Raw genomic sequence first — 68618 nt, forward strand, 5'->3', positions numbered from 1 at the left:
ATCCACTCTATAACCGCCTGCCCTCCTCCCGAAGTTCCATATCCTCCTCACCCAGACGCCCAAGAACGCTGCGGGGGGAGAGGGAAGCTCCAGGCACCCAGCCACTCCACTCCAGAGGATGGCCCAAGCAACAGAAGGCTGTCATTCAAACAGTTTTGATTTGTAGTTTGGCTACAATAAGCAATGTGGCCTTGTCCTTTCCTCCTCCCACACCCTACCCCACCCCACCCGGGCTTCCTCGTCAGTTATCTTACTTTTTTTTAATTAATAAAGAAAGAATGCATGGTTTCAAAACAATAGTTACTTTATTTCCTTTGCCAGCTGTGATCGAAGGGGGAGGGTGGCTGGCTTCCAGGGAATTAAAATCAACAAAGGGGGCAGGTTTGCAGCAAGGAGAAACACACACAACTGTCACACCGTAGCCTGGCCAGTCATGAAACTGGTTTTCAAAGCTCTCTGATGTGCAGCGTGCCTAGCTGTGCTCTTCTAATCGCCTTGGTATCTGGCTGCTCCAAATCGGCCGCCAGGCAATTTGCCTCAACCTCCCACCACACCATAAACGTCCACCCCTTACTCTCACAGATATTATGGAGCACACAGCAAGTAGCAATAACAATGGGAATGTTGGTTGTGCTGAGGTCTAACCTAGTCAGCAAACACCACCAGTGAGCTTTTAAACGTCCAAAGGCACATTCTACCACCATTCTGCACTTGTTCAGCCTATAGTTGAACTGCTCCTTACTTCTGTCCAGGCTGCCTGTGTATGGCTTCATGCACCATAGGAGCAAGGGGTAGGCTGGGTCCCCAAGGGTAACTATTGGAATTTCAACATCCCCAACAGTAATTTTCTGGTCTGGGAAATAAGTCCCTTCTTGCAACTGCTCGAACAGGCCGGAGTTCCTAAAGATGCAAGCGTCATGCACCTTTCCCGGCCATCCCACGTTGGTGTCGGTGAAACATCCCTTGTGATCCACCAGTGCTTGCAGCACTATTGAGAAGTACCCCTTGCAGTTTATGTATTGGTTGGCAAGATAGTCCGGTGCCAAGATAAGGATAGTGTTCTATCTATTGCACCACCACAGTTAGGGAACCCCATTGCAGCAAAGCCATCCAGTATGACCTGCACATTTCCCAGAGTCACTACCCTTGATAGCAGAATGTCAGTGATTGCATTGGCTACTTGGATCACAGCAGTCCCCACAGTAGACTTGCCCACTCCAAATTGATTCCCGACTGACTGGTAGCAGTCAAGCATTGCAAGCTTCCCCTTGCAGGGTTATCACCACTCACTTCTTAACTGTCAGGGCAGCTCTCTTCTTGGTATTCCTGCGCTTCAGGGTGGGGGAAAGCAACTCATAAAGTTCAACGAAAATGGCCTTACGCATGCGAAAGTTTCGCAGCCACTGTGAATCATCCCATACCTGCAACACTATGCAGTCCCACCAGTCTGTGCTTGTTTGCCGGGCCCAGAATCGGCGTTCCACTGTATCAATCAGCCCCACTGCCGCCATGATGTCCCAATTGCCACAGCCCATGCTTTCAGGAACGTCTGTGTCCATGTCCTCATCACAATCGTCCTCGTGCTGGCGTCTCTTAGCCCGGTTCTGCACATACTCCAGGATAATGTGCGAGGTGTTTACAATGCTCACAACAGCAGCGGTGAGCCGAGCGGGCTCCATGCTTGCCATGGTATGGCGTCTGCATGGGTAACCCAGGAAAAAAGGTGCGAAATGATTGTCTGCCGTTGCTTTCACGGAGGGACGGGCGACTGACGACATGTACCCAAAACCACCCGCAACAATGTTTTTGCCCCATCAGGCATTGGGAGCTTAATCCAGAATTCCAATGGACAGCGGAGACTGCGGGAACTGTGGGATAGCTACCCACAGTGCACTGCTCTGTAAGTCGACGCAGCCAGGGTATTGAGGACACACTCTGCCGACTTAATTTGCTTAGTGGGGACATACACAATCGACTGTATAAAATCAATTTCTAAAAATTGACTTAAAGAAAATCAACCTAATTTAGTAGAGTAGACATACCCATACAATAAGAATTACAAAATTTCATCCCCCCCCATCCCCACCCCCCGCACTGAAGTGATTTGTAACCCAACCCCAGCCAAAATCTATCACTTGGGCAACACAGCTCTGTTTGCTGGACACCTAGGTAGATTAGGTGTGAATGTAAATACAGTCTGGTTCTGAAGCCTTTCCCCCCAGCCGCCAGCTCATCACTACAGCTGTCAGGGAGAGCTCATTTAGACTTTGCTTACAAATCATAATTTGAAATTATTAGGTTGGTCAACATCACCGAAATGAATGCACTGACATTGTCATAAAAACAAAAGCTAAATAAGGAATGTAGTCTATGTTCATACTTTTCAAATCTATTATACTTTTCCAGATAAACGTATTTTATCATATATTTTATATGCTTTTAACGTGTGTATTAATGTTTCAATTTAGATGTCCAAACAATCACTAAATTGGCAACATTGCATGTAACTAGTTCACAAAACTGGGGGGGTGGGATGAGGGGGTGTTGGGGAAATTCAGAGGGATATCCCTGCAGTGTTCTTTCTAGGAAAGGCAGCTCTGCGGTTTCATTCCTAGCTGGGAAATCCCAGCAGCGAGTGGCTCTGTGCAGTGATAAATAGCTCAACCGTTTACTCAGAAACAGCTCCACAGAGAGTTCCAGAGGCCAGCAACTCCCAGGGGGAGGGCAGGGTTACATTTCAAACAGTGGTGCTGGAACACATTTACTAATGGGGGTGCTGAAAGCCAGCCTTCTTACCTCTGTCCGCTCTCCCTACCCCCCACCCCCTGGAGCAGGGCCGTGTCTACGGGAGGGCGGGTCCTGGACAGGGGTAAGGGGGCCAAGGCTGGGGGTGGAGGCAGGGCCAGCAGCCGGGATCCTGGGGGCGTGGGGCCAGGAGTACATGTGCGGTACTCCTGTGTGTGTGTGTGTGTCTGTGCGCACGCATGTGTGGTACTGCTCTGTGTGTGTGTGTGTGTGTGTGTGTTTGTGTGGTACTCTGTGGGAGGGCGTGTGCATGGGGGGTATTCTTCTGTGTGTGCGTGCACACAGTACTCCTCTGCGTGTGTGTGTATATGTCTACTCCCTGTGTCTGTCTGTATGCATGTGTACTCCCTCTGTGTGTGGGTGGGTGCGCGCACACGTGTGTGTGGTACTTCTCTGTGTATGTGTGTGTGTGCACACGCACACATGCGGTATTCGTGTGTGTGCACATGCGTGTGGTACTGTGTGTGTGTGCATGAGTGTGCGTGCGGTGCTCCTGTGTGTGTGTGTACACACAAGGGTACTCCCTCTGTGTGTGTATATGCATGTGTACTCTGTGTGTGTGCATGTGTGTATATGCATGTACTCTCTGTGTACGTGTGCGTGTGTGCTCCCTCGGTGTGGTTTGCACACTTATCCCTTGCCGTGTATGTGCGTATGTCTATCTGGATCAGCATGCGTGCGTGTTCCCCACGTGTGTGACTGAGCTGGCACTTGTGTCCCTGGGCAGCACAGGCAGACCTGTTAGTGCGTTTAAACAGAGCTCAGCTTTTCTGTGTAACTAAAGGGGACAGGCTGCAGCTTTCTTGTCAGGGGACCTGTCCTCCCTTGGCTGTTGGATCCTGCCTGCGGCTCTGCCTGGCGGCTCTGCCTGTTCATGACACAATGGAACAATCATGACTTCTGCATTTGTTCCCTCCAGAGCAAAGATCTCTCCCATGAAGCCACTAAACCCCTCCTGGGACTTGGCGGCAGGTGAAGACGTCATGTGTGTTAGGGGGCTTATTCCTTCACCCACTTACTTCCCTGGTCCTTCTCGCATGAACAGAGAGCAACAATACCCGAAGTCCAAAGGTGCAAACAATTTGATGTTTATTGGGGTGAACTTCCAGCAAGCATGATTCCAGTTTCCTTCCTTAGTATCCTCCTTCCCAGCTCTGACACCACAGAGCCTTACACCTGTGTCCCTGTTCCCATTCCTGCCCTTAGCAAAACATTATTCCAATTTCCTTACCCCCATTCCCTGTTCCCATTTCCCCCTTTAGCAAAACATGATTCCAATTTTCTTATCCCCATTCCCTGTTCCCATCTCCCCCACACACCCACCCACTTCCTCATTGACAACAGATTATATAGTAAAACTTGAGTTCTGCTTAGCTATACCTTAACCAATCATTTTCCTGAAATTTAACTAACCAATCCTAACATATTGTAACATGATTATGTAACCAATTATATCCCACCACCTTAATTAGTTTACACCCAGCAAAATTAATTATACAGCAGACAGGAACAATCACAGAACCAGACAGAGATTATACAGACAAACACTAGCAAAGTGGGAACTATAATGACAAAACAATACAGAAGTGAGGATTTCACATCCCAGCTATCGATAAGTGAGTTCTTGCCAGACAGGATGCTATCAAACTAAGTTTCCTTTTACATTTTCTAGGCACTTCCCTTTCTCTGGAGGTGACAGGAATACAGTCCTGTCCTGATAGTGCCTGACAGCCCAATAGCACCTTATTTCAATGTGACTAGTTTGGAATGTGAGGATGTGACCGGTCGCTTCCCAGCTTATGGCTGCCTCTGCTGCTTAGCCAAAGGCCTGAGCCTAAGAACAGGGTCTCAGACTGTCACAGTAAGAGAAGGCCCTTACACCAGCAGACAGTGATTTTGATTCTTCTTTTATACCTCTAGAACTAGCCAAGTGATAAGAATACACCTAAATTCTTAAAGTACAGGCCTTTGCAGACAGGCCTGAATATCTTTATCCTAACACTCCACCCCTTTTTTTTCTTTTGGGATCCTCCTGCCCAGGTATCCCTGGAAAAGCATAGGACATATGACGACACATTTCCTGATAGGGCCAGGCATCAAGGTGGAAGGTGTCGATATTCCATTTGTCCCACTGCCCCTTGTGTAGTATAGTGCCCTGCACCTTCTCTCATACGGGCATACCACATCTATTCCAATTAGTGTTCCAGACTTCCCATTATAGTGGGCCCGAGAAGGTTGGGTCCGGGTTGTCTAGTACACTGCAGGGTTTGGAGGGATTATTACATTCCTTATAGGTTATCTCCCTATGCAACGTAACACAAGTACAGTTAACAATTCAAAATCCACAGCAACACTGAGTCCTGACCAACATCTGAGACACCCCCAAAACACTGCCTCTCCTCCTTCGATGGGGTCACGATCTTGTGTCCAGTTGCTGGCAGTTGCAACAAGCTGCCCCTGGAGGTTTTGCTTGCTTTTGTCCATATCATAAGTCCATTGAATGTTCACAGAGAAATGGGTTATTGTCCAAACCAGGTTGACCACTTGGTATGGAATCAGGCAGTAAGCCCTGGTTTGATTATTCACAGCAATAAGATTCACAGATCCATTTGTGCACCAAAGTCCATATAGCAGCATGTAGATGGGTGTAGTTTGGTATGGGCTGGTGTAATTGTGCCCCCAGTAATATGTACATTCCCAGCAAAACACCTTATACACAGTACACCCAATTGTCCACCCCTTGCATAGGCCATTGATCGGGCTCCTCTATAGTCATAGGAGAGGGGCACATCCAAACATCTTCTGTTGATTTACACTATTTTACACACCCCTCCATTGATTCCCAGTGAGCTCCTCCCCTTCTCATTATTCCCATAGGGCTTGTGGGGGCCACCTTAGTTGCAGTTCCATTTCCAGGTACCATGGTAGCTATTACACAGGTGCTGGCCTCCTAGTTGAGCATTTTGTATTCCCATACACATCTCCCCGCAAAGGTCAGCCTTTTGAAGCCATCCCCCACCCACATCATGAGATTTTTCTGTTCATTAAAACACAACAATGCTAGCAACAAGACAAACACCACAGACAAACACAAAACACAGATCCATGGTATTGTGGGTTATTCTTCCGCTGGCGCCAGCTTGCTTGTGGAGTGTCTGAAAAACAAAAGAAACAATTTCCACCCCCCTGGTGGGGACAGATTATTGCTTAATAATAATACCACTTTCTTTTACAAATGTCCTTTCTAATTGCAGGAAAAACAGAAGAATTACCTCCAGGCTGTCCTTATTTTGTTCTATAGTCAGGCTAGTGAATTACCTCACTCACTGGTCATTTATGAAATTCATGAGATAGTGTACCTCAGTTTCCCCTCTTGTACAACAGACCAAGTTTGCAATAGTTTCTCTGCTGTACCAAGCTTTAAGTTTATTCTCAGGTAATAGCTGAGACACAGCTTCAGATTTTAGCACTGTACACACACACACACACCCCTTAAGGTTAACCTGTCCCCCTTTCCTGGAAGGCCATAATCTGAGTCTTCTAGTAGCTTGTTTGCTGACTGGATGTATTCATTATTTGCAGCTCCTTTGTGCCCATCAGCTAGGTAATTTGCATTTACACAGAGGCTTACTAGCTTGCTTCTGGATCCAAAGCTGTTAGCAGCTCAGACACCGTCTTAAAAGGGAAACATTTTACTTCCACCAGAGTTCTGATTACTTTCCACTTTCATCTCCTGCTCCAAAACACACACAGATCTGAAAAAGAAAGCACAACCTATTGTGGCTCCTTTTGGAGCCCTATTAGGATTTTAATTAAGTACTATGTTTTATTTGCATTTCTTTTACCCCTTCTCCAATATACACCGCACACGTCCTGGGAAAATGCACATTCCTTCCGTATAGTTTAACCTCCATACATTATATTAGCCATATTAATTTTACACAAGGTGTAACTGCCTCCCCCTTGCCTACAGAGTTTTCATGCACACCCACCAAAGTAACAATCTAATCCCCGAGAGCCATCCCAAGGCTCAGTGTTCCCATCATTCCTCCCCTTTTCCTTTTCTTTTACCTGTGCACACACACACAAAATTCTGTTTTGCCTAACATCCCTTGCACTGTAATTACTCTTTTTACACAACTGTACCCCGATTACACTTCCATCTTGTACAACTAGACACAACCAGGGGCAGCCAAGTTAAGTTCCAAAAGAAACCCCTTCCATCCTTTAGTGATTTTGATTACATTACCCAAAAGTCAAATAATTTTGATCAGATTCTCTCTGCCTGCTGCCTGCAGCAGTCCCCTATAGACCATTTCTGTGGGAAAAGGGCCCATTTTCCCTCAGAATAGCTGTAAAGGCTTCTGGGGACAGAAGCGTAGTGGTGGTAGTAGCCACTCTACCTGACCCCCTTGGAAAATTTAATTACCAAGCTTCCATCCAATGTGACTGCACAGAGTTGCACATACAGTTACATTTATATAACTGGGTTTTATCATTAAACAAAAACTTCTTTCTTGACATCTCACATAAGTATCCAAAGTACCCTCCATTAAAACTTCAGAAAAACAAAAGAGTGTGGAAAGGCAGGTTGCACTTTGAAACTTTTTTTTTTTTCTCCACTCCCCCAGGACCAAGTCTCAGATCCAGTCTCTAAAGGTAGTCTGTTAACTCTGCTTTTGACTTTAAACCCTTTTGTGCCAAATCATCTTTAACTACCCCTAACTAATTTACAACCCTTCAGCAGCCCTTGCTGAAGCAGCACCAAACTTGAAAGATTACTGGCAGCTTCCCATAATGCTGCCCTTACTTCAAACCTCTCACAAGCAGACTGAAGTGCCTCCTTTCCCTGGAAGGCATGCAGTCCCCATGGGCAGGGACCTTCTTCCACTGCCCATATATCAAGGAGGGTGGGCTCCTCAGCCACCACCCATCCCTCTGGGTCCCCTAATACTTCCTCCATTTCCTTTTTAATCTCATCCCAGGTTGACCCCTGTACCTGGTATGGGCCCAGGTTCTCCCTTATCCATTTATCCAAAAAATCCTTTACCCTGGCTTGCCAGAACCCACAACTACCATCACGAGAGTTCGCGATACCCCCTCCAAGCAGCTGCGCGGACTGTTGGGGAGGGGGACTTACAGGCTGCCACTCACCTATCCAATGCGATGCATCCGAGTCACCGGCACCAAGATGTTAGGGGGCTTATTCCTTCACCCACTTACTTCCCTGGTCCTTCTCGCATGAACAGAGAGCAACAATACCCGAAGTCCAAAGGTGCAAACAATTTGATGTTTATTGGGATGAACTTCCAGCAAGCATGATTCCAGTTTCCTTCCTTAGTATCCTCCTTCCCAGCTCTGACACCACAGAGCCTTACACCTGTGTCCCTGTTCCCATTCCTGCCCTTAGCAAAACATTATTCCAATTTCCTTACCCCCATTCCCTGTTCCCATTTCCCCCTTTAGCAAAACATGATTCCAATTTTCTTATCCCCATTCCCTGTTCCCATCTCCCCCACACACCCACCCACTTCCTCATTGACAACAGATTATATAGTAAAACTTGAGTTCTGCTTAGCTATACCTTAACCAATCATTTTCCTGAAATTTAACTAACCAATCCTAACATATTGTAACATGATTATGTAACCAATTATATCCCACCACCTTAATTAGTTTACACCCAGCAAAATTAATTATACAGCAGACAGGAACAATCACAGAACCAGACAGAGATTATACAGACAAACACTAGCAAAGTGGGAACTATAATGACAAAACAATACAGAAGTGAGGATTTCACATCCCAGCTATCGATAAGTGAGTTCTTGCCAGACAGGATGCTATCAAACTAAGTTTCCTTTTACATTTTCTAGGCACTTCCCTTTCTCTGGAGGTGACAGGAATACAGTCCTGTCCTGATAGTGCCTGACAGCCCAATAGCACCTTATTTCAATGTGACTAGTTTGGAATGTGAGGATGTGACCGGTCGCTTCCCAGCTTATGGCTGCCTCTGCTGCTTAGCCAAAGGCCTGAGCCTAAGAACAGGGTCTCAGACTGTCACAGTAAGAGAAGGCCCTTACACCAGCAGACAGTGATTTTGATTCTTCTTTTATACCTCTAGAACTAGCCAAGTGATAAGAATACACCTAAATTCTTAAAGTACAGGCCTTTGCAGACAGGCCTGAATATCTTTATCCTAACAATGTGTAATCCGTCTGCCTAGCTCAGCTCCTCGTGGGAACCTAGCGGTGATGGGCAAGGCCTGTTTCTGTGCGGGGAGTGGTCCAGCGGCCTGGACCCTCCACTGGCTGCAGCAGGAGTACGGCGGGGGAGAGCCATGGCCTGGTGCCCAGCGCGTCTGACTGCACCTGGCCAGCGCTGCTGCTGTCCCTGGGGATTGCTTGCCTGTGCAGCTGTGGCCTCCGCCTGAGGCACAGCCCTGTGGGGGATAGCAGGAATGGGGGGCAGCCAAGGCCCCCCTAGGTTGGACCCTTGCACGTCTCCAGCCAGCATGTGCTCCCTGCACCAGCAGCCTCATCTGGTGGGCAAGGCCCGGGGGGAGCCCAACTGTCAGCACAGGGGCCATGCATGTCTGAGGGGAGCCAGCCTCCTCCACCTGCATGACACCAGCCCCTTCTCTTAGACTCTCGGGATCACTCTACAGCGGACTCCGTGCCTCCCTTCTGCTCCCTGATCCTGGGCCCGCTGCAAGGCGAAACTAGCCCAGCATAACTGAGAGCAGCCTCACCCTCAAGGCTGCTCTCAGTTATGCCGTTCTGTGACCTTGTCCTGCCCTGCCACCTGCTGCCCCACCCATCACAGGCCCCCTTGCTGAGCCCTGTGCTCCCTGGCACCCCTGTGACAGGGCAGTCCAGAGCTGCCTTGTCAGGGCAGCCCAGCAGCGCAAAGCAGCCAGGGCCCAGGACTGAGCTGCTCTTCCACTAAGGGCCCATCCTTCAGAGGGAGAGGGCAAGTGTCTGTTCTTCCCAAAGGGCCTGGCATTGCTAGGGTGGTCCACCCAGACCCCTGCCCGGGAGCATGCAGACCCTCCCCTTCCAACCCCATCACCCGCCCCAGGAACCAGCCCGACACGCTGTCACCCAGAGCACAGCTCTCCAGCCTGGCCCGGTGCCCTGCCTCCCTCGTGTCACTGGAGCAGCCAGCGTCTCCGTGCAAACAAGAGCTAATAATTATGCCATGAGTAGAGACTTGCCGTCTGCCAGCAATGGGGCCTCCCCAGGGACAGGGAAAGCATGGATGTGTCTGAGGCCAGCATCGGCTGGTTAGTGGGCTCCTGTATTGGCAAAAAGGATAAAATTCCTGAACCCCAACTCCCTGCAGCTGCTCAGGGGAGTCCCCCTCCCCCCCCCCACAGGCACCCAATCACATCGGTGCACACATGCAGGCATACCTGTACATGCACCCATGCACCCATACCTAGACCCATGCCCCCGTTGCCCGCACCCCCACCACTGTCACTGCACGTGTTCCTAGGGCCTCCCTCAGGTCCAGGAATCTCCCTCACCTCCCCTGTGGTGGGTGCTGTGCGGGGAGCTGCCATCACTTTTGCACCTTGTCCCCTGCTGCTGCATCTCACTGTAGCCTCACTGGGTGTGGGGGATGGGGTTGCCCCTTGCCCAGCATGGGGCAAGAGTGGTGACTGCGGGCAGCGGGGGCGGCTGTACTGGTGGAAGGTCCCGCCGGAAAATGAAAGGGTCTGAGCGGGAAGGGCAGCCTGCCCTGGCAGTTATAGTGTGGGGCACTAGGACCCTGAGGCAGCAGTTGATGCAGGGAGGCAGCATGCAGCTGCAGGGGAGAGACAGGGACACTCTGCTCTGGAACCCAGGGAGGTGCAGGGGGAGCAGCAGGTGGGACCAGGGGAGAGACCCAGCCCCGAACATTGGTGGAGCCGGGCCCCTGGCCCTCAATATTACTGGAGCCACGAGCCCATATAACTTACCTCTGCTGCTTGCCAGTATGCCGTACCAGGGCTTACCAGCTTACTTTCACCTCTGGGCTAAGGGGACATATGACTGAGGGCTATAAAATCATGACTGGTGTAGAGAAAGTAAATAAGGAAGTGTTGTTTACTACTTCTCATAACACAAGAACTAGGGGTCACCAAATGAAATTAATAGGCAGCAGGTTTAAATCAAATAAAAGGAAGTATTTCTTCACACAACGCACAGTCAGCCTGTGGAACTCCTTGCCAGAGGATGTTGTGAAGGCCAAGACCATAACAGAGTTCAAAAAAGAACTAGATAAACTCTTGAAGGATAGGTCAATCAATGGCTATGAGCCAGGATGGGCAGGAATGGCGTCCCTAGCCTCTGTTTGCCGGAAGCTGCGAATGAGTGACAGGGGGTGGATCACTTGATGATTACCTGTTCTGTTCATTCCCTCTGGGGCACCTGGCACTGGCCACTGTCAGAAGACAGGATATTGGGCTAGATGGACCTTTGGTCTGACCCAGTAGGGCCGTTCTTATGTTCTTAACAACAAAGACACAACAGCCAGGTGGCTAGATACACCCTTACCTCACCGGTCACACAACCCCATACGTCAGCAGGAACAGCTCCTCCCACAGACAATCTCACCCCTAAAGAACAAGAGTGAATTGTCCTCCCGGCTGGCACAGACTAGTTGCCAGCATGCAGCCGTCCCACCCATCGGGGTTTAGACAGGCTGAGTGTAAGGCACAAACACACCCAGATGGCACACAGCCAGTGATTCTGTGGTCCCACACATTTTCAGTGCACTTGCCTTTCCTAGGCAGCTCCCGCCTGCCCAGCAATGACAGTTGGCTGTAGTCTGGAGCGCCCCACAAGGTCTGCTTACAGCCTGTGCCTCCTCTTGGCCTGTCCTCAATGGGATGACCGACTGCCCCCCTCCCCGAGAACAGCAAGGCTGCAAACGAAGAAGGCAGGAAGCAATCCTGAAAGGCTGGGCTGGGACAGCTGCCTGCCGCAGTGGGGCAACAACCTGGCCCACGGACACCTCTCACCTGCTGATGCTCTGCCCCCATGGCTTGTCTTTTGTAAGCTGTAGTTGGCAGGGAGATGCCCCCAACCCTCCTCTCCTCATTCATGCCCCTCTCCTGTTCTCCACCAGCACGTTCCTTCAGGCCAAGGCCTGAGGGAGCCCAGGTAATCCCCAGCCACCCAGGCTGAAGTGCCACAGCCGCATGGAGACTACTGCCAGCTGGCCACCAATCAGCGGTTCGGCAGGGAGCAGAGATCCCAACCCCACCCTGTTGAGCGGCTGATTGGAGAGCTCCGAGCAGCAGCATGCAGACCGCCAGACAGACCCCCCGCCAACAGCCAGCGTGCTAAGTGCTAGGGCGGAGGGTCCCGGCTAGGCCCTATCAGACTAGGCTTGGCCAAGGGCTCAAGCCACAGTGGGTTTTGCACAGGCAATGCTGTGTGGGAGCTCGCCAGGGCAGCTGTTCCAGATTCCTCTGCTCAGGGGCAGCATCCTCAGCTTCGGACCAGCAACAGGCTTTAACGGTTGCTCTAGGTGTTGGGATACAGGGCAGCCGAGCCACCATTCACCACCAGGGGGCGCCACAAACAGGGACTCGAGAGGCCAGGGATTGAAAAGTGGGTTGGTGGAGAACAATGTGGAAAATGTTGGGTTTTGTTGGGGTTTTTTTCCTGGAAATTTGGATGAAATGAACCAAGGCCCAAATCGTCAATCCTTTGCCAGGTTTTGAGTCATTCTTCTCGTCCCCCACTGCAAAAAAAGAGGGGAAAAGACCCCAAGAACCTGAAAAGCCAAACGTGCATTTTCTGTTCGAGTCCAAAATGCTCATTGCAATTGTTGAAAAATAATAACATTTTGAAGGAAACTCCCCCGTCCTCTGAAAATCTTTTGTTTCTTTGCAAACAGGTGCAGGAACTACGGGTGCGGGGGGTGCTGCAGTACCCGTAGGTTTTACTCGGGGTTCTGCTCCTGGTGCCAGCCCCACACCTGGGGCTCTGCTTCTGGCCCCCAGCGCGGAGTCCCAGGTGCTGGCCCAAGCCCAGGGCTCTGCTCCCAGCCCCGTATGCGGGGTCCTGGCTGCCGCCCCATACCCAGGGCTGCACTCCCGGCCCCGTGCCTGGGATCCCGGCTGCTGCCCCTGCACCCGCCCTCATCCTCGGCCCCCTTACCCTTGTCCAGGTTGCCCCCTCCCGTAGACACGGCCCTGCTCCGAGGGGGGGGGCAGAGACAGACAGGGGGAAAAGAGTTGGGTTTCAGCACTCCCATTAGCAACAGTGTGCCAGCACCGCTGTTTGAAATGTAACCGTGCCCTCCCCCTGGCAGTTCCTGGCCTCTGGGACCCTCTGGCCAGGGGCCCCTGAGGGGGCAATGGGGCAAGACGCCTGGATGGAATCCCGTGGCCCGCATCACGCTCAGGCCGAGGCAGGGCTCTGAGCTGAACGCAGCGTGAACCCTGAATGCAGAAAAAACCCTCCAGTCTGAGACGGGGTCAGGCCTGGACAGGAAGCAGGATCCTGGCACAACCTGTACTCTGCCTCCCTCAGTCTAACCCCAGCTCAAGAGCTGGTGGGCTTTGCAGGCCCAGTGATAAAACTCCTGGTTTAACGGTGAATCCTCTCCTCTATGTTGGATCAGCTCCAACCAGCCAATAACTACATTGCAAACCCAGCATTTCCTGCTGGCTGGGCTGAGAACTGAAACTAAACTTGCTCTCCTGTGGAGCGGTTTCTCAGGAAACGGCTGAGCTATTTATCACCTCACAGAGCCACTCCCTGCCAGGATTTCCCAGATAGGAATGAAACCCCAGAGCTGCCTTACCCAGAAAGAGCACTGCACACTCAGATGGACTGGGTCAGCAAGATGGAGTGCATGACCGCTAGCCGTGGGTGGGCATGCATGTGTGAGTGTGCAGGTATGAGTATGCACATATGAGTGTGTGCATGTAGGTGTGAGTGGGTGTGCGTGGGTATGAATGTGTGCACGCGGGGGTGTGCGCATGCAGGTGGGAGTGTGTGTGTGTGCGGATGTGAGTGTGCACGTGTGTCTAGGTATGGGTGCAGGTACAGGTATGCCTGCATGTGTGCACCGATGTGATTGGGTGCCTGTGGGGGGGGGAGGGGGACTCCCCTGAGCAGCTGCAGGGAGTTGGGGTTCAGGAATTTTACCCTCATTGCCAAGACAGGAGCCCACTAACCAGCCGATGCTGGTGTCAGACGCATCCATGCTTCCCCTGTCCCTGGGGAGGCCCCACTTGCTGGCAGACGGCAAGTCTCTACTCATGGCATAATTATTAGCTCTTGTTTGCACAGAGCCCGGAGACGCTGGCTGCTCCAGTGACACGAGGGAGGCAGGGCACCGGGCCAGGCTGGAGAGCTGTGCTCTGGGTGACAGCGTGTCGGGCTGGTTCCTGGGGCGGGTGATGGGGTTGGAAGGGGAGGGTCTGCATGCTCCCGGGCAGGGGTCTGGGTGGACCACCCTAGCAATGCCAGGCCCTTTGGGAAGAACAGACACTTGCCCTCTCCCTCTGAAGGATGGGCCCTTAGTGGAAGAGCAGCTCAGTCCTGGGCCCTGGCTGCTTTGCGCTGCTGGGCTGCCCTGACAAGGCAGCTCTGGACTGTCCTGTCACAGGGGTGCCAGGGAGCACAGGGCTCAGCAAGGGGGCCTGTGATGGGTGGGGCAGCAGGTGGCAGGGCAGGACAAGGTCACAGAACGGAATAACTGAGAGCAGCCTTGAGGGTGAGGCTGCTCTCAGTTATGCTGGGCTAGTTTCGCCTTGCAGCGGGCCCAGGATCAGGGAGCAGAAGGGAGGCACGGAGTCAGCTGTAGAGTGATCCCGAGAGTCTAAGAGAAGGGGCTGGTGTCATGCAGGTGGAGGAGGCTGGCTCCCCTCAGACATGCATGGCCCCTGTGCTGACAGTTGGGCTCCCCCCGGGCCTTGCCCACCAGATGAGGCTGCTGGTGCAGGGAGCACATGCTGGCTGGAGACGTGCAAGGGTCCAACCTAGGGGGGCCTTGGCTGCCCCCCATCCCTGCTATCCCCCACAGGGCTGTGCCTCAGGCGGAGGCCACAGCTGCACAGGCAAGCAATCCCCAGGGACAGCAGCAGCGCTGGCCAGGTGCAGTCAGACGCGCTGGGCACCAGGCCATGGCTCTCCCCCGCCGTACTCCTGCTGCAGCCAGTGGAGGGTCCAGGCCGCTGGACCACTGCCCGCACAGAAACAGGCCTTGCCCATCACCGCTAGGTTCCCACGAGGAGCTGAGCTAGGCAGACGGATTACACATGACGTCTTCACCTGCCGCCAAGTCCCAGGAGGGATTTAGTGGCTTCATGGGAGAGATCTTTGCTCTGGAGGGAACAAATGCAGAAGTCATGATTGTTCCATTGTGTCATGAACAGGCAGAGCCGCAGGCAGGATCCAACTGCCAAGGGAGGACAGGTCCCCTGACAAGAAAGCTGCAGCCTGTCCCCTTTAGTTACAGAGAAAAGCCGAGCTCTGTTTAAACGCACTAACAGGTCTGCCTGTGCTGCCCAGGGACACAAGTGCCAGCTCAGTCGCACACGTGGGGAACACGCCCGCATGCTGATCCAGATAGACATACGCACATACACGGCAAGGGATAAGTGTGCAAACCACACCAAGGGAGCACACACGCACACGTACACAGAGAGTACATGCATATACACACATGCACACACACAGAGTACACATGCATATACACACACAGAGGGAGTACCCTTGTGTGTACACACACACACAGGAGCACCGCACGCACGCTCATGCACACACACAGACGAGTACCACACGCACATGTACACACACACGAGCACTGCATGTGCGTGCTCATGCACACACACAGAGTACCACACACACGTGTGCACGCACACACACACAGAGGGAGTACACATGCATACAGACAGACACAGAGGGAGTACACCTGTACACACACACGCAGAGGATTACCGGGCACACACACACACGCACACGCAGAAGAGTAAGCCCCACGCACACGCACACCCCCCCACACAGAGTACTGCACAAATGCACACACACACACACAGGAGTACCACACATGCGTGCGCACACACACACACACACACACACACACACAGAGGAGTACCGCACATGTACATGTGGGAACTAGGAGTGCGGGGGGTGCTACAGTACCCCCAGGTTTTACGGGGGACTCTGCTTCTGGCCCCCAATGCAGGGTCCTGGTTGTTGGCCCCGTACCTGGGGCTCCGCTCCCGGCCCCATGCCCGGGATCCCAACTGCTGCCCCACGCCCCCGAGATCCCAGCTGCTGGCCCCGCCTCCACCCCCAGCCTTGGCCCCCTTACCCCTGTCCAGGACCCGCCCTCCCGTAGACACGGCCCTTCTCCAGGGGGTGGGGGGTAGGGAGAGCGGACAGAGGTAAGAAGGCTGGCTTTCAGCACCCCCATTAGTAAAAGTGTTCCAGCACCACTGTTTGAAAGGTAACCCTGCCCTCCCCCTGGCCCGGGGCTCCCAGCTGCTGCTACAACAGCCCTAGCCCCGGGCCTTTAAAGTTAAAGGGGCCTGGGGATTTAAAGGCCCCGCCTCTTCCAGTAGAGGCCACGCCTCTTCCGGTTGAGGCCCTTCCCCCTCCTCAGGACTCCCTAGTACTGGTAAATCCTTTAAGTTACTTTCACCCCTGCCTTAGCCATCTCTTTTCCAAGCTGAAAAGTCCCAGTCTCGTCATACGGAAGCCGTTCCATCCCCCTAATAATTTTTGTTGCCCTTTTCTGAACCTTTTCCCATTCCAATATATCTTTTTTGAGATGGGACGTCCACATCTGCATGCAGTATTCAAGGTGTGGGCATACCATGGATTTATATAGAGGCAACATGATATTTTCTGTCCTATTACCTATCCCTTTCTTAATTAGTCCCAGCATTGCGTTTGCTTTTTTGACTGCTGCTGCACATTGAGCAGACGTTTTCAGAGAACTATCCACAATGACTCCAAGATCTCTTTCTTGAGTGGTAACAGCTAATTTAGACCCCATCATTTTATATGTATAGTTGGGATTATGTTTTCCAATGTGCATTACTTTGGATTTATCAACATTAAATTTCATCTGCCATTTTGTTGCCCAGTTGCCCAGTTTTGAAAGTTCCTTTTGTAGCTCTTCACAGTCTGCTGGGTCTTAACTATCTTTAGTAATTTTGTATCATCTGCAAATTTTGCCACCTCACTGTTTACCCCTTTTTCCAGATCATTTATGAATATGTCGAATAGGACTGGTCCCAGTACAGACCCCTGAGAGACACCCCTATTTACCGCTCTCCATTCTGAAAACTGACCATTTATACCTATCCATTGTTTCCTATCTTTTAACCAGTTACCAATCCATAAGATCACCTTCCCTCTTATCCCATGGCAGCTTACTTTGCGTAAGAGCCTCTGGTGAGGGACCTTGTGAAAGGTTTTACTGAAAATCTAAGTACATTATGTCCACTGGATCCCCTTGGTCCACATGCTTGTTGACCCCCTCAAAGAATTCTAGTAAATTGGTGAGGCATGATTTCCCTTTATTAACACCATGTTGACTCTTCCTCAACAAATTATGTTCATCTATACGTCTGACAATATTGTTTTTTATTATAGTTTCAACCAATTTGTCCGGTACTGAAGTCAGGCTTACAGGCCTGTAATTGCCGGGATCACCTCTGGACAGGGCCGGATAAACTTTTTGTGGGCCCAGCGCCAAACATATTTGTGGGCCTTCATGGGGCAAGGTGCAGGGGGGCGGGATGGTCAGTCTCCAGAGTGAGGGCAGGCTGTGGGCAATGAGGCATGGCACAGCAGGAGCTGCCCCGCTCTGCACAGCCCAGCAGGAGGGCACTGTTTACGAACCTGTAGCTGCCAGACGCACACTGGCCTGCCCAGCCCTGTGCTGCCAGCATCCCCCATCCCCTTCAGGGAGGGCCCGCACCACACTGGCCCCTTGCCCAGTGCCCCACCCTTATGCCCAGCGCCCCCTCGCCCAGAGACCTCCACCACAGATCTCTATGCCCAGCCCCCACCCCATCCCACACCCCTTCCCGCTGGCCTCCCACCACAACTGCACAGCACTCTGTACACCACACCGCTTGCCCAGTGCCCCCCACCCATAGACCTGCCCACCACCTTCCTCACAGTCCCACCATCACAGCTGCACAGTACCCCATATTCCTGAGGGAATTCTGCACCAAAAATTAAAATTCTGCCCACAGTATTTTAAAATTCTGCAAATTTTATTTGTCAATAAATAGATGTGGAGGCTCCAACATGGAAGTGGGGAGCACAGGCCACTGGCTGCATGGAGGTGGGAGATTACCCTGCAACCTCCCCCCACCCCACCCTGGGACAGGGATTCGGCAGTGAGGCTGCACCTGACCCTGACAGTGCAAGGGCCAGGCCTGCCCCAGAAACACCCTGGGGCCCTGCCCCCCGTGCCAGGCGCACCAGGTGTGGGTGAGCAGGCTCAGCCCGGCAGCAGGATCCAAGTGTGGAGGGACTTAGTGTGGGGGGATCCAGGTGGGGGTAAGAGAGTTCTCTGTGGGGCAGTCTGGGTGTGGGTGGCTCAGTGGGGGATCTGGATGCACAGAAGCTCATTGCGGGGTTCCAGGTGCAGGGGCAATGGGACTCTGTAGGGGATCCAGGTGAAGCTGTTTGGGACTCAGTGGCAGGGTCTAGGTGCAGGGGAGGTGGGGCTCATTTGGGTGGGGGTCCAGGTGCAGGTGGTTGGGGCTCAGTGGGGAGGGTATCTGGGGAGGCTCATTGGGGTGGTACAGATGCCGTGGAGGTGGGGCTGGTCAGGGTGAGGGTTCGATAGGCCTGCTTAACAGAGGAGCCCCAGCTTTTGCCAAGGGGATGCCGCATGCTGGGCTCCCGCTTTCCTCATTCTCTTCTCTTCCCCATCCCTTCCCTTCCCCACCATTCCATCTCACCCCCTTCCTTCCCCCCGCCTCTTCCCCCTGCCCCCGCTTCCCTCATCCCTTTCTCTTCCCCATCCCACACCCCTTCCCGCTGGCCTCCCACACCGCTCCGCTCCATCTCCTCCCCAGGCTGGGGCAGAACGGAGTGGGAAGAGATGGGGTGGGGCGGAGTAGGGGTGGGGGCAGCTTTTCTGACACGCTCAGCCAGCTGGGGGATCAGGCTGGCCGGGGCCCCTTCTGACTCTGGGCCCAGTCCCGTAGTGCCAGTGGCACCATGGTAAATCCGGTACTGCCTCTGAAGCCCTTTTTAAAAATTGGCATCACATCAGCTATCCTCCAGTCATCTGACACACAAGCTGATTTAAACAATAGGTTACAGACTTCCGTTAGGTTTCAGAGTAGCAGCCGTGTTAGTCTGTATTCGCAAAAAGAAAAGGAGTACTTGTGGCACCTTAGAGACTAACCAGTTTATTTAAGCATAAGCTTTCGTGAGCTACAGCTTATGCTCAAATAAATTGGTTCGTCTCTCAAATAAATTGGTTAGTCTCTAAGGTGCCACAGGTCCTCCTTTTCTTTTTGAGACTTCCGTTAGTGGCTCTGCAATTTCACATTTGAGTGTCTTCAGAACTCTTGGGTGACTGCGATCTGGCCCTGGTGACTTATTGCTCTTTAACTGTTTGTGCATTGCAGAGCCCGGGCCCACTCTGGCCAGGCACGCACTCTGTGCTCTCCCTTAGACGGACATGACATGGGTTCGGTCTGAGCTAAAGTCTGCTCCCACTAAAGGGCTGTGGCTGCTGCTGTGTGTGGAATCACGCGCCCTGGGGAGCAGGCTGCGGGCGCTGGGTCTGACACCGCCAGGACACCATGCGTGCCCCAGCTGAGTTCCCGCTGGTCGGTGCTGGGTGAGGAGAAAGGCTCTGCCCCCGCCCCGGGCTGCCCCTCTCTCAGTCCCACGCATCACATGGGACGGAGGATTGGGGCGGGGCAGGAGGCGGCGAAGGGCCGGCCCGGAGGAGGCGGCTCCCGGAGGCGGCGGGCGCTGCTGAGTTCCGCGGGATGGAGGCGGCTGGCGGGGCCCGACCCCGGGTGCTGGTGGTGGGCGCGGGGCTGGCGGGGCTCGGCGCTGCGCAGCGGCTCTCCAGCTCCCGAGCCTTCCCCCACCTGCGCCTGCTGGAGTCCACGGGCCGGGCCGGGGGCCGCGTCCGCTCCCAGCCATTCGGTACCCGCCGGGCCCCGCGGGGAGCTGGGCCCCGACCCACCCGGCGGCTGTGCCGGGGTGTGGCTTCCTGGGGCAGGGCACTGGCGAGCTGGTCCAGACGCGGGGACAGCAGGCTGGTGTGGCAGGCTCTGGGACAGCGCCCCTCTGCGTCCAGCTGCCTCTTGCTCTGCGGCCCAGCATGTGTCAGTGGGTGGGTGAGGGGATTCCCCCGGGGCTCTTTGACACAGAAACCTGGCTCTGCCTTTGAGTGGCCTGGGGGGGGAATGATCCCCTCCTGGGAACGTGCACCCTGATCATGACTAGTGAGAACAACCACTCTGGGTGCTTCTTAACCCTCCCCCCTCCCTGTTAGAGACCAGGATGAGACCTATTGTGGGGGCAGTGTCCCTGCGCCTGGCTGTGTGTGTGTGCACCAGGCTCTGGGGCAGCATCTCTGGGGTACAGGGTTGGGGTTCTCTGCTGGGGGGGGGGGAGTAGCAGGCTGGGTGAGTCTGTGCCAGGCTGGGGGGTGGCATCCCGGGGACAGGGAGTTGGGGAGCTGTGCCAGGCGGGTGGGGCAGCAGGCTGGGGGGCAGCAGGCTGGGTGAGTCTGTGCCAGGCTGGGGGGTGGCATCCCTGGGACAGGGAGTTGGGGAGCTGTGCCAGGCGGGTGGGGCAGCAGGCTGGGGGGCAGCAGGCTGGGTGAGTCTGTGCCAGGCTGGGGGGTGGCATCCCTGGGACAGGGAGTTGGGGAGCTGTGCCAGGCGGGGGAGCAGCAGGCGGGGGGGCAGCAGGCTGGGCGAGTCTGTGCCAGGCTGGGGGGTGGCATCCCTGGGACAGGGAGTTGGGGAGCTGTGCCAGGCGGGGGGGCAGCAGGCTGGGGGGCAGCAGGCTGGGTGAGTCTGTGCCAGTGCTGTGTAATGTTTCCCCTGCCTCCTAGGGAGTGAAGTGGTGGAGATGGGCGCACACTGGATCCATGGACCCTCCAAGGAGAACCCTGTTTTCAAGCTGGCGTCCGACTACGGGCTGCTGGACGAGGAAGCCATGTCCGAAGAGAACCAGCAGATTGAGGTGGGGGGCCACCCCTTCCTGCCCACGGTTTTCTACTCCAACGCGGGACGAGTCCTGACCCCAAAGCTGGGGGAGGGGGTGAGGAACCTGTTCTCCACCCTGCTGGACCAGACGCGTGAGTTCCTGCACGTGCCGCAGGTCTCCGTGCCCAGTGTGGGCGAGTATCTGCGGAAGGAGATCGCCCAGCAGGTGAAGGAGTGGACGGACGATGACGAAACCAAGTGGCTGAAGCTGGCTGTCCTTAACACGTACTTCAAGCTGGAGTGCTGCGTGTGTGGGACCCACAGCATGGATCACGTGGCGCTGGGGCCCTTTGGGGAGTATGCCATGCTCCCCGGCCTGGACTGCACCTTCCCTGGGTGAGTAGGGCAAGCTGGGGCTGGTTGCGCTTTCTCAGTGCTTGCAGGGTTTGAGAGTGACCTGGCGCAGCGTCCGCCCATCATAAGTAGAGTCCCGTGGAGTGGGAAAATCCAGCTCCCCCTTCCAGGCTCTGCAAACAACCCAGCCTCTGCTTTTAAAAATGGCCCTTCAGAGCAAAGAACTGGCTCCTAGGCCGCAGTGCAGGGAGCCTGCACAGTCCCAGCTGGCCCCGCCTGAGCCTGGAGCTGGAAAGGTGAAGGTGGGCGGGGCTTTCTCCCATGGAAGGCAGTGGGAAAGGCTCTTGCAGGTGTTGCATTGGGCCCAGCATAACAGGAGCTGTGTCCCTTGTTTAGGAGGAGCTGGGAGCTCTTTTCCGAGCCCTTAAAACGGGAAATGCAGGCAGGGGAGTGTTTCCACAGTGCTGTGTTTGCAGACAGCTGGGAGCAGGGCCCTGGCTGCTCAAGAAGCAGTGACCTTGTTGCAGTGTTGTTTGTGTCGTTGTCCCAGAGGGCAGCGCGGGGTGCGGTTTGCTGAGCCGAGGGCTTAGTGCCGCTCAGCAGGCACGGGTGACCTCTCGCTTGTCCAGGGTGGGCTCGTGTTATCCTGCATTGCCAGATGCTTAGCTTGTCCCCTATGTCTGTGCAAAGTGATAATAACACTACCAGCTCACTGGGCGGCAGGGTGCAGAGCCCCAGGTGCCCGCAGCCCTTGTGGTGGTGCCGTTTTGGGGCACACTGCCCGTAAAAAGAGAGACCCCCACCCTCCACCTTCCTAGGAAGTTGAGTCTCCTGCTGGCGTGCGTGTGCCCATCCGTGTGTCTGTCTCCCTCACCCCTCTCCAGGTATTTCTCTGGTCTGCCCCGCACAGAGGGAGCCCAGCAGTCATACACTCGCCCATGTGCTGGGGCACCCCAGTAGTCCAGGGCAACTCCAGCAGCAACGGAGGCAGTGAGGGGGTGTCAGGCTCCCCAAGGGGAGCCAGGCCCGTGGCAGAGAGGGTGTGAATTAAAGCCCACTCTGCTGCCCCTCTCTCCTAAGCCTGGTCTGGGGCACTGGGGCTGCTCTGGGCCTTTCCCTGTGGGGAGGCAGCTGAACTTGCGTGTGGGTCTGTCTGAGCTTGGGGAGGAGGCCAGTGGCCCCCCAGCGAGGCCCAGGCTGATGCTGGGCACTTCCTCTCCCGCAGCGGCTATGGAGGCCTGCCAGACTGCATGCTGACCTCGCTGCCCAAGGAGAGCGTGGTGTTCCACAAGCCAGTGACAGCAGTTCGCTGGGGTGGCTCCTACCGGGAGGAGAGCCAAGAGGGGCGGACGTTCCCAGTCCAGGTGGAGTGCGAGGACGGCGAGAGGTTCCTGGCAGATCACGTCATCGTCACAGTGCCTCTAGGTGAACCGCCTTGCGCCCCCCCCTTGCTCCCGAGCGCCTCACTCCCAGCTGTTCCCACCGTGGCCCCTCTCTGGTGAATCAGACACTGCCCCGTGGGCTGGCTTGGCCGGGCCCTGCCCTACCAGGACTCGCTGGCCTGTCTGCTGCCCGCGGGAAGGGCAGCTCCCAGCTGTCTGACATCCCAGCTGTGGCATTGTCCATCCTCCCAGACCGAGCCCTGGTGAAACCCTATTGTGGGGTGTTATGCCGGGGAGGAAGGAGCTCTGGTAATAACCCAGCCTCACCTCCCCCACCAAGGGGTTCTGTGCAAGAGAAACCAAATTTCAGTGCATTGTAAGACGAGCACGAGCCGGCTTTGATCAGTCTGACAGACCCCATTCCCCTCGCTCACCTGTCCCCTGGGATGCGCTTTGCTAGATCTCCTGGCCCCAGGGAGTCTTCAGGGCAGAGAAGACCCAAACCTCCAGTGTCAAAACCCAGGAGGAGAAAGACCCTTGGGTAGCATCTCTGTAGCTCCTGAAGAAGCTGAGGGGCCCATGCCCAGCTGCGCAGAGAGTACAAGCTGGGCAGTACGGCATTCCAGCACCCACACCCGGAGGGGGTGGCAGGATAAATGGGGGCAGCCCTTGTGCACCCTGTGGGACTGAGGGAAAGGCCTTCCAGCTGGTCAGACTTGGGAGGCTTCCCATGGGGAGGGCTCGCCAGGAAGGGCACCCAGATCTCTGCCCTGATGCTGGGCGAACCCAATCGGTAATGCAGCAGCTGGTTCCTGCAGGGGGCGGACGTGGGAGCTCCACTGCATCCCCCAGTTCAGAGAACCAGTGTGCAGGGCCCCTGAGGACAGAGACGCGGCTGCACATCTCACCAAGGGCTCTGGAGACAGCCTCACCTTTGGAGGCCCCTTGATGGATTGTCCATCTTGGCCCAGTGGTTCCTACCATCCAGGCCTGCCCTTTCCCAGATGATCGCAGACACCAGCACTGAGTCGCAGTGGCCACAGCAAGGGCTTGTGCCCTGCGACAATGAGGCGCCTGCAGATTCAGCGCCTGGGCACCTGTTGTGCCTGCTGCTTCAGCACCAGGGTGGATTTGATTTAAATCAAATTGATTTAAATCATGATTTAAATCACTAGTTAGGGAGACTCGGATTTCATCATGGATTTCTACATAAAAGTGCCTTCTTGTTGGTTGTTACCAACCTGAAGATCCTGCATGTGCAGACATCTTCCTTTCATCATCTTCAGCGCAGCTTCCTCCTGAGAACGAACACTTCTCGTGATGTTTCATGGGGAAACCAGGCCTTGCATTTCTTTGTTTGCATTTTGCACACATGCCTGTTTTACCCACAGGTAGAGGAACTTCATTAAAATATTCCCAAACTGGGTCTCTTTTACGGCCTGCTGCCAGTATAGGTTTTCCCTTCTAGTGGGAGAATGGTATGGTAGATCTCAAATCAATGAAGGCTACACTCAGAAAGACCTCGAGACTTCTGGAATATGCTGCTCAAACAGTTTCCCTTTTGTTTCTGTTGCCTGTCCCTCCCTTCTCACATTTATCTCCAGACTTCATCTCCTTGTCCAGGTCTATTCCGCCCCCAACAATCTTCTATTCATTGAACTTTTAGAAACTTTGCACTTTTAGAGAGAGGTAAGGGATTGACTCTGTGTACACAAATTTGCAGAGGAACAATAGGGTTGCGGTCTGTTATTTCTCACCTCTATTTATTTATTTAAAAATATTTTTGCTGTTAACAAGCATGTTATCTCTGGAGAGACAAATCCAGTTTGAGAACTGCAAAACTAAGCATCTCTGATGGTATCTTCTAGACTGAACCCTGAGTCCCATTGGGTAGATAGAAAGATTAACCTAGATAATCTATACAGAAGCCCCTGGAACCCCATAAGATTGGGTCCCTAATCCATGAACTATTGAAACTCATTTACAAAATTTTTCTTAATCATTACATGAATATATTGTCTCATACTATAGAATTAGAATTTATAATCCTTATTCCATGACGAGATGTCTTTGAGCTATAATGTATCTTAATTAAAACTATTTTTAGATAGTTTTTTTCCTCAAAAAGCATTTTATCAAAAAAATCCAATTTAAATAAAATCCATTAAAAAATCGATTTTTTTAAAAAAAAAATCACTGATTTTTATCCACCCTGTTCAGCACGCACCAAACATGTGGCTCTGGGCTTTGCCAGCCACGCCCACCCTCGCCAGCTCTGTCCTGCTGCAGCAGGGGCACTGAGAGCCCCGCAGGAGCAGCTGAGCAGCGCAGGGATGGAGTTCTCCCAGCCAACGGCCCAGGACCAGAACTGACCCCCAGGAGCAATTGGATGGGTGTGGAGCTCGGCCAGGTCCCTCTGTCCTGACCTGGTCTCCTTGCAGCAACCATACGCTCAGGCTGTGGATGAGGCCGAGACCTTGGTGCCGGGTGGCATCCATGCCGTGCTCAGTTATACAGAGGCCTGGGTGGTTAATGACGAAGGACCCCGGGCTATCGCAGCCATGTATCCAGAGCAGAGAAGTGGCCATGGCCGCTTCAAACAATGCTTGTGGCTTTTTTAAAGAGCCAAGACTTAGAGCGTGCTGGGATGGCTGGTAAGGCTGCCAGGAGGAGTGTATGGGTCAATCTGCTCTCTGTAGCAGAGACCAAGGAGAGGGGCCAGCTCCCCTTTTGCAGTCTGTCTCAGTGTGCCGGTGCCCAGGTGAGGTGGAGCCCATCCAACAAGGGGCTTGGAGGCAGCTCTGCGAAGGGCACCATGAGGGGCAGGATCGCTGGCTGTGGCTGCTGCAGCAGTGCCAGGGACAGCAGCAGATTAACTTTCTCAGACCAAGCCCAGGAATTGACCCCGCTGCCAAGCTGGGTGTGATCTGAGCGAGGACAGATGGCTGTCAACCAGGATGTGCCAGTTCACCACATACTAGGGGAACTGAAACCCCGGTGGGCTTGGGAAGGTCAGGGGGTGGAGCACATGCTGCTCAGCGAGGGAGAGAGACAATGAGATGTCAGCCGTGCTGAGTGGCTCTTGGCAAGGGTGTGGAGCAGCTGCGTGAGAGCTGAGGGGACCTGCCGAGGAAGAGCAAGGGTGGTGGCCATGTTTGCTGCTCTGGGAGGAGTGCAGGAGGCTGGGATGTTTGGGTCCTGCCCACCCTGGCAGGGCCTCCAGGCAGTGCCTGCTGGCTGGTTAAGGGGAAAGCCTTGGTACTCTGAGCTGTTTAAAAGTGCTGTTTGTCGCCCGTTTCAGCCCAGCACTATAGAAGGAAGCTCTCCACACCCCAGCTGAGTGTGTGAAGGGCTGAGAATGCCCCATCCACATCTCAGCTAGCCAAGGAGTGCTCCCCCAAACTGAACACCCCTGCTATCTCTCCAGCGAAGAACCCCTTCCCTTAAAACTCTTTCTGCCTCTACCTGTCCTACAGGAGCAAAACATGGCCCAAGCCCATTGTCTCCCTGCTGGCAGGGCCCCGGATTGATGGCTTCCTGCCCCGCCCCCAGCCAAGCAGGGGCAGGACTAACTGCAGTCAGTCTGGGGATTAAAACTAGCCTGTCTGGCGTGGTCCTGCTCTCTCCTCTGGGTCAGATCCCTTCTCCAGCATTCAGGAGGCAGCAAACACTTTTTGTCATTGTTCGGTTCTTGAAAAGAAGTCATCCAGGAGACTTGCAATGTCCAGTTCAGAGGCAGAGTTCTTATGAATGTGCAGAAATGCCAAGTGATTTAGACATTCTTGGCCCATTGTTGTTCGCAAATAATTTTTCAGTCTGCACGGGAAATTGAATGATCACTCAGCGGTGCAGGTTGTAGTCGGAATTGCGTAGCACAATTTCAGGAGAGTTGTAACTTTTGACATGTCACTCAAGCCTTCATTTTGTTTCAGAAATTGCTTCACTTTGCTCACGGAATTAAGCTGGCAATTTCTCGATCTGCAAATATCACTCAACGTTTCTAAATGAAGAGAGAGCCTCTCCGTGTTAATGTCACCATGGAAAGCTTCACTTATTGGGACACTGTCCCATTTCAAGCCATTTACTGCATCAGTTATATGCTTCTCCAGTTTTACTGGGAATGTAAAGCTTTCCATTGAAAACCCCTGTTCAATGACAGCTTTGCAAGCATAAATGATCCTGACATATATTTGATGAAAATACTGTTTGGGGTCACTGAAAGTGTGAGGAAGGCTTCCTTGGTCAAGCCATCTTGGTGGCTTGTTTTTTCTCGGGAATGTGGGATCATCTAAATAAAGATTTCTTGCCTTCTCTCCTGTTGTTTCCCAGAAGTGACTGTATGATGAGTTGGTGCTCATCCCACTTGCACCTCTTGCAACAGGCCAACTTTCTTCATAACGCTTGCCAATGACATGTTTAGGTTTTGAATTTTTGCATTAACGTTTTCTACAGAACCCATGCATTTCACAAGAACTGTTAGTGTGAGGTGCGTTGAAAAAGATTGAATTTGCTTCGAGAATCCACTGCATTTTGAGCCAAATTCATCTGAAGAGTGACTAAATTCATCCAGGCAGTTGATCATGGCCTCATAGTTGTTGAACAGTGATTTAACGCTGCTGATCCTTAGTGTCCATCTTGTTGGGCACAATGGTCGTAAAGAAGGCTCCCCTTTTCTCTGAATGCTGCGATATGCTTTGGTGACTCCCTGAAGGCATTGATGAGACCTTTCACCATTGAAAACATATCACGACATTCTGGATGCAGGGCATCCGGCGTAGCAGGGTTAAGGGAATGTGCAGCACAATGCACAAATTCCGCTCTTGATCCTTCACTGTGGCTTGGACCCCAGTAAATTTGCCAGACACATTACTGGCTCCATGGTAACACTGCCCCCGGCAATTGGAAAAGGGCAAATCACACCTGAGAAGCATATCTTCCACAATTTTGAAAAGAGAAGCAGCATCCATTGCATCAGTTTGGTAAAACCCAATAAACACCTCATAAATCTCCCAGTCTTCGCTAGAAAAGAACCTTAAAGAAGAACTTACTCGTTCTTTTCTTGACGACTCAGCAGTCTCATCCATTACAATGGCGTAAACTTAAAAGCCTTTATCTTTTGCACAGTTTCTCTTAGCACCATCATTGCCATCATTTTGCTTATTTCGTTAATAACCTCATGTGACAGTCACTTGTATTTTATGTGACTAGGCCACTGTCCCAGTTCCTCTGAATCTGTGCTGCGAAGCAACAAGGGCTGCATCAAATTTGAACCACTCTCATTAGGTCCACATAATGCTATGCCTTGTTGAGGTAGGTACTGAACACTGTAAACAAATTTGTAGTTTATTCCTAGCTGCTTGTGATTCTTTTCTGTAACTGCTGACATTAGTGCAGAAACGTTTACCTGTGATTGCAGAGCAGCCTGCTTCATTACTGCTTCCTTGTGACAGGAGGATTTTTTGTGTGCTGTAAAACCAATCTTGAAAATAAACGTTGGTTCAGCCTTCAGACACAATATTAAGATCTTCTTTTCAGAACCGTTTTTTCTCTGTCTAATTTTCTATTGTACTCCAAGCACGTAAATCTTGATAGCCAAGATTGCTGAAAACTCCTGTTCTTATCTTGTCGTTTTGCCGTCACTTGATGAATGACCCTTTTTTTCTTTTTCTCTGGGTAACTTTTATTAAGAATTTATCCATTGTTGATCATTATTACTGGTCTTACAAATCGAGAATTTGTTGCAGGCATAAAATGAAGCTACACGCGCTGGGGCCACAAGATTGCGAGGGCCAATTAAAAGTGGAAAGTCAGCAGCAGCACTCGCCTGCTTCAATATGTTATATTTTGTGGTACGCTTACACAACCACTTATATACTTTATTTTAGGGAGTATAAAATAATCAAGGATTGTGCTAAACACTATCATCCCCCAAGACCGCCGAAGTTGCCTGTTTTTTCCCTCAGGCACCCAAACAGTATCCGGACGCCTTTCAAATGAAGCCGGATCAGGGCCTTATTTGTAAGAGATGCAACAGTGCGGAGTGGGTGAATTCACGACACAGACTTTCAACCTTCTGCTTAGACGATGACGAAAATGACACCAGTCTGCATCACAGTCCCGCGTCATTGTCATCTTTGTGTTTGCAGACTGTCTGAAGCCTGCACGTCGCAAAAGCACCTTGATAATTTAGCCTGCTTTCACGACACAGGGTTGCGCTACCTTAAGAAATAAAGTTAAGCGTGCCCTTCAAGTCGATGCTCAGTGGACAACTGTGAACAGAGATATTGTTCACGTCAAAATGTATGTAAAATATAAGCCCAAACATTGTTGGAGCTGGGCCCACATTCTTGAATAGTGGTGGAGCGCGGGCACCACGGGCCCATATAACTCACCGCCTATGTTCGTAGGGTTCCTTAAAGAGCATCATGAGACCTTTATCGACCCTCCGCTGCCGCCCCGGAAAGCAGACGCCATTAGAAAGCTGGGCTTCGGGACGAACAACAAGATCTTCCTGGAGTTTGAGCAGCCGTTCTGGCCACCGGACTGCCAGCTGATCAAGGTTGTCTGGGAGGACGAGTCTCCTCTGATAGAGGCTGGGACTGACCTGCAGGCTGGCTGGTTCAGAAAACTTCCCTGCTTCGTAGTCCTCCAGCCACCGGAACAGTATGTGGGGGCCTGGGTTGGGGCATGGTAACTGGCGTCTGGGGGTGCTCTGGGTTAGAACAGATGGTACATTTCAGCTTATAAGAATGCCACACACCAGCCCCACACTTCCCTGTCATTCAGGGGACTGGTTCATGGCAGCACTGTGGCCTTTTCTCACTGGAGCCATCCAGCAAAGTCTACCCACTCAGCCCCTTGAGAACTGTCAGTACCCAGCTAAGTGGGCAGGATGCCAGGGGCCAAATACTGGGCAATGAATGTTACTGACTGGGCCTTGTAGAATTGATTCATCCATTCCAGTTTATGTAAAACCCTTGGTTCTTGCCCTTGTAGCAGCACAGAGAATTTTCTGAGTGTGGCCCAAGTGTAACTGTTGCAGTGTTGCTTTCCTGAGTCTGCCGACAGGCAGCTCCAGTGCTGCTCAGAGCTCTGCCAAGCAGCAGCAGAGTGCATCTGTAACCCTAAGAGCCCCTAACGCCCAGGCATAGGTTACACTGTCTCCCATCAGACCTTCCAACTCACTCCACCCACCCCTCCGTTGTCACAGTATTAATTCAAAGGGTTCTGTCACCCCTAAAAGCGTGAAAGCAGCTCTCTTGCCACCCTGAGTGTGCCCTGCTCCCAACAGAGTTCTGGCTCACAGCCATCCTTAAGTGTGCCAGTCTCTCTTCACTCAGCATATTTCCCCTGCTCCCAGCAGAGTCCAGGCCCACAGCTATTTCTTACCTGTACCAGTGACTCACCGCACCTGGGAGTTTTGGGCCACAGCACCTGCCAGCGGTGCCTCAGTTTCCCTGCTGGTTGAAGCGCTGGCCTGCAGCTTTCCCACCATTCCCAGCAGTCGTCTTTGCTCTCAGCGGAGTTGTGTCCCCCAGCTATTTACCTAGCTGTACCAGTGTCCCCCCATGCCTAGAAGATCCTCTCTCTGGAATGAAGCTGCTCACCTGTCTTTTCTTAGGTATGGGCACGTCCTCTGTGGCTTTATTGCTGGGAAGGAATCTGAGTACATGGAGACCCTCAGTGACGCTGAAGTTCTTACGGCCTTAACAGATGTAATCCGTAGACTAGCAGGTAACCCCCCTACTGGCCCACATGTGAACTCTTCGGTCCATTGGCCTGAGCTTTCAAAGGGACTAGTGATGTTGGGGCCTTGCTGCCTGGGGCCTCAGTTTGACTTGCCTTAAAGGGACCTGCTTTTCAGCAAGTGCTGGGCACCCTCCCTCTGGAAATCAGGCCTCTCCCTGGTGCCTCCAGCTGAGGCCCCCCAAAGCACTAGCCTCCTTTGAAAATGGAGGCCATGAACCAGAAGCCGAGCGCTCCACGCCACCAGAGCCCCACCGTAGGAAGCGAGCCACCCACCATGTGGAGGAAGAGGTTGCCTGGGGTGATGGCGGCCATTGAGATTCCAGCTTTGCTGCGTTAGTTGAAGTGTGAGGCCCCGCGTCGGTTCGCAGAGCTGACTGCGGAGGTAGGTGCCTGTAGGGTGTGGAACGGTGAGCTGGGCTCTTCAGCCATGTCCCAGTTTGTAAATGATGCGTAAGCAGATGGCATTATCCCCCTCCTCATCTGCTAGCACGCTCTGGGTGGGATCCCAAATTACCCCTTCCTGCATGGCCCCTTGTTGTTCACTCTGAAGCCCTGTTATAATCCTGAACTGGAGCTAATGTGACTCACCTGGTCTGGTTGCTAGGGTGAGTTGCAGATCAGCTCTGCATGTCTGTGCAGGGTCCTAGCGCCTGATGCTCTATGAATGCAGCTTGTGCTCTGAGATACAGGCCCCCTTGCCGGGTGTTCAGCTGCTGTGTTTGTGGTTCAGGGAACCCTCACCTCGCCCCACCGAAGAAGGTGCTGCGATCTCAGTGGCACAGCGCTCCATATACCAGAGGCTCCTACAGTTACGTGGCCGTCGGCAGTTCAGGAAACGACATTGACGCACTGGCTCAACCCCTTCCCGAGGATGCAGCTGACCCCTGGGTAATGGGTTTGTTTTCATACCTGAGTATGGTAGCGAAGGAGTGCAGTGTTCCTTCTGCATGGCCTGTGGGGTGAACAACTGCAGTTGCCGTGCGGGGCTGGAGATGGGAATTAGCTGTCTTTGTTTGATTGTGACCGTCCTTTCTGATGTTTTCCCCCACCGTCTCTTGCTGCTCCCTCTGTTCTGACTGGTCAGGGCCCAGCTGCTGCATTGTCTCCCTCTGCTGCGGTTTGGAGCATTTCTCCCTGGTTGGCTGGCATAGCATGGGGCATTGCAACAGGCTTTGCCGCCCTGGGGAAATCTCCCCCCTCGCACTAGTGCAGCCGGAGCTCTGGTAGGGCTAATGTGGGGATGGATGACACACCAGATGCTGGCATTTGTCAACTGTGAGCAGGGCTAGATGTGCTGATTGGGCAAAAATGCCCAATCCCTGCTGCAGCACAGCACGAGAATAATGGCTGCAGCATTGGCGCATGTGCCAAGGAAAATGGGAAGGGCAGCTTGGCATTGAAATACCCAGGGAATCCACTGCTTAACAAAGCCCCATTCATCAAGAGCTAAACTAGGATGTGGGCTCTGGGCCTCCCCCAGCCATAATGAACCTACAGGGCATGGGTATATTGCAGCAAAGCCCGTGTGGACGGTTCAACAAAATGCCATAGGCACCATGACCCTGGGCAGCTCACTGGGACATTTGCTGTACCCGGCGTGGGAAGTGCCATGAGAGGTGTGGTATATGTAGTGCTGTGCATGTACAAAGCTGTGGCTGCAGTGGGGATCACCCCGGTAGTCCCCCTCCCTGGTTCTGTGTGCGTGACACGTCCTGTGGGAAGCTGGATGATGATCCCTGAAAGGGGCACGCAGCCACCTTTCCGCGTGAGTCTAAGAACAGCGTGATTAACCTTGCGAGTGCTGTTCTGTGCTCACGCCTGCATCTGCCCTTCCCATTGCAGCCGCTGCAGGTTCTCTTTGCCGGAGAAGCCACGCACAGGACTTTCTACTCCACCACGCATGGGGCCCTTTTGTCGGGCTGGCGGGAGGCCGACCGTCTGCTCAGCCTGTATGACACGTCTGAATCCCACCAGCACAAGCCTCAGCTCTGATGCCGCTCGCTTCTCCCTGCTGCCAGGATGCGGAGGTCTCTGGTTTCCAGCTCATTCCTCAACCTCCAATTCCTTCTGTCCCCTGCTGTTGCCAAGGGAAAGGGGTTAGTTTGTGTCTAGCTGGCGTGCCCGCTCTTTGTGGCTTGTCTCTCTGATCTCCCTGCGATCAGACTAAAGGCTGGGTGGCTGTAGGCTTGAACCCAGCGCTGGGAGCTGCAGCACCCCCACGGATGAGGGTGACTAGGGAACTGAAATGCCACCTAACTATGCAATGGAGTGCTGTCAGTAGAAACAAGTAAATCTCTATCGTTAGGGCTTTGCGGTTGCAGCTTGTCTTCTTTGTCTGCTCCTGAGAGAAACATGGTAGCCAGGATGCTCCTGAGACAGGTGGCGTAAATGTGTGACTCACATGCCAGGCCACAAACCCCGGTCGCTCCTGAAACAGGTGGTGTAAACGTGTGACCCAAGCCCCGAACACTCCTGAGACAGCCGCTGTAAAGTTGTGACCCACAAGCCAGGTCACAAACCCCGAACACTCCTGAGACAGGCGGTGTAAATGTGTGACGCACAAGCCCCGGTGAAAGCAATGGGCAGAGTTCCATTCTCTCCAGTGAGCCTTGACTTCAGCTCTGACCACATGCGACATTCTCACTGCTAGGGTGGGAGTCAGCCCATGGAAAAGGCCTGGTGGCCCCGTATCCAGTATGGGCCTGTGCCCAAGGTGTGGGGAAAATAGAACTGGGTGCTGTGCCCCTCAGCCTGCTCCATGGACACCAACAGCAAGTCCAGGTAATACAGTCTGAGGGAAACCTAGGGGCAGCCACCTCTCTTGGGCCATAGCATGAGTTCTCCATTGTCTAGGACAGGGGTGGCCAACCTGAGCCTGAGAAGGAGCCAGAATTTACCAATGAACATTACCAAAGAGCCACAGTAATACATCAGCAGCCCCCCATCCACTACCCCGCTTTAGCCCCCAGCACCTCCCACCCACTGGCAGCCCCACCAATCAGCACCTCCCCCTCCCTCCCCACTCCTTCCGCCCGCCACAATCAGCTGTTTCACAGTGAGCAGGAGGCTCTGGTGGGGAGGAGCGAGGGCATGGCGGTCTCAGGGAAAGGGGTGGAGTGGTGGTAGGACCCGGGGCAGAGCAGGAGGTTGAGCATTGAGCACCCCACAGCACACTGGAATGTTAGCATCTGTAGCTCCAGCCTCAGAGTCGGCGTCTTTGCAAGGAGCCGCATATTAACCTCTGAAGAGCCGCATGCGGCTCCGCAGCCACAGGTTGGCCACCCCCGGTCTAGGAGTTCGTTCACCCCGTCCCTGTGACTGTGCAGACAGGAGGGAGAGGAGCACTGGGCTCTCGTTGCTGGTGCCCAAAGGCCTGGAACATGCTGCTCCTGTTCAAAGCAGAGCAGTTCCTGGGGCCGAGCATCCCCTCCCTTTGCCAGCAGGAGATACCCCACGAATCTTACACACGGCCTGGAGTGTGAAAGCATAATTTGGCCTGAGCTTATCTGCTCCCTGGAAAAGGTTAGTGCCAGGTTAAACTTCCTCCAAACTCAGCTGGGCTGTTATCCACTCAAGCTGCCCAGATTTAAGCCACTACAAGGCAGAAGCCATGGAGATGAGCTGCGGGAGCCAGGACAACAGCAGCTGAGGCTGTGGTGTACTCAGGCAGTGCTGCAGGGGTGGGAACAGCAGGGCCAATGATGATGCTAAGGTTATGGCGTGGAGTGAAGGGTGGAGTTAGTAGGGGCAGACAGCAGCTGTGGGTGGAGACTCTTCTCACCCAGGAGAGCTGGTGTCCAGTGGCTTCAGTTTCCTTATCAGAAGAGGCATGGAAAGGGCAGTTTCTGCTTGTAGCCATCGGGACCCCCACAGCAACGTGACTGTGCAATGGGGGACTAGGAACACAAACACACACACACACCCAGCACTCTGCTGAGCTAGAGGAGTCAGCCCAGCCCTGGGAAGAGACAGGTGGATTTAGCACCAAAGCCCAAGGAGTTGTTGACAAGAATGGCAACGTAGGAGGCATAGGTGGTGGGGGCAGAACTGAACTACAGGAGGGGGTAGGGGCTCATTTTCTATCCTCCCAGGCTGCTGGCCTGAAGATCCTAGAGCACTGAGAGATAGCAGGGAAAGGAGGAGATTGTAGGCGTGAGGAGCAGGGAAGAGAATCCATTGGGACAATCTAGGACAAAAGGAGGGAGGACCGCCCTGGACACTTGGCAAAAGGAAGGAGGGAGGATCTGAAATCAGCATGGGGTGGTGGTAAGGAAAGGAGCAGCCAGCCTTGATGTGGGGTACTGTCCTGTCTACAATGACACTGGGAACAATTCCATTTCACAGCCATCACCCTGCTCTTGAGCCAGAAACCCTAATGCCCTTCTGTCCCCCTCCCAAAGCACCATCTGCTGGTCACACTGAACTGCCAGCTGCTGTGCAACGTCCCAAGCAGGACAGACTCGTTGGAGGATTTGCTACAAGAAGCTGCCCAGGCAGTAAATCACTGCAGAGGAGTGTCCCATCTATCGTGCTATCAGGACCAAGGTTCAGCCTGCTGCGAAGACAGCCTCTGTGGCCAGCAGCCAAGCTGCTGTGAAGTGAGACTGCACCTGTTGGGGCTGGAACACAACAGACCCAGTGGGGCTGTCGCCTGTAACTTAGAAATGAGCTCAAGCAATGCCCCCCCCACTCAGAGATAAAGGAGGGGGGAATGAGGTGTCAACAGCACCCCTTAGCCTTCTCCCAGCAGCCTTGGCACCACACAGAGTTGCATGTTTCAGGCAAGTACTCTGAGCCCCAGCCCTTATTCTTAGAAAACTAATACATTGCCATTCTGTCAGTTGAATAAAGCGCCACCCTCCCCTCCTTCTGCCCAATGGGAAGATAGAGACTTCTTAGACCAGAGGTTCTCACCCTGGGGGTGCAGAATGTATTCTGGGGAGCACGAGAAGCTTTAGGGGAAAAAACCCACACTTTACACATTCAGAGCTGGGCTGTCACAGAGTGGTGGCTGCTATGCGGCACTCAGAGTTGGGGGCTGTAAACTAGTACGGACACAAAGAAGGGAGGTGTGACCAAATAAGTTTGAGAACCATTTACACCGCTAATTTCAGACCTATAGCACAAGTTCAGATCTGACATGCACTTAAACCCCCATAGACCAAGTCTGGTTAGATCTGAACACATGAAGCCCAGTGCTGTTCCCCGCTAAGCGAGTGCAAACTCTAAGAAACCTACTGTAATGAAGTGGTGAGTCACGTTTCGACCCTGTGGCAATTCCCTGTCATGTGAGAGTCTATGTATTTTTTTTGGCTGGAGGAATCTTACCACATACCTCAGTACGTTCCCCTGCGTACGTGGCATTGGCCACATTGAAGGAGGTCTGCATGCTGGTTATTTCATTCTTTTCACGCTTCTAGCAAAAGGACAAATGTTGCCTAAAGGCAATTATTTTACTCAGCATTTCAGGAGGTGAGCAGCAAAAATGATGACAGAGGCAGCCCCAACTTCTCCAACTAAGGCTATACAATGGTTTCTGTTTCACACCGCTTCCAGTCACTCATGGGTCTGCAAACCTCATGCAGTTTGGGCTCCTGCTATTCACACTTGCTTTCTGGCAGAAGACAGTATTAAAAAAGGTTTCAGCTGCCTTGAAGTATTAGAGCCATGGGAGAGGGAATACACTCACCATTATTAAAAATACCTGGCCTAATGTGTTCAACAACTCTGTAGCTCAACTGGGTAGGGTGGGGGGTTGGAAGGTGAATTTTGGTAAAGCAATATCTTCTGTGGGGGAGAAGCACCAATCCAGCAAAAAGTGGATTTGATTCTGAAAACTGTAAGCTGTGCAGTCAGCACAGCGTGCTCTGTTAGCGTACAAAGCACAAGAAGGCAGGACACGTGTGCACGGGGGAGAGAGGGGATATGGCCCCTTGGGAAGGAAAGTTTCTGTGGGTGAGGGGAGAGAGTAAAGCCTCATGGTTACGGCCAGGGTCGCTGTCCTGGTGATTTGGGGATATCAGCATGAAGACTGGTAGAACTGGGAGCTTAGTAGCAGGAGAGAAGAGCAGGAACTCAGCAGCTTTGACCCTGGCTCTTTATTCAAAGCATCAGATGCAGCAGTACGCAGGATGTCATCTTCAAGGGGGACAGTGACACAGGTGCTCCTGGGGACGACATGGAGCCTATCTGTATCCCTGGGTGCCTGGCACACCGGGGTCTGGGACTTGCCCTCCAGATGCTGTGGCGCTGGACAGCTCTAGTACCAGTTGGTGCATGCGATCTGGTATCGCACGTCATCCAGCAGCACGGGCGTTTCCTCAGCTGGCTTGGGGGATATTGTTTCAGACGGAGTGGGGGGAGCGGCCTTGGCAGGGGGGCTGGGGCCTGGCACAGGTGGTGATGCCATGGCAGGGGGCGCCACGGGGGGAGCGGCCCTGGGAGGGGGGCTTAGGCCTGGCCCAGCGGGCGCTACCCCGGCGGGGGGAGCTGCAGGGGCTGCTGTCCCAGCGGGGGGGGATGTCCCCGGCAGGCCAGGGGCCGAGTCCGTGCTCCTTGTGCCACACCCGGGCTGCCTCTCACGCTGCGGCTCTGCCATCGCTGCCTGGGGAGAGAGACAGAGAGAGAGTGTGCCGCGGGAGCAGCGGTCCGGACCTTGCCTTGCCCCGCCCTCCCGCTACCACCCCCGGCGCCAGCCCACCCGCAGTACTGGCCCCGCTTCCAGCCCGCCCGGCCCTGGCCGCCGGAACCGGCTGCCCTCGCCGTGCCCACCGGAAACAGCCCGTCCCCCGGTACCAGCCCGCCCGGCCCCTCCAGGTCACGGAACTGCAGCGCCCGCGCCGCCGTCTCACCTTCGGCCGCTTCCGGCAACACACGCGCAGCCACCATTGCCCCGCCCCCGACAAAGCCCCGCCCTAATAGCGTATGCGCGCCACCCCCCCCACACACACATACAAAGCCCCGCCCCTAACATCTGCGTCACATAGCCGGGCCTCCAATGGGGTCACACCACAGCGCCGGGCCCCCAGCGTTCGGGCAGGGGCGGGGCAAGATGCGCCTATGACAGTCTTGTTGCTGGGCGATGAGGGATCCCCGCTGGTGGAAGGGTTATCGGGGCGCTGATCTGGTCGTGACGTCTTGGCTCCTCCCGTTACTCCCGGCCCGGCTGAGCGGTCTGGGGGCGGGCTCTGTGAGCGGCCGGAACCGGAAGCTGGCTGGAGGGGGGGGATTGCGGGTGGCGCGCTCCGGGTCGCTCCCAGGGGCGGCTGGTGGGTTCCTGCGACGGGATGCGGCTGGCGGCGGGCGCGCTGCGGGCCTGGCGGGAGCGCTTCGATTTCGGCGGCCGGGACGTGGCCGCCTGGTTCCCCGGGCACATGGCCAAAGGTGCGGGGCTGGGCTCCGGCGCTCTGCCCCGGGGGGCCCCGGGCCGGCTCAGGGATTTGCCACAGGAACCGTGTCATGTGCCGGCTTACTGTGACGTGGGGCTCGCTTGTTCTCCCATCGCCGGCGGGGGGGTGGGGGAGCCGCCTCTGTGCCCGCTGCGGAGCCTGCCGCGCTCCCCCTCCGCAGCGTACGCGGGAGCCCGTCCCAGCCCCGAGCAGCGCGTTTGAGTCCGGGGCGGGGCGGGAGAGACCCGATGTGATCGGTCCGCGGGGGGGTCTCGTCGCTCTCCAGGGACTAAACGTGCCCGGGGGGCGGGGCGGGGCGGGGCTTGCCGGCTGCGGGGGGACCAGACTTGCTGCATTTCAAAGGCGGTAGCCGTGTCTTTCCCGGCTCTCGCGATATTTGGGGTCCCGCTGGAAGTCCCGGCTCCTGCAGGCGCCTTATTATGGCCAGGCAGGCTCAGGCCAGGCGTGCGGGGCATCTGCCCGGGGCCTGGCCCGAGCTGCGGGCAGCACTGGCGGGGCTGAGCCAGTCCCTTCCCCTGGCGGCCAGGCTTGGTGGGCACAGCTGACCTGGCTCCACTTCGGCAGGCCTGCGGCGGATGAAGGAGAGGCTGCGCGAGGTGGACTGCCTTATCGAGGTGCACGATGCCCGAATATCCTTCAGTGGCTGGAGCAGGTGGCCTGGCTGCAGCCCTGCCCCCTGTGCAGCACCTTGTGTAGCCCCTGGGCTGCAGTGTCCTCCCAAAGCCGGTCTGCACTGCACTGCAATGTCCTCACTTCGGTCCCCACAGCCTCCCTCCCTGAAATATTTGTTCAATATCTTCATTAATGACCTGGAGGATGGCATGGACTGCACCCTCAGCAAGTTTGCAGATGACACTAAACTGGGAGGAGTAGTAGATATGCTGGAAGGTAGGGATAGGGTACAGAGGGACCTAGACAGATTAGAGGATTGGGCCAAAAGAAATCTGATGCAGTTCAACAAGGACAAGTGCAGAGTCCTGCACTTAGGACGGGAGAATCCCGTGCACCCATGCTGGGACCGAACAGCTTGGCAGCAGTTCTGCAGAAAAGGACCTAGGGGTTACAGTGGACAAGAAGCTGGATATGAGTCAACAGTGTGCCCTCGTTGCCAAGAAGGCTAATGGCATTTTGGGCTGTATAAGTAGGAGTATTGCCAGCAGATCAAGGGATGTGATCATTCCCCTCTATTCAGCATTGGTGAGGCCTCATCTGGAGTACTGTGTCCAGTTTTGGGCCCCACACAAGAAGGATGTGGAAAAATTGGAAAGAGTCCAGCGGAGAGCAACAAAAATGATTAGGGGGCTGGAGCACGTGACTTAGGAGAGGCTGAGGGAACTGGGATTGTTTAGTCTGCAGAAGAGAAGAATGAGGGGGGGATTTGATAGCTGCTTCTAACTACCTGAAAGAGGGTTCCAAAGAGGATGGATCTAGACTTCTCTGTCATACCAGATGACAGAATGAGGCATAATGGTCTCAAGTTGCAGTGGGGGAGGTTTAGGTTGGATATTAGGAAAAACTTTTTCACTAGGAGGGTGGCAAAGCACTGGAATGGGTTACCTAGGGAGGTGGTGGAATCTCCTTCCTGTGAGGTTTTTTAGGTCAGGCTTGACAAAGCCCTGGCTGGGATGATTTGGTTGGGGCTTGGCCCTGCTTTGAGCAGGGGTTTGGACTAGATGACCTCCTGAGGTCCCTTCCAACCCTGATAGTCTATGATTCTTGCAGTGGCACGGTGTGCTGACAGGGCTGCAGGAGCCTGCCTTGTGAGTTTGAGAGGTGAGAGTTTGTTTCCAATGGGGCAAAGTTCTGCAGGCTGGGCCCTTTCCCGTCACTGTGGGTATCTCAGTTTTTTGGCTTTCTTAACGGTGGCACATCCCATTCTCGGGCCGGAACCCGGCCTTCCAGGAAGCCCTGGGAATCAGACCTCATCTGCTTGTACTGAACAAAATGGACCTGGCTGATCTGACTCACAAAACAGTAAGAACCGAGTTTAAAGTCTTTCTCCTCCCACTCTTCACAACCATCCTCCCGTTTAATTCACTGATGCAACTTCTTGTAATCTAAAGTAAATGTTTGGGCTGAGGCCAGGTCTACATTGCAGTCGTACAGTGGTATAACTGTGGCTCAGGCATGAAAAATCCACACCCCTGAGCAACACAGTCATACAGACCTAACCCCCTTTGCACACAGCTCTGTGTCGATAGGAGGGCTTCTCCCGTTGGTTTAGCTAGTGCGCCTCACAGCGGTGGGTTAGTTATGCCGGTGGGAGAAGCTCCCCTGTTTGCATAGTAGCGTCTTCACTAAAGCGCTGCAGCGTTTTAAGTATAGACCTGCCCTGATGGTACTAACCACATGGCACCTCCGAGCAGGGCAGCAGGTTTTCTGGAGTTATCATAGGCAATGCCCATCAGTTACAAGGAGCCTTGTGCAGTTGTATTTCCTGTTATCACAGGAGAATTGGGGTTTCTATTGAGAGCGTGGTCCGGTCAAGCTGCTGGCAGGGGAGGCCCTGGCACCAGTCCATGGGTCCATGGATCCGTTGTATAAATGCAGATGGAATCTATAGGCCAAATGTGTTAACAGAACCCAACGTTAAACAGTGTTAAACAAGGTTCAGAGTTTGGTATACAGAGGCCTCAGCTTAGTGCCATGGCAAATACACCATGAAACATTCTTTTAATAAAGATCCAGAAGAAAAGAAAAAATAGTTGAAGTGTTTGAAATGGGGAGGTATTAAGTATGGCTTTCAGTTCATCAACATCCCTTGTTCCCTCTTCCTTTAGTCCTCCATCTCCCAGCGCTAGGCTGCGGATGCAGGATGCGGCCAGCAGTCCATCAAGATGGCACTAAGGAGATCCAACACCCCCGACTGTCAAACAGGCCACGTCTTTACAGGGCCTGAGCCAGCTGCAGCTCTTTACAGAGACCGTCCAGCTAGGGGCCCCCAGCCACACAGTGGGTGCAGTGGGGTAGATAGGTTCCCCATGGGCGTCTCCTTCACCCAGCTGGCAGTAATCCCCACTGGTGGTACCTGGCTGTTCAGTGACCTGTGTGGGGCACCCTTACTGCTGGCTTGATCTGCCACTAGCTCCATGTTTGAACCATCCCTTTGCACACTGTCTTCTCGGCAGTCTAGCAGTGAGGCTAAGGCCAGAGAGCTGCCCTCCGGGCCAGGGTAGAGGCACCATGGGGCTGGGGTCCTTGTGTGGCAGAGGCAGTGGAGTTGTCATTGTTGTCATATACCCCTTGTCCTCACTTGGCTGAACGATCCTGGATTCAGCCTGCAGTCTCCATTGTAGATAGCATGGCCATGTAACGCTCCCTGGTCCTCACCGCATCCCTGTGAGCTATGGTGTGTTGGCTGAGTGTTGTCATCCCCATTCTACTGATAGAGAAAGGGAGGCATAGAGCAGGGGGGGCACCCACAGGAGCCTGTCTGCTTTTCTGAGCTGGCCAGCATTCATGGTTTCCAGACAGGTAGTGGGGAGCTGAACAGATGTTTGTGTTTTAGCATTGTGTCTTCTCTGCAAATGGTAACTCAGAGCAGATGGCTACAGCACACTTCACCCCAGTTAGCTCCAGCTTGAGCAACCTCACCGTCATTTTGCCCTGTGTGGCTGGGGCAAGGGGTCACCGTGGGCCACTGCATTCTCTAACATGGAAATCTCTCTCATTTCTTGCTAGAGAATTCTGACGCGCTTGGAGCAGGAAGGGCTCAAAAACATCCTCTTCACAAACTGCGTGAAAGATGCAAATGTCAAGAAGGTAACAGCCCCTGTCTCTTCTAACAGCAATTCCTTTTGGTGTGTGTCCGCTCTACAATGTGACTGCTTGGAGCTGAGGGCAAGCTGCGCTGCGCTCAGCTGTTCAGCGCCCCGGGCGCCTCAGTGAGATCAGGTCCCATTAGTGACTGCCCTACGTTTTTACTACAGGATTCCGCTTTAGCTGATGCCACCTCGGAATTGTTGACTTCAGATCTAAGAGCCCAGCTTGAATCTCTCAGCCCAGGGGAGTTTGTGGTGCTGGCAGTTAGAAAGAGCATCTCTTTACTCGTACATTGAGTGCACCTTCCCCTGGGCTTGCTGAGAGACCACTAGGCAGCGCTGCCTGCTGGCATCGGTACAGCGTGCTTTTCTGAGCAGTGCCCTAGTGGTGGGCATGGCCGTTGCAGTACATGCAGAAGTAGGATCTGAGCACTCATGCCAGGGACATCGGGGTCAAGGTTTGATTCTTTTAAATGTTGTTAAAATGACACTAATGCTCATGCAGCCACATATGTGGCCAAACGCTTCTCTCAGACCTGCAGGGGAGTCCTCAGCTCCCATATTCTGCCCTGCCAGTGGAAGATCTGTGCATGCAGAAGGAGCTCGGTATCAGTTGGCATCCACCCTTTGGAGGGCAGAGGAGAGTGCCTTTTATGTGGAACAAAACCACCCCAGTGTGAACATCCCCTGCTTTGCATGCATTAAAGCTGTGCATTAGTTGTTCTCTGAACACACCTGGAAGTGAAAGCTGGCTAGGAAGGACTCACCCCACTGTGTCTCTGTCCATCCTGTTAGCACCTTCATTTGGAAGCAGTTGCCACTTAAATTTGTGTTAAAGTACAGGCTAGCTGCAGAGAAGTCCCTGGATTTCGCACTAGCTGGTGAGTTGCAGCAGGAGACACGCCTGTCCTGCCAGTGAATTCTGCCTGGCTTCTCATATCAGCACTGTGCTAGCTAGGGAGTCTAACGGCAGGTTACTACCCTCTCAGGACAAAGCCACCAGTGCTTTGCTTAACATCTGTCTTTGTATTGCCTTGCAGGTCATCCCTCTCATCACGGATCTGGTCAGCAGCAGCCAGCGCTACCAGAGAGCTGAGGTCAGCTAACGGGCCAGAGTGAGAATGGGGCAAGTGTGCGAGTGAGACCCCCACACTGCTGTCCAGTTCCCCACATGGGCAAAGGGCTTGTCCAGCTGAACACACTGATTGGGAACCTGCACGCACATTAGACGTGTAGATGGCACCTGAAGAGGTCCTGGTTCTCAGTGCTGAGCGCCCTCCATCCCCACAGGAGCCAGCGGGAGTTACAGTGCTCTGATGGCTGCAGGGCCCCCAGCATGCACTCAGCTCCTGGTGCTCAGTCTTGCTCCTAGTTACGCGAGAGTCAGTGCTGAGCAGCTGACTCCAGTGGAGTGAATCTGGTTTTCCACGGTCTGAGTGGGAGAAGAGTCTGGCTTCTCTCTTCAGATGGAAACATTCCACTGGTGGCCTGGGCTTCCAGCTGGTCTCTCCGAGGCTGCGCTGAAGCCAGGAGTGTAATGAACTGTGCGAGCCTCCATTCCCTGGCATGTCTGGTTTATGACTTTCCTGGTTTCCATGCAGATCCAAATTAATCTGCCTTGACACTTCCACGCTCCTGTTGTTAGCTCTGCCCTGCCTGGTGTGTGGAGGGGGCCGGCTGAATGGGACGGGGAGCCTGGTGTGGTGCCAGCTGGCAGATCTGGGGCCTGGCTGGGTGGGACGGGGAGCCTGGCGCGGTGCTGCCTGGCATTGCTGCCGAGGGAGGGGGCGTCTCATCCATCTCCCTTTCTGTTGTTCCAGAACGTGGAGTACTGCATCATGGTGATTGGGGTGCCCAATGTGGGGAAATCCTCCCTTATCAACTCCATGCGGAGGCTGCATCTCAAAAAGGGTACTTCCTTGTGTGCCTTTCCATTGCGCCCCTCGGTTCGGGGGGAGAGCACCCCCTGCCTGTGGGTCACAAATCCCTGGAGGGCTGGGGGCTTTGAGGTGGCCGTAGGGCGGGTTCATCAGACCTCCTAGTGGTTCAACCCTCTCCTGCGGGGAACTGGCTCTCCCAGCTGCTGAACTGGCCCTGCAGGCTGCATCTTTTCCCTGGCTGTTCAGTGACCCAAGCTGAGCAGGGCTGGGCTTAGCCAGTGTTTAGCTGGGAGGCCCCGGAGGCAGCAGGGGGAGCTGGGCCCTTGTTCCCGTCTCTGCAGCTGCTCTGCCGTTGCTGTGAAGTTCGATGAGGGATGCAGAGGGGCTGGCAGAGCTCCCTTAGGAGCAGCAAGAGAGAAACCAGGGAGTTCTCTGGGGAACAGGTGCTGGCTGAACCTCCCATGAGGCACACCAATCGGGGGATGGCTGGGAGACCTCTTGGGTATGCACAGGGCCCACCCCTGCACCGTGAGGCCAGTGGCAAAGCTCCATCACTGCCCTGGGCGCAGGCCAGGCCAGAGTGAGCCTTCCTTCTCCAGCTGACTGGGCCTCTCCTTTTCCTGAAGGGAAAGCGTCCCCCGTGGGTGGCGAGCCGGGGATCACCAAGGCCGTGCTTACCAGAATCCAGGTACTATCCTTGGGAGCTGTGCCCCTGAGCGTGGCCGGCCGGGGCGCTGTACTGGCCATGGGCAGAGGTGTGTGCGCTTGCATTGTGTAGCTAGTGTGTGCACAGTGCGAGGGGCTGCGTGAGGCCAGTAGCCATTCAATTGAAATGGTCAGAAGGTGGCCGGGTTAAGAGACCCCTGGGACAACACAACGTTGGTAGCTTTCAAAGTAACCGTGGGGCACTGCCTGGTTGTATTCTCCGGGCAAGGCCTCCCGGTCGCTCCATAGTGCTAGAGTATGGGGCTGGGTCCCAGGGACTGCTTGGCCAGGTCCCCAGGGCTGTAATGAAGTGCATGCCAGGATCTGTAGTCTCTGCAAACTGCACTGCTGGTAAAGGTCACCTTTAAAGGAAGTGACCCTAGGTTCGGGCCCCCTCTTAACTGGCTCTAGAAGACCTGCTGGCATCAGGAGGGAGGCGATGTTTATGCAGACTGTCTGACGATTGGGGCCCCTCCAGCAGCCCCAGGGGTGTTGGGGGAGAGCTCTCTAAGGATTCAGCATCCCACCCATTTGGATAAGGGCTGGGAGCTCCGAACCCACCTCCATTCATCCCCCCCAGCAGAGCCAAAGTGCCAGGACCCCACACCTGGTGCAGAACCCTCCTGGGCCTCTTTGCCTGCCAGGACAGGTCCTGGACAACGCCAGCCCAGTGTGGTTCTTTGCGGGTGACCCAGGTAGGAGGGGGCTGGGCTCTGCCCTGCTTTGTGCTTTGCTTTGGCCCTTGGGCTGCTGGCAGGTTGCTGGAGGGACCCTCTGGGGCAGAGCTGGGGTGCCTGGTTATAATGGGCCATTTCCAGTGCCAGTGTTTGTGCTCCACAGAGTCTCTTCCCTGGGCTGGTGGAGCACAGAGTTGTCATGCCGTTCCCAAGCCAGCTGGTGGGGGGAATCAGCTTGGAAGTGCCAGTGTCCCCTCCGTTCGTGCCGGTGCTGTTCAGAGTGCTGCTTTGGACTCTGCTCTCCGACCCGTACGGCCTCATAACAAGCCTGCTTCCGCCTGTCTAGGTCTCCGAGAGGCCCCTTATGTACCTGCTGGACACGCCTGGAGTGCTGGCTCCGAGAATAGAGAGCGTGGAGACGGGCATGAAGCTGGCCCTGTGCGGTGAGAAGAGCTTTGGAGCTGCAGCTGCTTCTGGCCAGGGCCTGTCCTGACTCGGCTGGGGCTGAGAGAGGAATCCCCGGAACTCATGATTGCGGGCACGGTGTGGGGGAGGGAGGCACGCTCCACCCAGGCAGCAGGGAGTTGTGGAGGCAGTGCGGGCCCTGCCTTGAGACATGTTGTTGTTGTTGTTGGGTGCGTGGGCCAGAGCCACTGCCTGTCCCCTACCCTGAGGAGCCCAGCTCGGGACAGGCTGCTGCTCCCAGCTGTCTGGAGGAGGGAGCATGACCCAGCGCATGTGCTCCAGCCCAGCTGTCTGCCCTGGCCCTCTCCCCCGCCTGGCCATACTGACTGTGAGCTGCAGCTGGTGAACATCCAGATCAGCTGCTGGGGCTCTCGCCCCGGGCTTGAGGGGGGCACTGTGGGCTCTAGAGCTCAGTAGGAATGGCCCATCTCCCCACCCTGGGGAGTTCTTACTAGGCCAGTGGCTGCCTCCATATTGTGCCTGGCGCTGTGGGCTGGAGCCTGGCTGTGCCCAGGGTGGCCCCGTGGGAGCAGCGCCTTGGAGGTGCCCTGTGCACACAGTCTCAGGTTGGCCAAGCCGGCCCCTGAGCCCTGGAGCCCTGTGGGAGAGGGGTCGAGGCACAGCTCCCAGGCCAGTGCAGAGGGGCTGTCTCTTGGCCTCTGCCCTGCATGCATGGCACTCAGGCTTTGCTCTGTCTCTTATAGGGGCCATCCGGGACCACCTGGTGGGCGAGGACATCATGGCCGACTACCTGCTGTACACCCTGAACAAGCAGCAGCAGTTCAGGTGAGCACTTCCTGAGCACCTGGCTGCTGTGGGGTCAGGGGGTGGAGCTGGCTGGGCTCATGCATTGAGACCCCAGGGGCTTCCCTGGTTGTGGGGGCTGGCTCCTGCCCATGTCTCCCCAGTGCCACCTCTCAGCTCTTGCTTGGAGTCTGCTCTTGTGCACACCGTTGGCAGGGAAGCTCCTGCAGCGGGGGCACTCCTTGCCAGAGCGGAGGGTCTGTCCGCTCCTGATGTGAGCCTGGCTGGCGGTGCCCCCGCACTGAGCTGCCAGGAGGGGCTGTAGGAGATGGAGTGGTGCCCAGAACGTGTCATATGCAGAGTGTCACGCTGCATGACTTTGAGGGCCAACCTCAGGGCAGACTGTCAAAAGCAGGGCGACACCCCAGGCTGGTAATATGGTCTCTAATTAGATTGCACCAACCCAGTAACAAGTGTGAACTGAAGAACTAGAACAACCTTACTGTGGAGTCACAGACAGTCCCCTTGGGCTCTCCGGTCTGTCTTGCCACCCAGGCAAGCTGGACTTAATGAAGGCTGGTTGCTCTACATCAAATATCACACAAGATTTGGGTTGCTGCTAGTCCCGTTTGTACCTCAGATCTCACGCCAAAGACAACACTTGTAGCCAAGCCTATGGTAAACTAACGAATGATGCATTAACTAGGAAAAGAAATGCTAGAGCTCTTAGAAGGTTCAAGCAGGTAACCGTATAGACACACATGATGTGTGCCTAATGGTTTTTAAAGGTGACAGAGCTGTAGTGATCTGTCAGCACAGAATGTTTAACCCAGGTTGACCCTGCGGATCTCTGCTTCTGTTTTGTGGCTCCGGTCCTGGGAGAGTCAAATGAGATGCACGTTTTTCTCGTTCGCTATCTTTATTTCCTTTGTGGCCTCTTTATGGGTGTGGAAGGGACAATCAACAAAGTCTTTGTATTGTGATGTTCCACAATGGCTCATTTAGTTTTGAGAGCCCTGCCTTCTGGGCAGGAGACATCCCTCCTGCAAGGCTCACCATTCCAGAGCGCAAACAGTTTACGGTTACAAAGCAAAAGCTTATTCATCTTAGATCATGTAATAAAGATATTACAAGTGTGATTGATGTGAGCAGCAACTTTCAGACATTTCATAAAAATCTAAGTTCAGTACCCACCTTAGCCGTACTGACGCACAGGGGAAACAGACCTCGTTTCCAGCAGTGAATTTGTCTATGCTTGGCTGAGGCCTAAAGCCTTGGCAAGAGCTGGTACCTGTTGAACAAAATGCAGCTCTTGTCCCAGAATCAGCTGAAGCTCTGCTGTACTTTGCTGGTGCCTTCAGTGCTCTCTTCTGGCCGCTGGGAGGCCCAGCACTCATGGCTTGAAAGGAACAGCCAGCCTCCTTGACAGCGGGTCTGCAGGGGCTTCTGGGTGGCTTTGCCAGTGAAGGCTCCTGCCTAGAAAGGGCAGGTATCAGCCCCGCTGCCCCATGCCAGAGCAGCAAGGTGTTCACTGCCTGAGGCCCCCGTAGCCAGCCAGCGCTGGCAGCCGCCCTTGTAGAGTGGCAGCTGGGGACACGGCACAGGTAGGAATGTGCAGAAATCCCTGCGGTCTCTAGGAGGTGGTGGTAGAGCTGCCTGGGTGACTGATGGGGCCGAAAGGAGCCCGGAGGGACATGGGGCCTGTCTTCTATGCGGCTGGCTGGTCAGCCGGGGCATGGAGGGTGCTGGCCGTACCCCAGAGCAGGCACTGCATGCATTGCAGCCACACCATCCCTCTGCACGCTCCAGAGCACTGCGGCCCCTGGGTGAGGTGCTCTGCACAAGGAAAGCTGCCCTTTGCCCTGACCTGGCTGGTGCTTCTGCCCCTGCCCTTTGGTGCTAACCTGCTCTCGCTGCCCTGGCACAGCTACGTGGAGCGCTATGGGCTGGGAGAGCCCAGTGATGACATCGAGAGCGTGCTCAAGCGGGTGGCACTGACCCTGGGCAAGAAGCACAAAGTGAAGGTGCTCACAGGGACAGGTGAGTGCCCCTGCAGGCCTGGGACCCCGTGGGGGGCGGGTGAGAGCCAGCTGGGGGTGGGGCGGGATGGACAGTTGAGTGCCCCCCCATGCTGGGCAGAGAGCCTGGCGGGAGGTGGCTAAGTGCTGTGCCCATGCCACCTGGAGATTCCGAGGGGGGAGGGGAGGACAAGGGAGCCCCCTAGCTGGGTGGGTGGGGGAGAGAAGAGGAATGCCCCACCCACTGCTGGCTGGAGGTGCTGGGGGAGTGCCCCAGCCTGAAGGTGCGCGGGGTGGGGTAGGAGGGCCCCAGCTGCTGCCGACTGCAGACCCTCTGTTCAGCGTGATCGCCTCAAGAGGTGTGGCCAGGGCGTGGGACTGGCACCAGGACGGGCAGTGGGGGCTGGCAGGAGTTGCCCGTTGGGGCGATGGAGGCTGGTGACTGTGGGTGGGGGGAGGGAGGATCTCTGAGCCCTGGTGTGTTGTGGGGGAGCCTCTTGTGTCCTTTGCATGGAGCCAGGGCCGTGCAGTGCCCAGGGACCAGCCAGAGCTAGCTCCTTTCCCTCCCCTCCCTCTTGGCCTGCTTTTGGGGCAGTGTCTGTACAGTCTGGAACCCATCGAGGGGCTGGGCCATGAGCTCCCCCCTCACCTACAGCCTTTGCCTTCTCTTGCAGGGGACGTGAACGTGATTGCACCCGACTATCCTGCAGCCGCCTATGAGCTCCTGCGCACCTTCCGCAAGGGGGAGCTGGGCCAGGTGCTGTTGGACTGAGCCCTGCCCAGCCCCCACGCCTGGCTCGGGCTCAGCGGGAGGATGGACCCACCTGCCAGTGCAGGGCACTCGGAGACCTGCCAGTGGGTTCAGCCATTGCCTTGTCCCCTTAGTGCTGCCCACCGAGGGCTGAGAGTGCCTGGCCTCAGGGCGAGCCGCCATCCTCTTGGCCAGGTTGATCATGGCATGGAGGTGGCTCACAGGCAAAGCGGGATGTGGCCGTGCCCAGGCTGTTTCCCTCCTCCTGCCCCATGCACATGCAGCTCTGGGGTTAGTGTGACCAGGAGAGCGGCCCTCATGTGGGTCTGTGTTTGGCTTCCCAGCCAGGGCCCCTGTCATTGCTTGGGTGGGCTCTGCCTGCCCGTCATCCCCAGAGATGACGTGCTATGAACAGACCCTAGCCCATGGACTCCCCCATCCTCTGTCGGGGGCAGGGAGGTCTTGGGGCAGTTCAGGGCCCTGCCTTTCCCCGGCATAGGTTCATGTTCCTTTGGGCTGTTGCCCCCGTGGGCAGAGCCAGCCTCTGTGTTTCCTGGAAGAACAGATCACCAGGGACCCTTTAAAGAGACATGCTCCAGCTGTGTCCAGGCAGACCCTCGTCTGCTCTGTCACTGCCGCAGTGCTGGCAGCCCACTGCTCTCCAGTGCCAGCAAGCCCCAGGTGCTGGGCCTGGACCCTGAGGGCAGGTACAGCGTGTGGTGGCAGCTTAGTTTAAAATAAAAACTGGGGCACATGTAATGAAATCCAAGCCCTCTGCTGCTGGGATTTATTGGCCATTAAATTCAGTTCCACCTTGTCACCACATTGGTATTTATTAACACACCACTGTGTCGCTGGCATTCTCAGAGGCTGGCACTGGGGGCAAGCGTGTGAGCTGGATGTTTGTGCTGCAGTGATCTGTGGGGGGAGCTAAGTGTTGTGATGTAAATTGTCTTCAGGTTTCAGATACAACCCGAGGGGCAGCAGCAGCTCCCCTCTCTCAAAGCGAGGCGCTCAGGCTCTCTGCACGCTCAGGCAGCATTGCCGTATCGGTCATACTCAGGGCAGCTCCCCCCCCCCCCCCCCCCCCTCTCGCAGAGCAATGGGCTCAGGCTGTGTCTTACATTCAGGTCACACTTCCATGGTTCTTTTTGCAGGCCCCAGTGGGAGTGATGGAAGCCGAGATTGTGAACATGGTTCTGATGTAAATGGTGGATCTTGCAATGGCAGGGCTCGTACCTCCCTGCAGACATAGGACAGCTGTTCTCTGGCAGAGGCAGAGAGTGAGTTCCCTGCAGAGCCCCTGAGGGCCCTGCTGTAGTGGGCAGTGGTCTGTCCAAGAGTAGTGTCATTTTCCCCTGTATTTGGGTGGGCAAAGCAAGGACTGAGGGGACAGTGCAGCACCTCTCATGCTGCCCCACAGGAGCTGGCTGCTTTCCCTGTGCAGTTGCCACTAGGCCCCTTGGGGAGTGAAATAGCTGGGCCCAGCTGAGCTGCCTCCATGTGGGGCTGAGTCTGCCAGGGCAGGGTATCACACAGGCGTCCTCCTTGCAGACCAGACTCTGCTTGCCCGTCAACCTCCCTGAGGTAGGGATCCCTACCAGGAGAGAGCTCCTAAATCCAACGGCTACCCTAGTTCCAAGGGCTGGAAGCAGTGACTGGACAAACTCCGGCTGGAAATAAGGTACACACTTTTAACAGTGAGGCCAATTAACGCCTGGAATAGCTGACCAGGCACTTGGGGGATTTTCCATCACATGAAGTCTTCCCACCAGCAAACTCTCCTCCTAGACTTTATTTCCACGTCACTGTGAACACACGTATAAAACCATTACAAACACGGAACATTAAAAACAGGTGAGTGCAAGTACACGTGGCCTCCTGCTTGCTGGGCGAGCTGGCATCAGGCCTGGGAAAGGGGCTGGGGCAGGGCTCTGCATGAGGAGGAGGGGGTGTCATAACTACCCTGTTCACATGCACATACAGAGAGCAGGGGCCTGTCTACACACACTGCCCAAAGCCCAGCCTGCCACACAGGGTGTGGAGGGATCCCCACCAGTCCTAGGGCACTGAGGAACAGCTCAATGCCAATCTACCGCCTGCACCCTGCCTCTGGCTGCTGGTGGGTTAAGTGGAAGTGGGGGGAGTTTGGTCCAAAATGTAGAGGGCATTTTTTTTAATAAAAGCTCAGAACCCCTGTGCGCCCAACTGCAGTGATTCCATGAACAGCCCCCTCCCTGTGCTCTTCAGGGGCCAGAGCCTGCACGTCTGGGCCAGTGTCAGGCAGCAAAGCCCACTGCTTGTGGGGAGGCCAAGCTGTTTGATGGACGGCTGCTGGTGAGCCTGGTGGGTGGGAAGCATGGAGCCTCCTCCCCCAGCCTGTGTAGAGCAGGGGGATCTGCACCCCTCCAGGCTGGAGCCCCCTGGATGTTGGGAAGAGCACTCTCCCCCCACCGCCTGTGGAAAAGCTGCAAGAACTGAGACTATATTAACTCCTGGCTGTGTTGGGAAAGGCCCCCTGGCTGCTAGCTGGGGCTGGAGCCAGAGCAGGGCTGGTGACTGGAACTGGCTTCCAACCAATCTGGATCCCCACATGGATCTGCCTGTTTCCTCCCCTCCCATTTGCACTTCCCCCATCAGCTCCTCGGTCACCTGAGCCCAGTTTCTCCCTCGGCCAGTGCCCAGAGCTCCCTGGCAAACTTGCTGCTGGTACCAGAGGAGTTTCTTGCTGCAGCAGCTTCCCAAACCTACCAGTGGGACAGCAGGCAGCACAGCCACTGGCCAAGGCCCATGAGCCTCACCCCTGACCCGCCACCGTGGGACACGTGACTGCACTGAGGGCTCTGCCATTTATAGTGCAGAACAGGCTGGGAACCATGGTTGCTGCAGCAGCCAGTAGGGTTGAGCTCTGGCCTGTTGGAGACCTACCACCCAGGTCTGCCGGTGCCACCGGCTTTCCTGTGGGGACTGGCCACTCGAGGAGGAAATGGACACTTGACCAGTGGCTAGACAGCATGGGAATACGGGACACAGGACTCCTGGTCCTGCTCCTGCTCTTGGAAGGGAGTGTCATCTCATGGTGAGGGACAGGTTAGCCAAAATGCCTATATTTGGCACAGTCACTCTGCCAGGCAGCGTGGCTGAGTTTGGGTTGGCCATGCCAGAGGGTGGAGTGTTAGTCCCAACTTGCTTGAAGTGACCTTGTGCAATCTTCCCATAGTAAGAGGAGGTAGGGTTAATACCTGACTGCCCCATGGGCCTGGAGTGCAAGGTAGTGGGGGGGAGGGGGCTAGGAGCTGGGGAGTGCACGGCAGTGACTGCATGCAGGAGAAAGGAGCACTGAGCTCATGGGCTCCCCCTCCCCCCGCCTGATTGCTCTGCCACCCGCCTTCTGGGCTTCCAACACTGTGTCGTTCGCAAGCTCGAGGGGCCTGCAAAATCAGGGCATTTAGAGCGGGAACTCGTTCTGGGGCCAGTTTCTGACCGATCAGCAGTTCAAACGCCAACGGACCGATTTTCCTGGAATACCTCTGACATGCCAGTGCTGCGCTGTGATTAGGTGCGGAGGATTTGGGGTGAGGCACTGTGGTCTTCACGCAAAACCAAGAGACTGACCTTCTGGTGTAGGTGCGAACCTGAGCCCACCCTTCCCCATGCTGGCCCTGTGCTGTAACGGGCACCCGCTCCACGGCCCTAGCCAAAGCAGCCGGAATGTTTGCTGGCTGGGACGTGGCGCGGCTGGGTCGGGAACACAGCACGGCTCCGTGTGGCTGTGCAGCCCGACCAGGGCAACCCTGCAGGCTGAGCGGCTCCCACGGCGGGGCGATGGCCGGTAGTGCTTTCGGGCCTTCCCCCCGAGCAGCCTGGCTCGACGGGCCTCGTTTGGGCAGAGAGTTCGCGGAAGCCAGTCCGTCCTGCGGGGGTGGGGCGTTGCTGAGGTCAGTGGTGGTCAGACCCCCTCAGCCAATGTCCGGCAGTCTGGGGGGATCCTGTGAGGGGCGAGGAGATGGCAGCTGGGCAAGGAGGGTCCTTGGGTGTGAAGGAGCCAGGGCACTCGTCTCTGGTTTGGGAGCGGCTGGCTCTAATCGTTGCCTCCAGCTGTGGAATCAATGGGCACCATCCTCACCAGCCTGAGCCAGTGCCAGCGGCTGGGGTTCAAAGCAGGGGGAGGTTGGATCCCGCTTCACACCCAGCTCCGGCCCCCCACATGCTCGGACAGGCTGGCCCAGAGTCCCAGATTTCCCCCCCCCCCCCCCCCGGAGATCCTGCTCCGCATTGGTACCGGCATAGGAGTGGAGCTGCTTCCCTCACCACGCAGCTTCACCCCAGCCGGCCTTCACCCCAGCCCCCACGGGACACACAAGGCCGCTCCGGCCTCCCTTCCATGTCTCGGCAGGAGAGCGGGGCCCCGAGGCAGGGGGCTGGCAGCAGCTCCTTGGGGCTGGGACACATGGCCCTACCCCGGTTTGTGGGCCCAGGCTCTGCCCCTCATGCTCTGCCTTAGCTTGTGGGCCCAAGCCCCGCCCTTCGTGGCACAGGCTAGCAGGGCCGGTGCTTTGGGAAATGTCCATGTCGATCAGCATGAGTAGGGCCGTCACAAGCAGCAGCGATGGCAGTGCCTGGCAACCTCACGCCACCCACAGCTGCTGCTCTAGGTTCCCCTGCTGCACCACCTGCCCTCACCACAGCCAAGGGCAAAGCCGCAGCGGGATCAGGCCTGGGCACTGCCCCAGCCGTCTCACTGGCAGCTGCTCCGGCTCCAGCCCGCTGGGCAGCGCAGGCTGCTCCGGCCCCGCAGCAGGCGGGAGAGCTGCTTGGCCTGCCGGGGGCTGGGGCAGACACAGCTGGACGGGGCTGGTGATGCCGAGCCCCAGCAGGGTGGTGCCGCTCTGCAGGCTCCGACACGGGGAGGGTCGGTCGGGCGCCACAGGCCCTTACAGGGGAAGGAGTTGGAAGAAGCCAGTCGCCAGACAGAAGGAGATGGCAAGGTGCGCCGTGTCCTGGGCCCCGGCAGCCGAGGTCCACGAGCGGTAGCTATACACGCCGCTGCCCGTCCTGTTGCCTTCCTGGAACTCGGAGCCATCATCTGGAGCAAGCTCCCCAGAGATCCTCATCCTCCTGTGGGCTGCTCCTGCTGCCACGCCCGCCGCCGCGCCCGCCGCCGCCGCTGCTGCCACCCGCAGCCCCGCTCCCGAGGAGCCGTAGCGAGGGGCAGCCTTGGCCCGGCTGCGGGCCATGCCCCTGCCACGGGCCGCCCCCCGGGCCCCGCCCCGCCCGCCCTTGCAGGTGACGCTGTCGCAGAAGGCGGCGGCCAGCAGGAGGAGCGTCCAGCAGGTGGCGGTGCGTCTTTTCATCCCAGCGCTACCCCCAGCACCTGGAACAAGAGGGACCAAAAGGCACGTCAGCGCCAGGCTCCGGGCGGGGCCGTCAGCACGAGCGGTGCCCCCCCCCCGGGGCGGGGAGGGCCAGGTGTGGTGCCAGCGGTCAGGCTGGGCTGCAGGGGACCCATGCCCCTGCCTCGGCCCCTGACTGGAGCTGGGTGCTAATGGCAGAGCCCCGCCTCTACTGGTGCGGCCGGGCCAAATCTGAGCGCAGCTGCGCCCCTGTGCACCAGGTCTCAATGCCACTCAAATTTGGAGCGGCCGGGCAGGTAACCCAGGGCCCTGCCTTAGCAACAGTCTGGCCATGCCCGGCGTGCTGCCCTGAGTGTTACCCTCCCAGCAGGGATCGGCTGCTGGGCTCTGCCTGGGGCTGGCTGACGTGGGGGGCCCACGGGGACTGGATCCCAGGCAAGCACAGGAATGGCTGCCCCTGAAAGCCAGCCCGGCCAGCCCCAAACTGAACTCTGACTCTGAAATCCCTCCCTCTGCCCCGCTGCTCCTCCTGGCCATGATCTACTGCCTCCCACCACCAAGGGGGATGTGGGCAGGCTCCGGGGAATGAGTGGGGTACAGGTGCTGGAGTGGGGTTTGGGGCCTCAGGGAATGTGGAGGGTGCCGGGGACTGGAGTGGGATTGGGGGGCTCAGGGAAAGGGGCTGGAGTGGAGTTGGGGGGCTCAGTAACATGGGGGGCTGAGGGCTGCAGGGGTTTGGAGGGCAGGAGAAAACAGTAATCATCACACACTGTTTCACTCAGCCCGGCCAGTCCATCTCCCTGTGCCAGAGGGCCCATTTCCCATGTTCCCCTCCTAGGCATAGCACCCTGAGGGGCTGGGCTGGGGGAGCAGCAGGCAGGGCCTTGCCCTTTGGCTTTGCGAGAGCTCAGGTTTGCCGCGTGTGGCTGGGCTGCGTGCCCTGCTGGCATTGCAGGACGTGGCGAGACCCTGACAGGGATCCAGTGCAGAAGAGGCCAGGGCCTGGCTGGGAAGCCAGCCATGGGTACATGGTGCCCAATCCTCAGGCTGGCAGCAGAGAAGCATGAAGGCAGCGATTTGTCAGACCCTCTGCTGCCGAAGGAGCCGATCCAGAGAGATGGGCGCCACCTTGTGCCCCGAGCGCCTATGGCCCAGTCCTGCCAGGCACAGGGCTCCCTCTGTAGAAGCTAATGGGTATGCTCCTGGTAGTATATGTGTGGGGCTCCACTCTGTGTCCTGGCCACCCATGCTCCCACCTAGCCCTTCACATGGGCACTCAGAGCTGCTGGCCCTGCCAGGGGGTTGGCCCCAGGACTCTAGACACAAATCAGTGGTTGTACAAGGCCAGGAATGAAAGGAGGACACCATCAGCTCTTAGCACCCCAAACCCCTGGGAGCCACACTGCTGAAGAATACGAGGCAGCCGGGCTTGGGTGCCATGGGGGCCCCTGGGTACAGCTGGGCTGGGAGCTGCAGGGCAGGGAATGGATGCCCAGGCCTGTAGCCCTGCATATGTGGGCCAAGCTGCACCGCGGCCCTTCATGGAGCCCCCCAGCAGAGGCAGTTTGGAGCTGGCTGCCGAACATTGGCAATGGAGTGAGGGGTGGGGGAGGGGGGAACTGTGCCAAGGAGAAGCCCCATGAGGACGAGGGGAAAGGGTTGCCTGCCAGGAAGGGGGAGTCAGGCTCAGAAGGGGTGCCTGGCTTCTGGAAGGGGTGAGAGATGGAATAGCAGCATCCCCCACCGCCAGGCTGGGAGTCAGCAATGCCCCGCAGCTGCTGCTCCCCCCTCCCCTGTATCCATGCCAGGCGGCAGAGCTGTGCCCATGCTGATCCCAGCCGCGCCCTCCGCTGAGCGTCAGGCTGCACACAGCACAGGCATTAGCATGCTCGTTTCTAAGCGACGAGAAATAGATTCAGCTCCAGCAGAGCAGCAAACCCCTCCCTCATAGCCAAGGCCTTGGCTTCCCTTGGCACCAGCCCCCCAGGCCAGGCAGGTGAGAGGCCAGGATGCCCATCCAGGCTTCCTGAGGGCTGCAAAACCCCCACCCCATCAGCCAGAGACCCCAGCGCCTCTGTGCAGCTGCTCCAAGGGGGAAATCTGCTCTGTGGCCCTGAGCACCTCAACTCCTGCCTTGTCCCCGCTGGCTCCAGGCGGCCAGCCTGCACAGCCCACATGGGGCCAGTTCTCTGCCAGATGGTCCCGTTAACGCTGCACGCACCACGCTAGTCTTGGCACTACAGTGCCCCCTTCCCTGCTGGTCCCCCCAGGCCAGCAAGCTGTGGGCATCCCTGTAAGCTCTGCAGCCAGGGCAGAGTCCTCTGCTGGGGCGGGACTGTTCCCGCAGTGCCCCATGCTGGACGCAGCAGAACCTGGCTGGGGCAGGTTGTTCCTCTTGGTTTGGTTTTGCCCAGATGAGAAGAGTCAGTCCCAGTAAGTGGTTACAGTAGCCTCCTAGCCTGAGCCATGCAGGGCCAGCATGCCCACGTCCGCCCCCACACCCCGAGCACGCAGGAGCCCCCTACACCAAGGGGATCCCATCAGCAGTGAGAGCAGTAATGGCTCAGGTTGACTTCAAATAGCCCCCCTCGCCCCAGGATGGGCCAGGGTCTTGCTGGTGACCCCACAGCTCACCCAGCTGCCTCCAAACGTGTCAAGCTGCCACTGTTTATAGGCAGGGAGCCAGGAATAGGGACGGGGAAGGGGCAGGGTTGTGAGGCGGGGAGGGGACAGGGGGTTGAGTGAGGAGCTGGGAGCAAGGGCAGGGTTGTTGGGCAGGGAAGGGACTCGGGGGCAGGGTAGTGGGTCGGGCAGGAGGCTGGGAGCAGGGAGAGGATGGGGCAGAGGCAGGGTTGAGGTGGGGAGGGGATGGGGGCAGGGAGGCCCTGGGAGGCAGAGACAGGGTTGCGGGTCTGGCAGGCCCTGGGAGGCAGGGACGGTTGTGGGGCTGGCAGGAGGCTGGGAGTAGGGAGGGGACAGGGCAGGGTTGTGAGGCAGGGCACGGGCTGGGAAGCAGGGTGAGGAGCTGGGGGGCAGGGTGAGGAAGGAGGTTGCGGGAACTTGCGGGGTGGGGCTGGGTCACTCTGCAGAGGGGATGGGCCCGGGCCCGGACACCTCACCGCCCGCTGGCCACAGGGGGTCAGGTCGCCCCAGAGCCACCTGAGCAGAGTCAATCTGCACTCGCTGCCCGCTCCCGCAGCACAAGTAGCCCAGGGCATGGCCCCACCGCACCCGCAGCCACCAGCATCGCGGCAGGGCCAGCCCCGCTCCCCCACCGCACGACCAAGAGGGATACGGACCCCGCCATCCTCTGCAAACACACACACACACCCCCTGCCATGCTTGGCACACACCCCCACACCACCTTCCTCTGCACAAACACACACACACACACTCCACCGTCCTCTGCACACCCACACACCCTGCCATCCTCTGCACACACCCACACAGACACACACTGCTTCCTCTGCACACACACCCCACCATCCTCTGCCCACACACCCCACACACACACACACTCCACCATCCTCTATGCGCACATCCACATGCATGCCACCATCCTCTGCACCCACACCCCCACACCCTGCCATCCTCTGGACACACACCACTATCCTCTGCGTGCACACACACCCCCACACACCACCGTCCTCTGTGCATGTGCCATTCTCTGTGCACACCCAAAAACACCCACCCACACTGCACCATCCTCTGCACACACACACACTGCCATCCTCTGCACACACACCCCACACAGACACACCCCCACCATCCTCTAGACACACACACACGCTCCCCACCATCCTCTGTGCGCACACACACATCACCATCCTCTGCGCACACCCATAGAGAACCCACCATCCTCTGCACACACACACACAACCTGCCATCCTCTCTCTCGCACACATACCATCCTCTCTGCACAAACATACAAGCACACACATACAACCATCTGCACGCACACACCCCACCATCCTGTCTCACACACACACATCAGCATCCTCTGCACGCACGCACACACACCGCCATCCTCTCTCACACACACACACACATCACCATCCTCTGCACGCACACAGAGAACCCGCCATCCTCTGCACACCCCGGTGCCCACCCCCACCTTCCTCTGCGCGCGCACACACACACCATCCTCTCCGCACAAACATACAAACACAGCACACACACACACACCAAGACAGACAGACAGGCACGCACACACACACAGCTATTGTCCCACGCTGCCTACCGGGCAGGGAGGGGCCAGCCCCGCGGCCGAGGCTCCAGATCCCCCTGGGCTCCGCGCTGCCGATGGACGCTGCGGGCACGAGGGACCCCCTGTCCTGGGCTCGGCTCCCGGGTCCCCGGTGCAGAGGCGGCGGCGCTGGCAGCTCCGGTCTCTCCTGCTCCGCCCAGGACTCCTCCCCGCCCAGCGCTGCGGGCGGAGCAGGGCGGAGGGAGAGCCGTGTGGTTGGCTGTGGGCGGGGGTTGTGGTGTTCAACGGTGCTGTGTTGGGCGGGGGGGGGGTTGCAGTGTGGCACCGGTGCTCTGTTTACGGGGATGCGGTGTGGCATGAGCGCTCTATGTGGGAGGGGTCGTGGTGTGGCACGGGTGCTCTGTGTGGGGGTCGTGGTGTGGCACGGGTGCTCTGTGGGGTGGGTTGTAGTGTGGCACGGGTGCTCTGTGGGGTGGGTTGTAGTGTGGCACGGGTGCTCTGTGGGGTGGGTTGTAGTGTGGCACGGGTGCTCTGTGTGGGGGTCGTGGTGTGGCACGGGTGCTCTGTGGGGTGGGTTGTAGTGTGGCACGGGTGCTCTGTGGGGTGGGTTGTAGTGTGGCACGGGTGCTCTGTGTGGGGGTCGTGGTGTGGCACGGGTGCTCTGTGGGGTGGGTTGTAGTGTGGCACGGGTGCTCTGTGGGGTGGGTTGTAGTGTGGCACGGGTGCTCTGTGTGGGGGTCGTGGTGTGGCACGGGTGCTCTGTGGGGTGGGTTGTAGTGTGGCACGGGTGCTCTGTGTGGGGGTCGTGGTGTGGCACGGGTGCTCTGTGGGGTGGGTTGTAGTGTGGCACGGGTGCTCAGGGGGATTGTGGTGTGGCACAGGTGGTCGGGGGACTGTGGTGTGGCACGAAGGCTCTGTGTGGGGGGTTGCGGTGTGGCACGGGTGCTCTGGGGATGTTTGACACGGGTGCTCTGGGGGGAATTGTGGTGTGGCACGGGTGCTTTGTGTGTTGGGTTGCGGTGTGGCACGGGGGCCCTGTGGGGAGGGGTTGCGGTGTGGCACGGGTGCTCTGGGGATGTTTGACATGGGTGCTCTGGGGGGAATTGCGGTGTGGCACGGGTGCTTTGTGTGTTGGGTTGCGGTGTGGCACGGGTGCTCTGTGGGGAGGGGTTGCGGTGTGGCACAGGTGCTCTATGTGGGGGGGCTGCGGTGTGGCACGGGTGCTCTGTGTGTTGGTTTGCGGTGTGGCACGGGTGCTCTGTGGGGAGGGGTTGCGGTGTGGCACGGGTGCTCTATGTGGGGGGGATGTGGTGTGGCACGGGTGCTCTATGTGGGGGGGCTGCGGTGTGGCACGGGTGCTCTGTGGGGAGGGGTTGCGGTGTGGCACGGGTGCTCTATGTGGGGGGGCTGCGGTGTGGCACGGGTGCTCTGTGGGGAGGGGTTGCGGTGTGGCACGGGTGCTCTATGTGGGGGGGATGCGGTGTGGCACGGGTGCTTTGTGTGTTGGGTTGCGGTGTGGCACGGGTGCTCTGTGGGGAGGGGTTGCGGTGTGGCACGGGTACTCTATGTGGGGGGGCTGCGGTGTGGCACGGGTGCTCTGTGTGTTGGTTTGCGGTGTGGCATGGGTGCTCTGTGGGGAGGGGTTGCGGTGTGGCACGGGTGCTCTATGTGGGGGGGCTGTGGTGTGGCACGGGTGCTCTGTGCAGCGGGGATTGTGGTGTGGCACAGGTGATCTGTGTGGGGCGGTTGCAGTGCGACATGGTTGCTCTGTGTGGGGGGTTGCGGTGTGGCACAGTTGCTCTATATGGGGGTTGTAGTGTGGCACGGGTGCTGTGTGTGTGTGTGTTGGTGCGGTGGGCTCTTATTTTTAGTGACACCCTCATCGTTCCCACAGGATCATTTTGCCAAGTCCCCACCGACCCCTCCCCCTCTCAGTGCCGCAGACAATGATGAAGATTGGCATCTATATCTGGGGCACGGCTGGATTATACCGCAGTATGTGATGGCGGGACTCAGTGTATTTTCAGAACAATGTATGTGAAGCGGTTGGGATTAGAGGGGGCAGAGAGCTGGGGGGCCCTTTTGGGGGGGAGGAACGGATGGGGGGAGGGGCAGGGGTGAGTGGGGATAGGGCCAGGGAGGGGACATGCAGGCAGGTTGGCAGGGGATTGGTGGGGAGACAGGGCATGCTTCTTTGTCTTCCTCCTGCTACTGCTGGGAGTCCCCCTCCCCCACTATGTTGATGGGGGGCTAGAGGGGGGCTCAGGAATGGTGCAAAGGGGGTTGCAGCTGGGACCTGGCATGTCCTGTGTGCCCAGGCTGGGCTCTTGTGTCTGCTCTGAGACTGGGGCTTGCAGCAGCACTGCTATAGAGGGACAGCCAGCACACCATGCTGGGCACAGAGAGACCCAGAGCACGATCTCTTGGGCCTGCGGGGAGGAATTTGCTCTCTTTATTCTTGTGTGCATGGGTGCTTGTGTGTGTGGGTGCACCCATGCATGTGCACAAATGTGTGTGGGTGCTTGCGTGCAGGGGTGGGTGGGTACACCTACGTGTGTGTGCTGGTGTGGGAGGGTACCCGTATGTAGGTGTGGGGGGAGTGCATGTGTGCACATATATGCATGCCTGTGTTTGGGGACACGTATGCCGGGCTGTGCGTATGTCTGCACAGAGGGGGTGGAGATGTTATTTATAGAATCACAGGAGAGATGGAACATTCCTCCACCCAGCCGCAGGGGTTAGCACAGATTGTTCCAGTGACAGATGCATTCTCCAGCGCTTTGTCCACCCCCGAGGAATGGGCTTCCACCACTCCTGTTGTCTCTCATCCGCTCACTCCTAGGAATTATCTCCAGCTGTTTGCAGAGGGCTTGGTTATGTGGCTGCCTTGCCTTTGTTTTCTAGGTACGGCAGGGTTATGCCTGTAAGGACTCTGCTGCCTGTAATGCTGCGGGCAGCATCTCATGAGCGTGAGTACCAACCGCAGGGCAGACAGTTAGGAAGTAGGGCACACCCCCAAACTGGTTGTGAGTTCTATACTTAGATTTCACCAACCAGCTATCAAACGTAAACTGCTCAAACGCTATAACAGCCTAACCATGGAGTCACAGACAGTCCCCTCACTGCTCCGATTTGTCTTGCCAACCAGATGAGCCTGCCTTTGATAGATGGTCCCTTACATGAAGAATCACAGCAATATTCAGGTTACTTCCAGTCCCAAGGGACCAGCCATTTACCCCAGGTCAATTGCACCTTAGATCTCACACCAAAGGCAACGCTTGTAGCCAATCCCATGAGTCACTCCTGTGCTAGGTTCCAGCCAATCCACAAGCCAGGAACTGGCCGTGTGATTTCCGGGGCAGGTATATAAGCCCCACAGAAGCAACAGCAATTCAGTCTGCTCAGTGAGAGTTCAGGGCTTGGAACTTTCTCCTGCCTGATGGTGGCAAGACTCCCCAGGCCTCAGCTTGCCCTAGCCTTGCTCTTGTTGCTGCCCTGCTCCCAGTCTTCCAGCCTCACGTTGACCGTCATGGACTCCTAATTCCAGCTCTGACCGCTAGGCCTGGCCATCTCCATCCCAGTTTCTGACACACGTCTCTGTACAAGGCAGGCTACTGGCCCAACATTTGTAGGCTTGTGGGCATCTGATCTTTGCACATGAGCATTTGATTAGCTGAAGGATTGATTCAGGAGCACATGGTACTTCACACATGTAACTCTAGTGCACTCGTGGCCAAGATGGAGTCCGCTCTGCCGGCAGTTCCGGCCAAGAAAAGACGCCCACGGGAATGCAGCAGAGAAACTCCCTTCCACCCCGTCCAGGGCACCAGTTCCAAGCCCCCTGGAGTAAACACACACACACACAGCCTGGAATAGTACAATGAATATAGGAAAGGGAAATATTTACAGAGGAATGAATGGATAAAAATGGGGGGAAAGATAGGGGGAGTGGTAAAACAGCATTACACCCAACAAGAGGACCCGCCCGTGCAGTGCTACCACAATACGGAGCGGTAGTCACTGAGCAGTGCATCTACACTCAGAGTTCAGGAATCCTGGGCAGAGTTCCAGTTTGGCAGAGTCTTGGCTGCTCCTGGTTGTCTTTGGCATCAGTAAACTTTCCCCAGCAAACCCCTCTGGTGCCCTCTTCTGCCGCTCCCTGCAAACCCACACAGAGCGACAACTTCTTTGTGTACCTAGCTACAGCCTCCCTCCTTACTGTAATGCAAAGGCACAAGCCCCAGTACTCACGGCCCCATGCAGCTCTGGGCAACAGCAATACTGGGTGTGACTCTGGAGCTGTGCTGCTGTACTGCTTCAGTGTAGACTCCATCTATGCCAACAGGAGGCGTACTCCAATGACTGTAATTAATCCACCTCACCAAGAACCCGCCAGCTAGGTTGACAGAAGAATTCTTCCACGGACCTAACGCTGTCTGCACCTGGGGTTAGGTAGGCTTAATTACACCCCTCAGGGGGTGTAGCTGGGTCAACCTATCTTTTTTAGTGTAGACCTCAGAAATGCCAAACACCAGGAATAAGATATGGGATGTTCATCGAATTCTTCAGATGCTTGTTCCGCAGACAAGATTTGCATGTGGAAGAGCTTCCCATTTTGCTGGTTGGCTCCAGGGAACCCCACAGGTTGACAAACAGAGAGTAGCATTTTGCTTTCTGCTGTAGAGTGGACCATTGACCAATTGTGTCCTGTGAATAAAGTAAGTGCCAGAGAGAGGGAGTCAGGAACTCTACATCAAATAAACTAGTTAAGGAATGGGAGGTAGTGTTTAAGGAATAGCTTCCCATGAGACCCAGAAACCTTCCAGAGGTCACACTTCCTGATACCTCAGCAAATCCAAACAAACTAGCTTTTACTTCAAATTCAGATCTGTATATTGGTCCACTGTTGGGATCAGCTAGACCCCCTCTCTATATGTGATTGACCTGTCTTGTTCCTTCAGTAGAATGTCTCTTGTTCTACTTGCAAGCATTGAAAGATGAGCAATTAATGGTACTATATAATCAAAGAATGTACAGGCTATGTCCTTTTAATTTAGAAACGGTATGAAAGAGGTCTCCTTTTCAAATGACTGTTGTATTATAGAAGTGATAAGAATTGCTATGGCACCAGAAGGAGAAAGGTTTCAGAGTAACAGCCGTGTTAGTCTGTATTCGCAAAAAGAAAAGGAGTACTTGTGGCACCTTAGAGACTAACCAATTTATTTGAGCATGAGCTTTCGGCTGTAGCTCACAGTACTCCTTTTCTTTTTTCAGAAGGAGAAAGAATATTGAAAGAGATAAGCACTTAATCAGTGTGTAACCCTGGAATATTAAAAGAAATGGGTAAGTAGGGGGAAATTCCATCTAATAGTAGGGGTTAATAGAGAAAGATAATCCTTAAAATGAAGAAAACAAAAAACCTTGCAAGAAAAGGTGAGATGTGTGCTATCCAACAGTGCCATCTACCTGATACTGATGGAAGCATCAGAGAAACTGAGCTGAAATCTAAAGAGCTCTGACAGCAAGGGTCCAATAGAGAAAAAGAGAGTCACCACTCAACCCTGTAAACACCCCGAATATAAAAACTGAAGTCATGGGGTGAGAGCTCCCAGGTGATCCAACCCACAAATAATCTGCAGAACCTAAAAGTGGTACTGGACACTTGGCTTAGTAGGGAGGGACCACCAGTGCTACAATTGGGTTAAGACTAGAGCATCTGATCCTTCACTCCCTGGAAGCATGAGAACCTTTTAAGATACTGCATTCCTGGTGAGCTAATAAACAACTAAGTGTTGTGATGGCTGCTTCAAGACTTCTCTGGCCCCTGCTGGAGTCCTTGTAGAAAGCTGGCATAAAAACGCAAACGAAGAGCATTGCCTGGAATAGAAGGGGAGGGGGTCTAGACCTCCCAGCACTGCCTAGGGACATCACTGATTGGGAGGCAGGACTCCTGGGTTCCATTGCTGGTTTTCCTATTGACCTGTTGTACTTTGGGCAAGTTGCTCCCCCTCTCTATCTGTGGAACCAACAAAACATGGTCCTCCAGCAGTTAGAAGGGCCGGGAGGGGACAGTACCCATTCAGGACCCATCAGGTGAGATAAGAAGGCCTGCCCATGGCCGGCCACCCACCCCCACTCCTGAGCCGACCTACACCCCTGATCCTCCCCTGAATTTACCCACAGCCCATCATCCCTGCTCTCCTGAACCCACCCACAGCCCCTGCTTCTCCCCGTGTCTCTGAACCCACCCAGGGGCAGGGGGCGGGGCTATGCGACGAAGGTCTTGGGGGGCGGGGCTGTGCTTATGAAGGCGCTGGGGGCGGGGCTATGCGACGTAGGCGCTGGGGGCGGGGTCCGGGTCCCGTGGCTCAGCTCCGCCATGGCTCTCTTGTTCCGCGCGCTGCTCTGTCCGGCCCGGGCCCCAGCCCGCTTGCTGCTGCGAGCCCCGGCTCGGCTCTGCTCGGCGGGTGAGCGGCGGCTGGTGTCCCGGGGTACAGTGGGGGCCGGTTGTGGGCTGGGGTGTCCCGGGACTGAGGTGTCCTGGGGTATAGTGGGGGGCTGGGGTGCAGGGGCTGGGGTGTCCCGGGGTATAGTGGGGGGCTGGGGTGCAGGGGCTGGGGTGTCCCGGGGTATGGTGGGGGGCTGGGGCGCAGGGGCTGTGGGACAGGGGTGATCAGTTCCCTGTAGGGTGCTCGGCACACCCGCTGTGGAGCCTGCTGCCCCTACCCGGCTGGCTCCTCGGGCGATCGCTCCCCTCTCTGGCTAGCATTGCTGGGCCTTGATGTGCTTTGTCTGTGTGTGCTCCCCCACCTCCTCAGGAGAGGGTTCTGCCCCATGGAGCTGGCTCCCTGCACTGCCCCGTCCCTCTCTGTCCGCCTGATCCTGCCGCCTGGGGATTCTGTAGGGCAGTGGGGAGGGTTGTGCCATGCTTTGAGATTGCTGTCTGGAAGTTCATGTAGGGGCCTAAGGCCCAGCCAGCATGACCAGCTCTGGAGGAGGAGTTGTTGTTGCCCAAAAGCAGAGGGCAAAGTTCTCCTGAGTTGAGCTCTGCCTATCCAAACAAATACGGTGCCCCCAGCAGCTCCTGTCTCACTCTCTTGCTGCTTGCTGCCCACCCCTGGAGTTGCCGCCCAGGAGCTCAGGGTTGCATTGCACTGTGGGTGGCAGTAATGCCAGAGCTGTGCCCGGTGCCCTGTCTCCCGTTCAAGCTGGCTGGGGAGCTGTCAGTCCTGGTGACTGCCAAGGCACTCTTTGCACCCACCCTGCTTTGTGGGCATGGGGCCTTGTACACTCATGACAGCACCTCGCAGCTGTCAGTGCCTCAGCCTGGTTCTAGGGGCTTGCCTGAGGACTGGCCAGGGGCCACCTGGTCATACCCTCTTCCCTCGCCCTGTGCAGACAGTTCCTGCGGCTGACGTGGATGTGTCAAGAGCCATGCCAGCAGGGCTCAGGGTGACGGGAGCCCGTCTGCGAGACCTCCACATTCAGTTCTTTCTCAGTTAATTCGGGGCTTGTGAAAGGGGCCGGATGTGCTGCCCTGGAGAAGGAAAACCTGTATCCAAGGTCAGGTTTAGAGTGGACAGCAGCGCAAGCCTTCCCCATGCTGCCCCACAGTGTGCCTCAGGCCTGCTGAGAGGCAAGGTCAGTCTCCAGGCGTGCTGGTAAGGGGACATTGGGATGCTGCTGGTGCTAGGAGCTGGGTTGCCACTCGTGTGGGAAACTGAATGGCCGTTGGGAGCTACCCCCAGCTGGCTTCCTACTAGCCATTATTTTGTACCAGGTTCTTTTCTGACACCAGCCTTGTAAAATTTACCAGTGGGCCTAGGCCCAAATCTCTTCACCCATCATTGCTATGGTGAGGATGATGGAAAAATAAGGGTCTGTTTTAATTGCAGACCAAAAGACTGACCTCTCACAGGCTGGGTTCTGCCAGGCTGCTCTGACATAGTCGTGGGAATGTTAATTTCAGTTTTGCAGCACTAACTAGCTCAGTGTGGTCAGAGCCTTTTACAGATTCCTCCTGCTTGGTACTGTTGGTTCTCTGGGCATTAGTTGAATGCTCCGGAGAACAATTCGTGTTGCTTTTTTTAACACCTCTGAATGACACAAGTTTTATCTTTCACTTGCCAGTGTAGACAAAGCCTTAATGTCATATGTGAAATTATTCACTCTTCAGGAGGAGAAGTGAGGCTTCAGGAGAGATTTACACACAGCACAGGGAGTGGCTTGGCAGATTGGAATAAAGGCAGGGGGTGAGAAATGGAACTAAAATAGTTGTGGGAGGAATACACTGTGCATCCAAGTTGGCATTACTGACCAGGGGAGAGGGCTGATGCAATAGGAGCTGATACACAGGGCCTTGCATAAACATATTGCTCGCATGGTCTCAATGAACTTTTTTTTTTTAATGTTAAGAAAAGAAATTAGAGCCAAATTCACTTGATTGCAGGTCTGCTGAGGAGTGTTAGTGAGTGGGTTAGAGTGAAGAGACTTGCTATATTTAGCTTGTGTATATATATCTGGCAATTCTAGGTATTGTAGCTGCTGGATAATCTATTCACACAGCCTCTAGTATGCCTGGGTTGCTTTTCTTCACGTGTGTGTGTGGAAAGTCCTGTGGATTGGTTGCCCCAAGGAGGAGGGAGAAAAATTATTGTTCTTAACCTCGGAGGATAGGACAAGAAGCAATGGGCTTTAAATTGCAGCAAGGGAGGTTTAGGCTGGACATTAGGAAAAACTTCCTAACTGTCAAGGTGGTTAAGCACTGGAATAAATTGCCTAGAGAGGTTGTGGAATCTCCATCATTGGGGATTTTTAAGAACAGGTTAGACAAACACCTGTCAGGGCTGGTCTAGATCAGTGGTTCTCAAAGCAGATCCGCTGCTTGTTCAGGGAAAGCCCCTGGCGGGCCAGACCGGTTTGTTGACCTGCCGTGTCCGCAGGTTTGGCTGATCGTGGCTCCCACAGGCCGTGGTTCGCTGCTCCAGGCCAATGGGGGCTGCGATCGGCCGAACCTGCGGATGCGGCAGGTCAACAAACCGGTCCGGCACGCCAAGGGCTTTCCCTGAACAAGCGGCGGACCGTCTTTGAAAATCACTGGTCTAGATAATACTTAGCGCTGTGGCTCCTTCCAGTCCTATGATTCTATGAATGAGTGTCTGAAGTGTGGGTGCACGTTTGATTGCCTCCCATACCTTTCATACAGGAAATGATTAATATGTGTTTTGGTTTTTTTTGTGTGTAACATTCTTTCAAATCCGACCAATGAAGCAGGATTCAGGCATTGTGCTTTCTCAGTGGAAGGTTCATGCTGAGCACCATATTGGAGTTGATGCTCCTGGTGTATTTGAGGGGAGCTGTAGCCTGAGCTGGGTTGGAAGCTGGATCTGGTTATCCTAGAATATGAGGGTTGGAAGAGACCTCAGGAGGTCATCTAGTCCAACCCTCTGCTCAAAGCAGGACCAATCCCCAACTAAATCATTCTTTATTAAATTATGCTTTCCTTTAAACTTGGGGGTGGAATCCTTGTGATTTCTCCATGTATTCTTCTCCCCTTTTTTGGTTACTCAAGGTAGATGCTAGCCATCATAATGCTTTTGGGCAATAAAACTTATTTAGCCTAACTAAACCTTCCTTGGGACCTGGTGTGTAAACAGGATGTTTGTTCCTTTAAGCATCTGCCTGCTAATGTCCTCACTTAAGGTTCTGTTGGCTGCTGTGGAGGTGAGTGTGACCTCACCAGTGGAGGGTTATGTCATCAGGTGTGGAGTAAGTGACCAGAACAATTGCGGCTCCTGATCAGAAAAGCACGTGGGCAATTATTTCCCCTCCATTCTGCCATTTGTAATGTGGGATAATGATCCTGATCTTCCTTTGACAAATGCTTTGAGAGCAGTGTATGAATTACACTGTGCACCAGTTAGGTGCAATACAGAAATACACACAGGAGAGACGTGTATGTAGAATGCTTTGATTCTGCTTACACAAGAGGAGATCTGCTGCTCTTGTATGAGACTTTCATACTGGTGGTGCATATATAGATCAGTTTACTCGATCAGTCCACTTCCATGCAGTTAATTCAGTGGTTTCAGGAATTTGACTTCAGAGGGCACCAACTTCAAGGTCAACTTGAAAATCAACCTTGCTGTTGTGCCATCTGTTGTTAAAGCTGTACGTAAGGCCCCTGTCCTCCCGTAC

The 68618-nt window shown here is 55.6% G+C and overlaps 4 protein-coding genes and 1 long non-coding RNA gene across 7 annotated transcripts in view; 3 read left to right on the top strand and 2 right to left on the bottom strand.

The window, feature by feature from the left end:
- Positions 1-19742: 19742 nt before the first annotated feature.
- Positions 19743-32758, top strand: PAOX (polyamine oxidase). The gene is made up of 7 exons (XM_077821783.1): positions 19743-19952; positions 20872-21361; positions 22545-22744; positions 29109-29364; positions 30323-30435; positions 31181-31338; positions 32293-32758. Exons 1-7 carry the CDS (start codon positions 19790-19792, stop codon positions 32440-32442), a joined length of 1530 nt encoding a protein of 509 aa, XP_077677909.1. The 5' UTR covers positions 19743-19789; the 3' UTR covers positions 32443-32758.
- Positions 32759-36533: 3775 nt separating this feature from the next.
- LOC144267600 (uncharacterized) lies at positions 36534-37415 on the bottom strand. Its single transcript, XR_013346639.1, has 2 exons — positions 37302-37415; positions 36534-37054 (listed from the first exon to the last, which is right to left on the bottom strand). It is a non-coding gene; the product is annotated as an uncharacterized LOC144267600 (long non-coding RNA).
- A 52-nt stretch (positions 37416-37467) lies between these two features.
- On the top strand, positions 37468-49680 carry MTG1 (mitochondrial ribosome associated GTPase 1). 2 transcript variants are annotated; one of them, XM_077821694.1, is made up of 11 exons: positions 37678-37833; positions 38424-38488; positions 39729-39833; positions 41541-41621; positions 42661-42717; positions 43441-43531; positions 44127-44188; positions 45229-45325; positions 46052-46133; positions 48019-48131; positions 48784-49680. In XM_077821694.1, exons 1-11 carry the CDS (start codon positions 37737-37739, stop codon positions 48879-48881), a joined length of 948 nt encoding a protein of 315 aa, XP_077677820.1. In that variant the 5' UTR covers positions 37678-37736; the 3' UTR covers positions 48882-49680. The 2 variants fall into 2 exon arrangements, with proteins under 2 accessions (XP_077677819.1, XP_077677820.1); XM_077821693.1 differs by lacking the exons at positions 38424-38488; positions 39729-39833 and having other exon boundaries at positions 37468-37833; positions 41543-41621.
- Positions 49681-53794: 4114 nt separating this feature from the next.
- SPRN (shadow of prion protein) lies at positions 53795-58571 on the bottom strand. The gene is made up of 2 exons (XM_077821291.1): positions 58455-58571; positions 53795-54234 (listed from the first exon to the last, which is right to left on the bottom strand). Exon 2 carries the CDS (start codon positions 54212-54214, stop codon positions 53795-53797), a length of 420 nt encoding a protein of 139 aa, XP_077677417.1. The 5' UTR covers positions 54215-54234; positions 58455-58571.
- A 6195-nt stretch (positions 58572-64766) lies between these two features.
- Positions 64767-68618, top strand: part of ECHS1 (enoyl-CoA hydratase, short chain 1) — a 14772-nt gene continuing 10920 nt past the window's right edge. For both annotated transcript variants that reach the window (XM_077822494.1, XM_077822495.1), the window contains exon 1: positions 64767-64888. In XM_077822494.1, coding sequence (XP_077678620.1) covers positions 64801-64888 — 88 coding nt within the window. In that variant the 5' untranslated portion in view covers positions 64767-64800. The remainder of the gene's footprint in view (positions 64889-68618) is intronic.

The sequence above is a fragment of the Eretmochelys imbricata genome, chromosome 7, assembly GCF_965152235.1.
Source record: "Eretmochelys imbricata isolate rEreImb1 chromosome 7, rEreImb1.hap1, whole genome shotgun sequence".
Taxonomy (NCBI): domain Eukaryota; kingdom Metazoa; phylum Chordata; order Testudines; family Cheloniidae; genus Eretmochelys; species Eretmochelys imbricata.

Coding starts and splice junctions, on each gene's coding strand:
- PAOX (XM_077821783.1), top strand. CDS start 19,790: ATGGAGGCGGCTGGCGGGGCCCGACCCCGGGTGCTGGTGGTGGGCGCG. Junction 19,953..20,871: donor CGTCCGCTCCCAGCCATTCG/GTACCCGCCGGG, acceptor CCTGCCTCCTAG/GGAGTGAAGTGGTGGAGATG. Junction 30,436..31,180: donor TGTAATCCGTAGACTAGCAG/GTAACCCCCCTA, acceptor TTTGTGGTTCAG/GGAACCCTCACCTCGCCCCA.
- MTG1 (XM_077821693.1), top strand. CDS start 37,532: ATGAGGGATCCCCGCTGGTGGAAGGGTTATCGGGGCGCTGATCTGGTC. Junction 46,134..48,018: donor AACAAGCAGCAGCAGTTCAG/GTGAGCACTTCC, acceptor GCCCTGGCACAG/CTACGTGGAGCGCTATGGGC. Junction 48,132..48,783: donor GAAGGTGCTCACAGGGACAG/GTGAGTGCCCCT, acceptor CTTCTCTTGCAG/GGGACGTGAACGTGATTGCA.
- SPRN (XM_077821291.1), bottom strand. CDS start 54,214: ATGAAAAGACGCACCGCCACCTGCTGGACGCTCCTCCTGCTGGCCGCC.